Raw genomic sequence first — 71,545 nt, 5'->3', positions numbered from 1 at the left:
TAGTCAATCTTCAAGACGTTGGTCGGTGTTTGGGAGAAGGTCAACATTGTGGCAACCCTCCTCCTCCCGGTTGCATTCAGGGCCGAAGGTTTCCTAAGGTCAATTTGGATTGGTCTCCACTCCCGGGACATCCTCTGGTCCTCCGCCAGGGGTGTAGCCGACTCCCATTCACCCGAGACCCTAAAGAACTTAGATCTCCACCCCCGGTTGTTTGAGTAACTCTGGGAGAGGAAAATGAAAATCGGGTTCTCCCGGATGGTGAACTCTACAACACCTTCCCTTTTATAGTTGACCCTGTATATATTGAAGAACTCCGGAATCGTCATCCGGGCCTCCAACACCGTACGCCATAAGATGAAAGACGCGAAGAGGTATCTCCACGTGTTCGGCACGATTTGACTCGGGGAAACCCCGAGGTACAACACCAGCTCCCGGGCTATGTTCGAAAAGGGGAGCCGAAGCCCGGCGGTAAGCATCCGCTCGTAAATAACGACGTCACCCCTTTGGATCTCCAGGGTGACTGGATTCTGGAAGTGGAGAAGAACAGGCGGAAGAATGTCATAGTTGTTCCGGAGGCGGAACTCGTCCCCGATACGAATCCTCGAAGCCCATCGGCGATCGAGGGGCACAAGAGGCCGGTGGACCATCTCTCCCTGAACCGGATCGCCACCCAGTTCGAGCATCACATCATCGTCGGACAGAGCATCTTCTTCTTCAAGCTCCGGGACGTCGACTACTTCGAATTCTTCGACGTTAGACATTTGGTAAGAGAAAATGAGAAAATAATGTGCGGTAGAATTTCGGAGGAAGTCGAGAGAGGTTTGGAAGTTCAAAGAAAATTCGAGATAAGAATGGCCGAAGTGTGGGAAGAGTATTTATACTAGTAGGTGACCCGGGTTAGCCGGTCTCCAGTCACCGGTAGTCGAAGGGTCTCGTCCAAATTCCATCCCTCCAAATCGGCAGCCGAAGAGCCCCCGGTCGCACGCCTGACAGCCGCAACACGCCTCAAAAGACGAACCGACGTCCAATCGAATTTAATGCGTGGCCTGCGCACGTCAGCGAATCCCGAGGCCCATAGATTTTGATGAGAGAAGAAAATTTGAAATTTTGAATTTTGAATTTCAAATAAAAGGAAAAGAGCGGGATTATCAAAAATGAAGACAGAGGCTTTCGGTTGTAGCAACAGATAAAGTGAAACCTTCAAGTTATGCCACCGACTCAATTTTGAAGTATACAAAATGAAGCCGGATCGATTATTCTCGGCTGTATGCATCCGATCCTGTTGTAAAGCATAAAGCCAGTTAAAAACGGTTAATTGTTCTTAAATTCTCTTAAGCACAAAATTTGCATAAGAGAATTGGGGGGTAGCTGTTGGGGAAAATATTGTATTCCTCGGTAGCCAGGCCCCGCCCGAGTACAAGGCCCATTGGGTCCGCCCGACCGGGCCTGAGCGGTTTAAGAATTTCATCCATCCAGGCCCGCCAAGATCATCAGGGCCTAACATGTTCATCCGACCCAACTATTCGACCCGGATACCAATCGGTACTAACATCCGCATTTATCTCGGGAGTACCCGGGATTTAAGGGGCACGACGCACGACATCAGACTAGATCGTGCGCCCGGAGCTTTACCAATGTCATGCCGCTCGTATAAGATCGAACGCCCGAGATTAGCGGTTGTGGAACCCGGAATATCCGTGCGCCCGAGGCCACGTCTTCGTCAACTACCGATTTCTGCATATATAGGAATAATCTCAACTGCTCCTTAGTCTCTATAAATACCAAGGTCCCCTCATTCATTAAGATAGAATGATTAATCTATATAACCTTACTCTGTGCATTTTCTCTAAAAACAATACACTTATTTAAGCATCGGAGCGGGGTTGTCGGCATTCCCCCCCCCGATGCAGTGTTTGTTCTTGTTTGCAGATCGAAGAAGAAGAAGGAGAACTCTGACGAATCACTGATCTACACGTCACCTACCGGAAACTGTCTCAACAGAGACCTTAAAGAGAAGGCTAATAATATTTGTACATACATTGGACATATACTCGCATTTAGTGGGTCCCGTTTTCATGCATGTGAAACTCATCTCACATGCATGAGTTTCACACTTATTATGAATGTATGTACAATGTGTGTACAAAATATGTGTGTACAAATATCATTTTTCAAACAGAAAAGTGTAATGTTTCTTACGCACAAAGTATGTGTCCAACAGATATTTTATTTGAAAAAAATAAAAATTAATATTGAAAACCACACGCTTTGTGTGCAAGAATCAATACTCAACAGAAAATAGTAATGGTAAAGGACAAGGAGATTGTGAGGTATATGCTTGTTTAGGCGATGATTATATTAATTCGGTTGCTGAGAATATTGTCTTTTTGTTTTCTGTGTTTTTATTTTTTATTTTAAAAACAAAAACATTATCAAATTGGATTAGAAGATCAGAGGGCTTGATCTAGGCCGCTTTCTTAAACAATCTCCACTTTTAATCCTATCCTAATTGTAAAAATGAGGATATTTTCAAGTAAAAATTAGGAAAAATTTCATCAATATGGCATAAATTCACAGGCTCCAAATTATTGCATGCTAATCTCTTTGTGATAAGATTAATGATTTTTCTATGGTCACTTTTTCTTTGGACTATTCATTGTTCCAAATATCACTATGATTCCCAATAATCCAACATTTTGTTTAGAAATTAGAACAGAGAAATTTCAAAAATAATTAAGCAAATGAAGTAATTAATTTTTAGGAACAATTATTGGCAACTGCCCATTTTTTGTTCAGAACCATACTGATTATCGGACAAATCATCCATAAAGTTTAAAGGACGGGATTTGATTTAGGTGCCGTAAAAAAAATTATGAAATATCTCTTATGGAATGAAATTAAATATAGACCATTAAAATCTCTTATAGAATGGAATTAAATATGGTCTGTTAAAAAAATTACAAAAAAAATTCTATAGTTTTTTTTTTTTATTATTTTTTTTTTGACTTAAGCCAAATCCAAATTTTAAAAACTGGAGCAATAATTGGGAATGGCCAATGAAGCCTCTATAGAGCACAAAAACATTAGGGCAGGAAAAAAGTTTACATATCATATCTGAAAAAGATATAAGGATAAAAGAACATATAGAAAATAAAAGAAAATATAAAATATCAATCTCTGTAATTAAGTGGAGCTTAAATGAGAGGTATGATGTTGAAGAGAAATGTTAGGTTGTACATTTCTGTGTATTCTTGTTGTCCAACGACTCAAACCCATCCCACGTGAATCTCTTTATTTGTTTGTTTTTTTTCAATAAATAAAAGAATAATAACTTAAAGAGATTCACATAAAGTGGGTTGAACAGCAGAAATATAGGAATTACAACCTAACATTTCTCAATGTTGAATTAGGGTTATACCTCACTAAGTGGAACTTAAATGGAACGTACAATATTGAGTTATGGTTTGACTCTAATATATAAGATACCATGTTAAACCCTTAGTGCATGTATATAAACCTTAGATTGCCAGAAAAAACAAAAACAAAAAAATGAAGTATATCGTATAATAGGGAATAACTTTTATCTAGATAGGCTGTAAACTCCTCATTTTACGGCAACTAATTATAAGTGGATAAATCATAAAAATCACAAAATACAATAAACATGAAAATACCCAATCATTTGAAACAAATTAAACTCACTTGGTTTATATTGCCCACTCACCTATTAAACACTCCAATAAGCACCATTTTCTGCTTCTAAGCGGATTAGTTTCTATTACCTGAAGTTTTTTTTTTTTTTGCTGATAATTGAACAGAACACCAGCAAACACAGAATATTAGTAGTTCCAGATGTGATTTTTCTGCAGAACAAACAGATAGCCCAAGTAACAAATTTGAGACTTTACTTCCTCAAACCTTTCATTTTCATTCAAAATCACGTGAAAACATGTTAGATTAAAAGTTCAAGTTTCTGGGTTCCTTTTATTCTTAGAATAGATAATGGCTCATTCAAATTCAAAGACCATGGACAAAACCCTTATTCCCCCCTCCACAATACAACATCCCTGAAAGATGATACATCAATTCCATATTTATAACAGGATATCCCACCCCCCACAAAATTAGATCTACAAATCAACTCATCTCTAATCTCCTTCGTCTTCAAATGAAACACAGAGAGAGAAACAGACAATGAGAAAGGGGGGCAAGAAACTTCACTATAATACAGTGGCTTTGGGTGATGGCCTTCGGCAAATTCTGGCAGCTGGGTTTGGCTGAGCAGGTGGAAGCGAAGATTCGCATGAGGATGAGGATGATGATAGAGGAGGCTCAGTTTCGTCCATTGGTTTTTTTTTTTTTTTTTGTATAAAATTCGATGTTTTCATGTTTATGGCGTGTTTGGATGCAAATAAAAAACAAATTCTAATTGCTACAGTGTTTGGGTTTTTTTTTTAAAAAAAATCCGAATATATAATATAACCTAGATTCACCCTGAATTTCAAGCGAGTTTCCGAATTTCAATGCACATTTTTCATAACTCCAATAATTCTATACAACTTTTCATACCTCCAATCATTTCCTACCATAATTTTATGTGAAAAAAAATACTTTCATACAACTATCACTCAAACATGATTTTAAATACAATTTAAATTCTATCAAACATCAAAACATTTTTTTTACCTCATAATTTGCGCACTAAATAGTAATTGAATTAAGATTTCAAAAGATCGAACACTTAAACGTGCCATGTGTTTAGATGATGTGTCAATATCTCATTAGAGGCTGTAGAAGTTGAGTTTTACAATCCATCCGTATCAAATGGGCTATCATAATTAATATTCTAAACTCTATTCGTCTGTTAACAGAGGAAATTTGCAAGATAATGAAATAGGCCAAAAGGTTTCCATTGAGCAAGAAATGAAGGAATATGGCTTATTTACTTTTGTTTTTTATTTTTATTTTTTGGGATGCAAATTCCAAGCTTTCATAAAATTCCTCAAACCATAATACTCTTAGAAGTTGCAATATCATAAATACAAGTAGAGTATTCTTCCATTCAAATTTGTTCCAAAAATTGTTAGAATGCCGCCTTCGCTCAACGATGGGCTACTATATTTGCTTCTGTCTTGACATGCTTCCCATACCATGAATGGAAACTATTCAATATCGTTTTCGAATCATCAATCAAATTACCATATCGACTCTGAGATTGTCTCTCATTCCGTAACTTTTTAGAGCATCACCCTCCAAATATAATATTATGCATTCCCAAGTCTCTACCAATTTTTAAGCCTCCCATGCCGCAAGAGCAACCGCTACCACTAAGTCAATTATATATAGTTTGGATAAGTAGATGGTTGCTAATAACTTTTTGTCATGATCTCTAACAATTATGCCCACACCCATTTTCTTTCTTGTTTTATCAATCGTTGCATCCTAATTAATTTTGATCACATCACAAGGAGAAAACATCAATTTTTGTACAATTGTGTCTGAGGTATGCTTTGTAGTGTTTATTGCCTTTTGTTCCGATTCATAAAATTGATATGTTGCTACCTTCGTACTTCTTACAAGTTGGGCAGGGTGGGTGAGATCTCCTCCAAATATGTAACGCCCCGCCTTTTACAAAAATGCATAGGTAAAAAATTTTGAATTTTCACATGACATTACTAACTTATCAAAGTTAAATATTAGCAGCGGAGTATTATAATTCAGACTTAGGAAACAACGTTTCAAAGCTTCTACTGAAATACCTCAAAATAGACATAATAAGTAAGTCAACATAATTACACAAGTAGTAGTAGTCATGCCTCATAGGGCATATACCACCATACAAGCCAAAATAACTAGGGTTTAATAATTACATAACTGTAGAATTATAATTATTATCTTTAAACTAAGTTAATGAACTACAACTTAGTAGTTCCCAAAAGGGAGGCAGTCTAGCCTCGAATATCAGTATCAGGATCCTTCTAAGTGTCTGAATAGTCCTGATATTCTTCCTCTTCATAACATGATTTAGTACATAATCCAGAGAGAAAACAACAACACAAAATACTAAAGTGAGTCCACTGTTTCCCATAATATAATGAGTGCTGATTTATTTAATAAATGCAACATAATGCAATGGCTTTATAATCACATGTATACGCAATATATAATCTATGGTCGCGAATTATAGACATAAATTGAATATAAACATAATTATAAAGCAATGACAGTTTTAAGTGCAGAGTTTTAGGTATTTCCCTTTTTCCACTCCTCTGTTCGCCTTCGCACGGTTAACGTCTTATTTGAAACCTTGGCTTCCTCACTTTAACTTTTAATTATATTCTTTGGGAGCCTTGGCTCCTGGAAACCTTGGTTTCCCTGGTGACCTTAGTATACCAGTTTTTGTATTTATTATTCTCTTTTCGAGTACTTCCTCATTCACCGAGAACCTTGGAACTCCAGTGAAGCCTCACGTACCCACTGTGGATCTTGATCCAATAGCTTGTTATTAAACGGATTCTTAAAAATAATAAAATATGCAAAACCACATGCGCAAACAAGTAAATAAAGCAGTAAACATAATATTATAGGAAAAGTCAACCAGCTTCGTCCTTAGTAAGTAAAGAGATACTCACTAGTTTCTGCTCCAAGTGTTTTCCTCTACAACTGCATAATTACATTCACGTGACGATACTAAATTAGTGATAAGGCGTTACGAACATATTTACTATACTTATTCTCAAGATATTATTATAACAATCATTCTAATACTTCCATTTATAAATTGGGTGACGTAACGGTATTGATATTTGGTTCTCTTAATTATGATATTGATCACCATTTTAGTCTATCGAGTAATGAAACTACTATAAATATAATCAAATATCCTCTTTTATTAACCATTAGTTCCAACTAGTATATATATATATACACATAATTTTACATATAACTCACACACATACACATATACTTCTACATAACATATACACTTCTTTTACTCCAAACATATTCACCTTATTCAATTATTTGCACATCCATACATGCAGGAATTAAGACACAAAATATATTTTAGCTATTTTTCACTCCAAAACTCATTCACACATTCATGGTTCTTAACAACACATTCAAATGCACCCATTTCAACACACATACTTGCTGTACACACTCACTGTCTCTCATTTTGAAGCGCACAAGCACTTATCTCTTTCTCCTTCATGCACACACACTTATCAACATCACACACAAACACTTTTTATACTTGATTTTGCTTGCTGGTTTTGTCTTGAAAGAACAGTGGAGATCCATAAATATATATACATATACATAACCGATTATTGCTTCTTCAAGGTGGAAAAACAAATCATAGTTTAACACAGAAAATGATTGCTTATTTTTTGAGAGATTTATGAGGGAAACCACTTACTGCTATTGCTCTACAGTGACTCAAATGAAGATAATGAGTTGCTAGTCTAAACCAGAAAATTCAACCAACGATGCTCTGTTTTGGTGGTCTAAAAACAAGGGCTGATTCTCACTTGGTTCTTGCTGGTTTTGGGGTGAAAAGTGGGCAATTAAGGCTGAGTTTTGGGTTACAATGTGCTTGAAAACATGATGAAGTAAGGAGATTTCCAAGCTTAGAGTTTCTGCACTAAAAGAAAGGAAGGACAACAATTTACGTGAGACATATGGGGAGAGAGTTGCTGAAATTTTGGCTTTTCTTCATAAAAATTAATCACCCATGCATCCTTATTTAGCAATTTTGAAGGGTTGAGATCAAGCTAGCACAATCTCTTTCAATGGTCGGATTTTTGATAGCAAGAGAGAGAAAAATCTATAAAAGATTATACAATATCTAATATTAGATATTTTTTTTCATATCTAATGTCATAATTAGGTTGTACTACCGTATCTAGTTCATTTTCAACCAAACTAGACTAACTTAGGCTAACTAAATGGGTTTTAATCATTTGGAACCGTTCACATAAAATGGGTTCAAAGATCAAAGGTAGAAAATCGCCAATTGCAGCTTACACGTAAACTGTACAGCACTGGATAATTAAGCCGCTCGATCGACTATTCGGTCGCTCGATCGACTTCGACCCAGAATCGCTCGATCGACCATAAAGTCGCTCGATCCATCCTATTTACCCGCAAACTTTAAGTCGCTCGATCGATTTAATATTCGATCGATCAACTTCACTTCCAAAGTCGCTCGATCGACTTTGGTTAGTAATTTATTTACTAATCCGATTTCTCTACTTATATATATATAAATACAATTTTATTTAAACTCGCAATAATAATTATTAAGCCTTATACCTATGCATGCATATGCACATATTTTTTATTTTTATTATTTATGCATTATTATCCTAAGCATAGTATTTTTTCTGGGTATTACAAAATACTACTGTATTTTTTGTAGGCCCATATTCTTCTAGCAACATTAGCCAATAATTCAAACTTTCCTCATCAAGCTTTTCTAATAGTTCAAATCTATTTGCAAAAAAATCATTCCCTCCATTAAAACATTTTTGAATTTTCTATTACAATCAGCCCACATGTCATCAGACGACGGACATTGCCATAGAATATGACATGTGTTTTGCACCAATACTCCACTCCTCAAATTGGGCACAAAGGATCTTTAGTAATTTTTTAATAAATTATCTTTGGTTGGCAACAAATTATTGCATGCCTTCCATAGAAACAATTTCACCACCCCCAGGACACTTAGGTTTCAAAACCTCTTACACACATTGCTTTAAAAGAAGACATCGGAGCTTTAACCCGCAGTCTCTGTTACTTTATTATTTTTCATATGGTATGCACTTTTCACAAAAAAAATAAAATAAAATAAAATCTTATGTTGAAAAGTGCATATTTATGGCATATTAAGGTTAAGGAGTAGAAAAAAAAAAGGATTTAAGGTTAAGAAATTTGCTTTCAGCTAATTAGGCTAACATTTGAAAGAAATTAACAGGAGGAGCTACACCAAATGTGAAAAATAAATAAAATTGGGATCACACAAATTTAATGCTAAATGGGTAGGGTGGAGGCAGATTGAAGAGGGTTGAGATCTCATGTAGTAGCTCAAATTATGAATGTTCATTGTAAATGAACGGTTCAAAATCGTCCATGCCATCAAGGTAGCTTAAAATTAAAAGCTCTCTCTCTATCTCTCTCTCCCCACCAATCCTATTTTCTATAAGGGAATAACTTCAATCCAGTTATGACAAAAACTATGCATTTTTTGCCTTCTAATGAAAAGTTGACACACGTAAGCATAGGAAAAAAAAAACATTGGATTTCTTAAACGTATGCTAAAAAAAAAAGACCCTCTTGACCGGTGAATCGCCGCCCAAGACGAGACGAACGTTGCTGCCGCCTGAGCCTAGGCCCGAACGCCGCCGACGCTACGTCCAATACGAATGCTGCTCCTCCACCGGTAAGTCTACAAACGCGGCACCCTCGGATCACGACCATCAGACAGAGAAAATCGAAGAGAGAACACAAACAGAGAAAGAGACAGGGAGTAACCGGTGTGGCGGCGTTCGGGCCTGGGCAGTGACGGTGGGGTTGCGGATTTGGGGCGGACGGGCAGTGATGGAATGGATCTTCTTGTTGGGGGAGTTTTCGCGGTGTGGTCTAGTCCAGGCAGTGGTCGGACATTACGGTCTAGTACTCGGTGGCGACGGCTTTTTGGCCTGGGCAATCCCATTGGGGGGGGGGGGGGGGACGGGCAGTGATGGCGCAGTGGTTTTTTTTTTTAGAAAGTAAAAATGGGAGTTGTGAGAAGGATCCGGTACTTCACCAATATTTTAATTTTTTAAGTTCTAGCTGACGTGTCGACTGGTTATTGGTGGACATAAATCCATTGTTTTATGCCATGACCGTATAGAAGGGGCACTATTTCTATAAAAACCATTGTAGCTCCATTGTCACCACTACCAAAGACTGAGATAGGCAGCCCCCTCCCACAAAAATTGCATAGACTCTTCGAGTCTATACTTAAGTTATCTCCTCAAAAATTCAAAAAACAAATACATATGGTGTCCCAAACCTCCCAAAAAAAAAAAAAAAAAAAAAAAATTATATAGAAAACGATCTCACACAACATAATTATTGAAATAAAAAAGTTCATGGATTTTTTAGCCCAAACCCAAAAAATTCTTGGGCTAACCCCCAAAAGTTCCTAAAAAAATCTCTCTCTCTCTCTCTCTCTCTCTCTCTACATATAATGATCTCTCAAAGTAAGACACATTTTCACACTTTTCTCACATATATGTTACCATTCTTCAAAACTTCATTTCTTTTTTGGCAATTCGACTCTTCCCTTTGTTTTTAGTCTCCTCTTCTCGTGCCTCCCACTTTCTTAATTCCCTTTCTCTCTCTTCTTATGTGCAAGCAGAGAATGCCAAAATCCAAAAGATACAGATTGAAAAAAAAAAAAAACTAAAATCTAGAGGAGACTTGATTATAAGTAAATCATCTTCTTCATCTTCTAGTTCTGGTTTTCTTCTTCTTCTTTTTCTTAGTTAATCTCGTTGTGTTGTGTTATGTTATGTTGACTACTTTAGTTGTTGACTGTCCCTCCTTGGGGTTGTCCACATTGACGGACAAAGTAAAATTTGCTAAATTGCTTAAGTGCTTTATTGCAGGCCTGCAAAGGCATTTTTTTTTTTTTGAAAAAGAGATCAATTCTCATTAACTCAGGCAAATTGCTCAGTGGCTACAACACGATGGATAGCAGGAGGGCACTCCCCTACCCATACTTGATCAGTCTGCCTAGATAGAGCACTCTTAGCCAACGTGTGAGCAGCTATATTAGCCTCACGCCTTACATAATGCACCCCGTAAGGATGAACTGCCGAAAAACAGTGTTTAGTATCCTCAATAATCTGTCCAAAACTGCTCCAGCATTGGTCTCCCTTCTGCAAAGCCAACACCACTACCTGTGAGTCCCCTTCAAAAATTACTTGAGATAGCCCCTGCAAAGGCATTTCAATACTTGCTAAGCCGCTTAAGTGCTTTATTGCAGGCCTTCAAAGGCATTTCAATACTCAACCTTCAGCCTAAGCTAGTTAACTTTGGGAACTCTCCAAGGGAGGAGCCACAGCATTTGGCAATCAAAAAGTAAGGAATATGTATATATATATATATAGTCCCCAAATGATGAAAAAACCTTAACAAAAAATGACAAATCTGGAATTTCTAATTAGAAAAGAAAAGAAAATTAAGAAAAATCTGTTGGGATTGACAGAGAGAGGCAACCAGGCAATGTTTTACTTAGCTCATTAGAAAGAATCGGACTATGAAGAGATGGAATTAAGAATCAGAACGATCTTGAATTAGAAACAGAAAAACTACTGATCAGTAGAGGTTACAATAACAAGTGTTACAACCAATCAAACTAGAAATCTACTAATTAGTGGCTAAATTCACAATAGGATTGCGTGCAGCTACGCAATGGAGAGCAGAAAATAAAACAGAACTAGTAGTCTGGTCATCATGGAGAAGTGACTTGCTTTCTGATTCTACTTGAGCGCCTAACTGGCGTAATAATAGTAGTCTCCTCATCTCCATGCCCCTGACAAACCCACAATGGTATTTAGTAGACTGATTATTATACAACTGAAATGTCTTTAACAGTAAAAATTCAATTTTTGATCAAAGGACTAAGAAATTAAAGGATGGCGATTAAATACTTACAAGCTTGGTCGGAACCTTCTCATAAGTGGTAAAACTTCCATAAGAAGGCGAACCCATGGAGAAATCTGAGGAAGAAGAGGCAAGTGATTCCCCCTTATAGTTGTTTCTGGGCTTCCTCCTCTTCTCCTGGCTCTGCGCTTCACTTGACTCCTTCAGTCCTTTCTTGCTGTAAGAGGAGCTCCTGTCAAAGCTGCTCATTTCCGAAGGACATGATTCTCCAACCATTTCCACCTCGGTGGGCCAAGATGGTCGTCTCTCGAGGACATTATGCTCAGTGCTAACTGACATTGGACTAGAATCCAATTTCTTAGTCAACAGAGGTTGCTCTACATTGATTGCAGAATCTGAGGAACTTGTTCTTTTGTCTTTCCTCATATACATGAAAACTGTAGCTGCAAGAAGGGCCAAAACCAGCAAAGCAATTCCCAGCACAGCCTCTCTAAAATGCTTATTATCTGTTGTCCCATTGATTGGAAACTCCCCAACTTCTGAACTTTGTAGATTCTCGGCTGAAGTATCCAATTCTGAGCTTTCAGGATTCTCATCTACTTTGGCAGACTCCATTTTATCAAAGGAAATCATCTCATTTTCAACTTGGAGTTCCACAGCTTCAGAAACCTCAGATTGAATTTCTTCACCCTTTGGAGGCATAACTGGCTGTTCCTGGAAGTTTACATTACCAGCAAGAACAACTTCTTTCTGGGTCGTCTTCGCTTCTGAATTATCTGCTTGAATGACCTCAGCCCCTAGAGCCTGAAGCACTTCCTCTGATTCTGAAGTAACACGCGCTTCTGAATTATCTGCTTGAATAATAACCTCAGCCTCTAGAGCCTGAAGCACTTCCTCAGATTCTGAAGTACCATGCTCTTCTGAAACCTCTTCAATCTTTTCTTGGCTTACTTGTCCTTCATATTCTGATTCTGGGTCATCAAGTTCCTCTAAAGCCTCTAGAGCCTGAAGCACTTCCTCAGATTCTGAAGTACCATGCTCTTCTGAAACCTCTTCAATCTTTCCTTGGCTTACTTGTCCTTCATATTCTGATTCTGGGTCATCAAGTTCTTCTAAAGCGACTCCACTGTCCTCATCGACTTCAAGCTCAGGCTGACCCTCCTCCTCTTCTACTGGTTCAATATGAACTTCTCTCTCCTTAAATGACCCTAAGACATTTCCTTTATAACTGCGATCAAACGTAAGGTACCCATTAAGGGGTATATCCTCTGACAAAGCAGTCAAGTTACAATAATGGAGGGGATCCGAAATATGTACTCCTCTGAAATTTGACATCAGCTCCGAGACAAAGGAGATAGAATCAGCATACCACAGCCAAAAATTTCTAGCTAAACCATCCAAATTTGCTTTTGCTGATTCAGTAATTCCAGATGAATCATAAATCTCAAAAAAGATCGACTCTTTAAGCACAACGGGAGCAATGACTGGAGACTTGGTAATAACTGAGATTGATAAACCAGCGAGTGAGAGAACCAAAAGCAGCACAATGAATTTTGATCTCGTAAAGAACTGTGGCTTCTCCTTTGGCAATTGAGTACTAATGGGGGTTGGTTCAGAAACCCCCGTTAGTATTTCACCCGAAGAAACATCCTCGTTTTCTTTCTGAGAATCCTCAGACACACGGACCTCTTCTTGATCTTCTTCTACTATTTCATCCGAAGAACCATCCTCGCTTTCTTTCTGGGAATCCTCAGACTGGGTCTCTTCTGTAACTTCAGTGTCCGAAAAGCTTTCCTCGAGCCGCCTGCCATCACTTTCATCGTTGAGATAACTCTCAACTCGAGGATTTGGTCTGTAATGAAGAAACTGAGGCCTCGGAGAGAGGAAATTGGTTTTAGGATCATAGGGAGGCATTGAAGGGTCTGCATCAAGAGGCGCTAATGTCGTCGGACACGACCACGAACACGAAGAAGTCGGACTAATTTTAAATGTCGGGTCAAGATTAACACAATCTGGTTCGTCGGTGACAGTCGCTGGTTCATCGGTGACAGCTTCTGAAGTTAAAGAAGCCGTAAAAGTTCCCTCCTTGTAATCAGAGGTCTCAAACTTTTTCTCGTGCAAACCAGTATCATCAGCTTTTGCATCAATATGTTCCACTACATCGGAGAATCTCACAGACCGGAATGAATTAGAAGCCGTAAAAGTTCCCTCCTTGTAATCCGAGGTCTCAATCTTTTTCTCCGGCAAACCAGTATCATCAGCCTTTGCATCAATATGTTCCACTACATCGGAGAATCTCACAGACCGGAATGAATTTTTTTCGCTGGAGAGCGAAACAGAAGTCCGAGCTGGCTCGTTCATATCAACCAGTATCTTCTTTTTTGGAGACGCGGCAATCTTGGAAGCCGCTGAGATCGTCGGGGACATGAAATTCTTTGTGCCCCTCGAAGTGAAAGCCGGTGATCGGACTCTCCCCGGAGTTGGATTCTGGTCTTTTGTATTTTCTTTGTCCTCGTGGTCCTCCCGTAAAGAGACCACCACGCTTTCTCTCCCCATAGAGTTTATTCGAGAAATATCTGCAACAATCACCGTGGAAAATAACATAAATCAAAAAAATATCTAAGCCTGACTGTTCAATTGCTGAGAAAATTTTGAGGAAAATAGATAAAGAACTAGTTGCTAAGCTGTACGGAATAAGGTCCATTTCTTCTAAATGAAAATATTTCCTAGGAAAAATTATCCATTCCAAAGTATAGAAAAAGAAGGAAAACAGAAAAAAATTGCTTCTTTGAATCTGGATGCCGAATACAGAGACATTACAATTTTTTCCAGGAAAGTTTTCCTAGCAACTATTTCCCATCCAACCAATGAGATAAGGAAAGAACCTTACAGCCATTGACTAATACAATATATTCGAGCAAGTTTTCTTTTTCTTGTCTTTCTTTCTTGAAAATCCAGCGAACAAATAAATATAAGCAATCAATTTTTCCTATCATTTTATTCTATTTTCTCCCACTTTCTCGGCAGCCAAACAGAAAATATCATAATCGTAAAGGGAGCTAGAAAAGAAAGAAATGAAGCGCGTGAAAGAGAGTCGAACCTGAAGGACTATTAGCCGGAGTATTCGGGTTGAAGCCTCTCGGGTTGGCAACAATTGAGGGTTTCGCAAATGGGCTCCCACTGAAACTCCTTCTCATGGGGTTTCCAAGTTCTGAGTTTCTTGAATTGAAATTGGCTCTGCTTGAAATTGTTGGCGTAGAAGAAGATTTGTTTGAAGGAGCAGCCATGGATTTCTCTGAGAGATTAATAATGGGTCGCTGGTGATTGTTCAGAAAACTAGAGAGAAAGAGAAAGAAAATCTGGAGCAAGAATGGCAACGTTTCGTGAGGATCTTGAAGGATTGCAATTAGAGAGAAATATGGGGGTGGAGGATTTGATGTAACGGCTAGTTTTCAAAATGAAAGGGGAGTTTGGAAATTTAAATGGGGATCTTTTTCGACCGTTGGGGAAAATATTTGAATAGTCAAAAGGGGAAGAAAAGGTTTGGAGCCGTTTAGATTATGAGAAGTAGCCGTTGACAATCTCTAACTTTTAATTTTGTGGCTAAAGGTGTGGATGTTGCATAATGAGGGATTTAATGATATGGGCTGGAAAAAATATTTTTCTTGACTTTCATTGTGACTAGAATGGAAAATAATTTAGATTTCAATTTTCATTAATGGCTTCTCGATTCAATAAGGACCTATTTTTTTCCTTGGTTTTAAACGACAAAATGTAGTAAAAAAATAAAATATCCACTCAATATATTATGTATAAAAAAATTTCCAATTTCTGTTCATATAATATCTATCTATTAGTTTATATTGGGTCTCTAAGGGGTAGTTCAATCGGCTAGGGACCACGTCTCATAAAATGGAGGTTACTAGTTCGAATTTATCCTCCTCTCTTGTGTGGACATGTCAAAAAAAAAAAAGATTAGGTCATATTGAAAATAACGTATTTGTTTGTTTTTATTCTTGGACCTTACTTCAAAATATACCCATGGTTTCTCAAATTCAAATAATGCCCTATTATTGAATTACATTTTATTTGTGTTTGGGTTAGGGTTTGACTTGATTCTATTCTGATTGGAACTTGGAAAATGTTAGATTTACAACACCAATACAACAACTGCACAATAACCCCTCACATGAGGGTGGGTCCTACACACTGGGGACCACCCTTATGTGAGGGTTGGTTGTGCAGTTGTTGTATTGGTGTAGTACAATAATCAAATCCCAAACCTTATTGATCATATCTTAAGATTGACAAACGAGCTAGTAGATTATGATAAACATAGTAATATCACATTTATTATGTGTTTTAAAAAATGCATTGCGTGTGTCTATGAACGATATTGAACCGAATAAAATAGATCGATAATGGTTAAAAAAAAAAAAGGGCATTGTTTCCCTCTTTTTTGTTTTTTTGGTAAATACTAGTTATACACATGGGAAACTAGAATTTTAGATGTGGCTATCAACCAACAAAAATTAAAATAAAATAAAATAAATGCATGTTTAAGAGTACTATGAGCAGTTTCTTTTTCCTTTTTATTTTTTTATTCTTCCTTCAATTTAAGGAACCAAATTATGTTTTAGTTATTTAAGGAACCAAACTATGAGCAGTTATTCAAAAATATTTCACAATAACTTTTCTTATAAGTTCAAATACTATTCTCTTTTTTTGGTTCTTTTCTTTTTCTTTATTTTTTTTTATGAGATTTTCCCCTTATCTTTCCCTTATATTCTCTTCCCTTATATTTTCATATGCTATGCATTTAGTTGATGTTCTACGAGGAGAAGCCCTAGCTATTCGGTGAGCTGCCTCTTTGGGTTATAATTGTCTCTTGTTGGAGGGAGATGCTCTTATTGTAGTATTGGTCATTTCTAATTAGCAATCGATCTTTTTTTTCTTTGTAGACTTTTGCTAATTGTATTTCTTACATTAGCTTAGGGTTATCTTTCTTTTAAAGTTTGAATGCTTTGAAAGTATCTTGATGTGTCAACTTTATGACACATGCTTTAGTAAAATGAGTCGTTTTTCATCATGTTTTTTGAAGTATTTTCACAGAAACCACTATTCTTTCTTCCATTCTAATTAGTAATGAGAAGAATCCTTTACTATAACCATTCTTCTGTATTCAAATAGGAAAAAAAAAAAAAGAAGAAGAAGAAGAAGAATGAGGAGGAATTAAGAAGCATTTTCCTTGAGAATATTGTATCATTTTCACTAAAAATCTCAAAATATCTTAAATGCTATATATTTATGATAGGGTCACCAAAATATCCCCATGAAATTTATCATAATATTCTCGTAATAATTTTCATAATCATAATGATGGCACGTTATATATTGCAATGCCTATATTTTATGCATTATTTTATAATAATTATTTTCATAGAATAATTTGCAATACTATTTACAACCGTACGTGAATTCAAGACCGTGGAAAACATCAATTTCTTTATGCAATAATTGAAAGTTGTCACCTTGAAATGATCGATTGGAGGTTCCATCCCTTTAAATTGGTATTAGACCCAGATATTGCATTGAGTATGGGATAGACGTAGCTCATCGATTACGTGATCTAACAGGTGTAGCTTTGTGGTAGAGTCTACTTATAATCTGAATTAAAATATATTTTGATAATATATATGAACATAGTATTAAGTCATTAAATACTGATAGATGAGTAGAGTCAGGGACATAGCCAAAAATTCTTATGGGCAGGGGCCAATGACAAAAAAAAAATTATTGATAGGCTAAATTTTTAGTTTTTTAGCTTATATTTTTTTTTTAACCTTAGATTTTTTTTTTTTTTTTTTAAGAAAATTGTGGGGGAGGCCATGGCCGCTGCCAGCCCCCCTCCCTCCGTCTCTGAGTGGAGCCTTTAAAAAAAAAAGGGTTACCATCATATTAATGTTGGTAAAGTGGAGTGTCGTGAACGTTGGCTACGGAACATAATAATATGTTACGATCTTAAATGTTTCAATAGTTTAAGTGTAATCTTAACCATGCGTATATAATTTATTTGACACTATCATCTTACAAACCGATTTTAAAAGTGAATTATATTTGAAAAAATTTGTATTATTTCATATCAAAACAGCTTGAGAGTTTTACTACAAAATGAATTCTCTCACTTGACATGATGTTTTCAGTTCATTTTTCTCCGGCTAACACCAACGGCTTTAACTAACATAACGTCAAAGCATGCTCAAAAGTAGTTCTCATTGAAGCTTAACAGTTAACACGTCGGTGCTGTCATATTCGATCACAAAAAATCAACGGGAAAAAACGCTAATTGTACGGCAACTGTATCCACACGTGCAGGGGTCCATCATTTCCTGTTCCATCGCACGTGCTAAACCCACACGTGCACTGCTCCTTCTCTCTTACCCAAATCTCAATCCTTAAACCCCTCCAATCCTGGCCTTCTCTCACCCAAAAGCCCACCATGTCGCTCCTCCTCCTCAGAGCCTTCCCTCTCATATCCCTCCGCTCCAACCCTCTCCCTCTCCTCCGCGCCATTCTCAAACCCTTCCCCAAACCACGTCCCACCAGCAGAGCCGCTTTCTCTGTCTCCGCTTCCGCTTCCGCTTCCACCATTCCCATTCCCAACCCCAAATCCTCACTGCCTCCCAACAACAACGCTCTCGAGTGGGTCAGCCGGACCGGCTTCTGCGGCGACCTAGCCGACGCGGACGTGGGTAAACGGGTCCGCCTCTGCGGGTGGGTCGCGCTCCACCGGGTCCACGGTGGCCTCACCTTTCTCAATCTCCGCGACCATACCGGTATTGTTCAGGTATGGCTCTATTTGCTTTTGTTTGGGTTTTCCGAGAAGAGAAAGAAAAAAGTTGACTTCATAGAGTAGAGACTTCGAACAGTTATTGCAATACTTTCTTTAAGCTTCATTTATAAGAATCTAGCTTTTTTCTTTGTTAGTTTGATTTTTAGAAAAAGTGTTAATTGTGTTAAATTATAGGTTACGACGCTACCGGATGAGTTTCCTGATGCGCATTCTAAGATTAATGACTTGAGACTTGAGTATGTGGTTGCCGTGGAAGGCATTGTTCGGTCTCGACCAAGCGAGTCGGTCAACAAGAAAATGAAAACTGGCTTTATAGAGGTAAATTTTATCATGTATAATTACTTTCTTATTAACATCAAAGTGCAGCATACTTGCATTTAGTTCTATTTATACTTCATACTTATATGGTTTGAAAGATGCTTGGTGAATCTTCTTACCTGTTTTACACTTGGTTGCATCTATGTATGTTGTAGCATGTTGTATCATTTTTCCTAGCAGATGTGCTATTTACTATCTCCTTCAAGTAGTTCGATTTGATATTTTCTGTGAGTCCAGGTTGCGGCGGAGCATGTTCAAGTATTAAATGCTGTGAAATCAAAGTTACCATTCTTAGTTACTACTGCAGAAGATGCAAAAGATTCTGTTAAAGAGGAGATCCGTTTGAGGTAACTGGCTTGAAACTACTCTCATCTTGGTGTCCGATTCCTCTTTGTTGTTCAGTCTCAGATCGTGAAGCGCAAGTTCAAAACCAAGGGCTCTCTGAAATCTCAAACCCTTGACAGTATTAATTTAGATTTATTGAAACTGGGTTTCTTTTTCCTCTCAATTTATCTTTATTTTTTTTTATCAATTATTCATGAATTAGATAGATGAGTTTTATCACATGTTTGGTGCGTGAGATGTGAAGTTGTTTGGGATTCAGTTGAATGTCAAAACAAATTTGGACGTGGTTGGTTGTGGAGCTGTGTGTTTGTTTATGGTTTGCTCATTGGGAGTTGTCTGTGATTAGGACGTTGGAGTTTGGATTGCATCTCTCTCTTCTTTGAGTTTTTGGGCGATTTGATTAAGTAAAAAAACTGCCTGAACATGTCTAACAAATATCTCAAAGGCAAAATTCTCCTCAACCTCTCAGCTTAACGCCAAACCATTACCTCCGATCTTCCAAACCATAACCGGACCCCAACTTTTTTGGGATTCAGATGTTGTGCAGAAACCAGCCAATCTGACAGGCCTAACCAAACCACCTGAAAGGGCTCTATATGTCAGTTTTTACGGGCTTTGGGAAGCATTAGTTTCACATTTTCTCAACCCAACATGATTTGGTTGAGTAATAGGTATCTCTATAACACTACCAAACCTGAATTGTGTGCAGCCCTAATTCCTTTATTGTTTTCTGACTTGCATTAGTTATATTCTTAGTAATTTAACCATCAATTTTTATGTTAGATCTCATTTCTTGGGCTGTGCTTAGTTGGTTATTATACATTAGTGATTTACTAGATTCAAGGAGTTGTTCCAACATATCAAAAGAACTATAGTGAAATTCCTGGCTGACTCCACTCACAAAGAAATTTATTATTTTGAGTATTGAATTGAGAAGAAGCTGGTAAATGTACGAGTGGTATTTTATTTTATTTTTTTTTTGTTCTGAGGCAGATGTGCTAGTTGAAAATGATGCAAAATTTCTCAAATTTTTATTGATTAAAAAGACTTATTTACATATGAACAGATATCGATGTCTTGATCTGCGGCGGCATCAAATGAATTTCAACATAATGCTGAGGCATAAGGTGGTTAAACTTATTCGAAGATATCTAGAGGACACACATGGTTTTGTGGAGGTACCATCCTGTGAATTATTGTCTGCTGTTGTCTTTGAGGAGTGCTTAGTTTTCACCACATAGATTCGATGCCCCTCCAAAAAGCTAAAAGAAAATCTTCTCGATCTTTGGATTATTATCTATCATTGACTTTTGTCATGGTTATAAGGTAGATTGAGACTCCAATACTCTCTAAATCCACACCGGAAGGTGCACGTGATTATTTGGTTCCCTCAAGAGTTCAGGTATTGGCGTTTTTTCAGCTGCAGCTAATTTTATGGTTATACTTTCTTGCCGTTATATTTATTCATATGCAAACCACTTGTGATTTAGTCAACAAAGCACAAGTTCATCCATTTCCATTGTCATCCTTTTTCTATATTTCTTTGAGGCACTCTGATGTGTCTTCTAGTCTTGGATGTATCTACATAACCTAACATCATTATTGTTCATTCATAATCTCTGAAGTGCCTCCAACATTATCTCAAAAGTTAGTAAAAGATAGTATGAGATGCTGCCTTAAGTGAATCTAATCTTTATTAACAATCTGGTCTCTGAGATGGTGCTTCCTGCAAATGAATTGTGTTTTGAAAACACCACTATGTTTTTCTGTAATTTTTAAAGTGCCCTTAACATGTCATTTCTGGGACATTTTACCTTGGTTGTCTTGGTCTGAGTTATATTTGCACATAAATGTGTTTTTTCGAATTGAAGCTAGGCTGTCTGTGAACTGATATTTGTATTTTTGTTTTTGAATTTGGGATGAAAGAATGCTAAAACCGTGAAGTCTTACTCTTGAAGATGGTTGAGAAAGATCTGAGTTTCTCTACTAATGAGGTGTAAGAACCATACAAGATGATTGTAGACCTACGGGTTTAGTTAAAGAGACAAGTGTGCATGTATACATACCTCTACTATGTAATTCCTAATATCTGTCTTTCAGATTTTGGGGCTACTTTTCAATGATAGAATGAGCAAATTGTGTTGAGAATCACAAATCTTCATATTCTATATCTGTTGCTTGCAATGCTTTCTTCATGACCTGCAGGTCTATTCACTCTAATGTCTATTTTGAAGCCAGGAACATTCTATGCTTTGCCCCAAAGTCCGCAACTGTTTAAGCAGATGTTGATGGTCTCTGGTTTCGATAAGTATTATCAAATAGCAAGGTAATTTTTTCCTGACTTGCTGTTTGCCCCTGTATTTATATCACATGATAGTTGCTTGTTTTAAATGTGATTTGAGGTTTGGAAGAAATCACTTGTTTTAAATGGGATTTGAGTTTTCTGTATTCTTCCATTAATCTTAGTGCTTTTTGTGGTGTGCATTCTTTATCGAATACTCACATGAAAAAAAGAAAAAAAGAAAAACAAATGAACTCTGTTATGCTTTTGTTAACAAACCAGGGAAATGTGCTATAGTTTTTCATTTTATTTCTTGTTTTATTCTTGGGAAGGTCTTCTTTTTGTATTTTTTTAGCAAATTTTCAATGAGAACTTTGATTCAAGTTTGCATTGCATCTCTGCAGATGTTTTCGAGATGAAGATCTAAGGGCAGATAGACAACCTGAGTTCACACAGCTTGATATGGAAATGGCTTTCACTCCGTTAGAGGACATGTTGAGGCTTAATGAAGATTTGATCCGAAAGGTTAGTTTATATGGTGTAGGATATAAATTCTCCTTGATTGTTAATGACAAAATTGAAGTTCAAATAAGTTAGAAGAAGATGATGTAAACATTTTCTTATGGGTATAAAAAGAATTCTTGTAAAAAATTAGAACAAGATGATGGGGGAATGGAAGGGTTGGGGGAGGGAAACAAATGAGTTAGAAGAATATGAAGAAATTCCCGCCCTCTTAATGTGGAGCATTTGGAGAGAAAGGAACTGTAGAACAAGATGATGGGGGAATGGAAGGGTTGGGGGAGGGAAACAAATGAGTTAGAAGAATATGAAGAAATTCCCGCTCTCTTAATGTGGAACATTTGGAGAGAAAGGAACCGTCGGCTCTTTGAGGATAGTGAGTCAAATGTGCTACTTCTTAAATCCTCCTTCCTGAGATCTTTTCTGGATTGAGCCTTTGCTCATGTTCCTAACTTCTCTTCAGGGAATTTAATAGATTTGATTTGTTTTCTAGATTGTAACAGTAGCTAGTTCTCGGTGCTCTTGTTTCTCTTGTATAGCAGCTAGTTCTTTGGTGCTCTTGTTTTTCTTGTATACTCTTCGTGTACGAGGAATTTCCTTTTTCTTCAATAAAAAATATTATTATTCATAAAAAAAAAAAAAAAAACTCCTTGCATAGGCATGAGAATGACCCCAATATAGGTCAAGGAGGGAGGATGGAGGAAGTGACAAGAGAGTAGATGATCTCAAGCGAATGTTGGTAGAATGCTTTGATTTGTCGTATTTTCAATAAAACTAAACTTATCAAAAAAAAATTTGTCGTATGAATAAAGGAATACTATTGCTTTAGTTGCCAATGAGCTCTAGCTCGAATGGCACTTCACCCACAAGAATGGAATGGAGCGTGAGGTTGTGGGTTCAAAACCCACACTAGATGCTTGCCTAACTTACCAAAATAAAAAATAGTATTGCTCTAGTCAATAGTATATTGCTAGAGTCAGGTTTAACTTGTATTCTTAGAGTTTTTCAATATAGAGGTTAGATAGATTTTTTATTAAGCTAACTAATGGTAGTGTTGTCAGATAGAAGATAGTTCACTCAATTCGTCACGTGGTTTTCCAAGTGTAGTGTTTGACATTTTTTAACTATTGAACTGTAGTATTCATTTGTGATCAATTGATGAAAGGAGATCGTGGTATATCAACTAGGCTCGACCTCTGAGCCTCCTAACTTTTCTCAGGTTCGTCTTATAAAATGAACCAGGCTTGTATGACCAATCGTGGATTATTGACACCCCTCAAAAAGCCTGTCGAGACATCTGCACAAGTATTCCTTGGGAAACATTTTGGTTGTGGCAGATCATCCAACTGATCATGTGATTATGGGAAATTAATGCATCAATATCTTATGTTGGATTGTGTGTTGAATATATCTGCAGATACTTGATTTACCATTTCTCTAATATCTGCAATGATGAGCTCTAATTAGAAAATTATAAATATTACAGGTTTTTCTAGAGATTAATGGTGTCCAGCTACCGAACCCTTTCCCAAGGCTGACATATGCTGAAGCAATGAGTCGATATGGTTCTGACAGGCCAGATATTAGATTTGATCTTGAGTTGAAAGATGTAATATTCTCTTTCCTGACCTTTTTATATAGCACAGCAGCAATTCCTGATCTTACATAACAACGTTTATAACCGTTCATACAGTAGACAATTTCTCAGATAATATACAACATTTGTACACTGTCAAATTTTATTGAAAAAATGTAACATGTTTATAAGATTTGATATGGACGCCTTTTACGCTTTTTATAAAATTCTCTACTTATCAAAAAAAAGAAAAAAAGAAAAAAGATTTGATATGGACATACTATAGTGCAGCTAGTTTATCTATCTAACTGAATTTAATATAAAACAAATGTGTCTCTTTAATAGGATTCTTTAAGGACCAAACTTGAGTGTGGTTATAGTACATGTTATCTTGGATTCAATAATTTATTACTGCACCATGTAAATGGAAAGTCTCTTGTCATCCTGCATTCTCCATCTCTGCTTTTATTTTGTGCTTGTTAATGTATATGGTTACCTTTTCTCTCTCTTGTCATTACTGGATTTCAATTTTCAGTTCAAATGGCTTGAAAGTACAAATGTTTTTCTATTGATGGATTTATGTCGTACTTATATATGAATTTGAATTGATTAAGTATAAGATGTTTTTTCAAATTCATAAGACATAATTTGGAGGGATTCGGAATCTTATAACAATCAATACTGACTCTCTCTCTCTCTCTCAACGGCGCGTGAGAGCGCGTCAAGCTAGGAGATTCTTTCTCTTCGCCTTCTTGCTATTCGTTTTGTTGTTGGGGGTTGAGTTTTGGGTTTCTGGTTCTTGGGTCTCGTTTGTGTCGCGTGTAGGGGCTCAACCGGTGGCTTCTCTTTTTGGGTTTCTCTCTTCTGGCGACAATGTGTACTTCTTTTGAGGTGGCCGATTGAGTGTTGGGTGTGTGTTGAGATGGAGAAAAGTTTTATCGTGAAGTCGAAGATTTTTGTCTTCTCGGTGCTGGATGGGGCGTCGATGCTGAGGGTGGGGGAGAAAAGAAAAAGTTTCTCCGGGGAGATCATCATCAGTTCTCGGTGCTTTGAGTGGCTTGCATCGACGTTGGAGATTCTCTTGGGTCATCCGGAAGATCAAGATTTCATCAAATCCTTCGGGGAAGGGTCGAAAATCTTGATTACTTGGAGAGGTGGCAACCAAGCGGGCCGTTTCTTAGAGGCAACAGCATCTGGGATGGGTGGCCGAAAAGGGTTTATTGTGATCCCTGAGGGTTGTAGAGGGTGGGGTTGGCTCAAATTCTCGGACGAGCTGAGAAAGGCTAGAGATTATCTCTTTGCCAAAGTGGGTTGCGAGTCTGGGTCCTCACTTGCGTCGGTCAAGACAGTTGGGAAGGAAGAAGAGGTTAGGCCGAGTTTGGCTCCTCTTTGGAAGGGGCCCTCCTTTGTGGAGGTGCTGAGGTCTAGTTCGGTCTCGGCCGTGAAGGAGCCCATCGTGGGGTGTCGTCATTCCGGGTGGAGGGCGTCACCAGAGGAGCAGTGTGCTCTTGACCTTCTTCCGATGGTGAGGCATGCAGAGGTTGAACCGAGATCGGTGGTGGATTGCTTCTCGTTGGAGTCCCCGCTGCTAGAGCTATTGGGCAAAGATCGACATTTTCGTCCGAAGGGTAAGAAGGTTCTCTCTCGTTCGAATTTGAATTTTGAAAATTCGAAATTCGAATATTTGAGAACGCGTACGCAGAATAAGCTGGGTTCCGGGTTTTATGTGGCCTTGAGCCGGGCTGTAAGAAAACTTCTGGACAGGTTTTCCGGGTCGGGGATGGGTCGTAAACATTTAGGTTTCCGTGTGGCCCGTTTTTGGCCGAAACCTAAAGCTGCCCGTCCATCTAGATCCCTGTCGGTGACATCTCCGGAGTGGTCTTCTTGGATGTTTTTGGTTCGGTCTCCTCCTGGGAGTTCGGTGGGTGATGCGCTGGTAGCCACAGAGGGAGCGGGTCTGGCGTCGTCATCTTCTCCAACCTCTAAAAATTTGGGTTTCCCCTTTCGCTGGCACCATAGCTTACTTTTCCTGCGACTCCTTCACCAGCTCGTCCTCCGGATCTTGTATTTAAGGTCTCTCCTCTGAGGCCGCTTCAGATTCCTCAACCCGGGTTTGCCCCTCCGTCTCTCGCTGGAGTGGCTGTGTTGGCTGAGAAGCTGCATTCTCCCCTCCTCGTGGTGGTTCCTAAGCCTTTTCAGTGTTACTACAGGAGGGCAAAGGTGCTAAGGGAAGGGCAATCTGTGAAGTGGAATGAGGAGCTATTTTATGATTCTCTAGAAGCCTCAAAGATGACTGTTGGCTGCTATGTTAAGAAGGTTACGGCTATTGAGCCGCCACTGAAGAAGGCTGCGGAGCCACCAGTGAAGCAGGGGTCTTAGGAAGGGATTTCTCAACCCTCGCCCGAAGGTGCCAGTTAATCCCTCATCGCCGCAGAAGGTCACCGAGGTCGGGATGGTTGGACCTTCATCCCCCCGAGAGGTTGTCTCACCCCTTATTCCTCTGAAGGAAATGGTTTATCCCTATCTCGTAATTAGCCTGTCGGTTTTGATCACAACGGGGAGATTGTGGCTTGGGAGGAGGACGATGAGTTTTGGGATGACTTGCCCTTGGATTGGGCTTTGGATGGTGCTTTTGAGGAGGACGCCTTGGCTATTCAGGACGTCAGGGAGGAAGAGTTTATGAGAGAGAAAATGTTAGCACGCCAAAAGTCAAAAGGCAAGAGGGAACTTCTGAATTTGCAAAGCTCCATTAATTATGGCGGCGGGTTAGCTTCCTCCAGGCGTAGGAAAGGATAGGCCCGCGTTTTGTAAGGTTCGTCGTTGCTTTGGTGGGTTGTCTCTCGGGCGTTTAGTATTTTCTTGTAACTCGTTTTGGGCTCCTTTTTTTGCCATTCTTTTTCCGTTAGCCAGTATCTAGACTCTAAGACTCCTTGCGCTTAGCCCACCGCAGGTGCTTTGATAGAGAGTCACTTTCGGGTTGTAGGGCGCAAGGGGATCTTGAATCAATTTCCTCTTTGCCAGTAGCTAGTTTAGATATGGCAAGCGGTTTGAGTCAAGTGCCAGTTAAAGAACCAATTGTTGGCAAGAGTCACAAATATGAAGTAAACGACTTGGTCTCTTCTTTTTTCCTCTTATTACTTCTTGCCTCTTTTGGTAAGTTACTTTGACTTGTGGTTGTTTGGTTGTTCTTTCTTGGGTTTTGGGGTTTTTTGTGTTGGTTTTGTTGGTTGTTGCAGGTTAGCTTTGGGTGTTTCTGGCGTATACTTCCTGGGTACCTAGAGGCGCCTTTACGCTTTTTTAATAAATATTTTCCTACTTATAAAAAAAATAAAAATTTGGAGGAGTGATTTCTCTAATAACTTGCAAGCATCATGTAGAAATTCATATCAAGCAATTTATACTAAAAATTGCTACTCAAATTCCTTGATTTTAAATCCTGACATCCAAATGCAACCTTAAAGTAATTTGTCTTTGTGCTTAAATTGCTGGATATTGCAAAATTGGCAAGCTTCTAAATTCCTTTTAAGAGTGATTTTGCGTGAGCACTTAAGGCTGTTGAAAGTTCCTTTTATAAGGTTAACGCAAAGGCTGAATGGTTGTATATTGTTGATAAAATTGATTTCGTATGCTTTACCTGGTTCCATTTTTTATGGGCTTTATTAAAAGGGTTTATTGATTGGAGCTGCAGGTATCTGATATTTTCTCAGATTCCCCCTTCAGGGTTTTTGCAGATACCTTGAAGAGTGGGGGAATTATCAAAGTGCTATGCGTTCCCTCTGGTGCCAAAAATTATTCAAATACAGCTCTTAAGAAAGGTGACATTTACAATGAAGCAATCAAATCTGGAGCCAAGGGTTTGCCTTACTTGAAGGTCATGGATGACGGTAAACAATTTTTTTTCTTTCTTATTTGCACCCCGGGGGGGTGGGGTGGTGTTGTGTGTTTTTGAAGATGAAGAGATATTTTGGTTCCATCCTTGACGGTTTTAACATTCTCATTTAGGGGGTCTTGAGGGAATTCCTGTGCTTGTATCAAGTTTGGATCCCATAAACAAAGAGCGATTGCTGAGTCGATGCTCTGCTGGACCAGGAGATCTTATGTTGTTTGCAGTGGGTCAACATGCGTCAGTAAATAGAACTCTTGATCGTCTAAGGTTGTTTGTAGGCCATGAGTTGGGCTTGGTTGACCATGTAAGTTTCTACCTGCCCTCCAGTTTGACTTTAAAAATTCAAGTTCTCTCTCGATTGCTCTGATGTTTATTTATTTTTATGTCTGATGTTTAGTCCAGGCATTCAATTTTGTGGGTGACTGATTTCCCAATGTTTGAGTGGAACGATGCAGAACAGAGGCTTGAGGTCTGTTTCATGTCTGTAATACAGCTTTGCAATTCCAGTGAAATTTTATAAAATTTCCATTGTGAAAAACATTTCTTTGATAGTTTCATGATCTTATATCACGCTGATTCTATTCTGAATTTCTTTTTCTTTTTTCATTTCGATAGGATTTGACTAGCTTGTCATGGTATCGAATTTTGGTACTCAAATGATTTTTGATGTGATGGATTACTTTCATTTCTTTGATGTTAAATATTGTCACATTTGGGCTTCAGCTTTTTTCTATACATCTTATAATCAGTGAGGACTGTCTGGTGCGGGCATCGTGGTAACTGCCGCCATGCGGCCACCACTGTAGAGTGTAAATTGCAATAGTTTTTCTTTTTCTCTTTTTATTTTATTTTGGGGGAACCCTCTTCAATCTTTTATTTTTCAAAAACGCTTCTTAAAATTTTACCAAACGAATTTTCATTTGTGGACCCCACATACAACACTGATTTCAAATTTGGCCCCCTCCAAATCAATTCTCAATTTTTACCTTTTTCAAAACTCAAAACACTTCTCAAAACTTTACCAAACCAACCCTTTGCTTTTGACAATGTTATGTCCAATAGGTAGATCATACTTTCTCTTCTTGAGTAATTTGAGTAATAGTTATATAGAAAAGAAAGTCATGAGGTTTTGGCATTCTATGGTCACTTGGTATGATTATTAGTGCTTCTTTAAAATAATATTTTAAAGAAACTTGGTGGCTTAATTTTGAGATAAAATGAACAGATCTACTTGTATTTATGTTTCTAATTTCTTGGGTTATTTTTCAGGATAGGATTCCTGTCCTATTAAGCGATGGTGGCATTGTTGCATGTCATTTTCATTGCCCGTTTTCTATATCTGTGAATGTATGCATAAAATTATAGTTTTGCAGGCCTTGCATCACCCCTTCACTGCTCCAAATCCTGAAGACATGGACGATCTTGCCTCTGCTCGTGCGTTAGCCTATGACATGGTTTACAATGGAGTGGAGGTGATTTGTTATTTTTTTTATTCCTATCTTCTGGCATCAGCAAACCTGAAGCTTCAACATTTATTCTCTCCCTGCTTTTAATTGAATGTGTTTTGTTCTTGTTTCCTATGGTCCCATCAGATTGGTGGGGGAAGTTTGAGAATATATAAACGTGACGTACAACAAAAGGTTTTGGAAACTGTTGGCATCTCCCCGGAACAGGTGAGTTGACCAATTGAGCTTTTGTCCACTACAATTTGGCTCTGCTTATTTTTGTTGTTGTGACCATTGTTTGGACGATATTTGTTCCAATGTTTGAATATCTCCCTATGTCTACCTGATGTATTTGTTCCTCTGTACCTTTTTCCTTGGAGAAATGCTTAAAACACTATTATCCCACTGTACTGTTGTGACACTTCCAATTAGTCCTTGGATCAGCCATTGTTTTTTTTAAAAAATTCCCAAGGACTGATTGGCAGTGTGACATCAATAACGTGGGATAAAAGTGTAGTTTCTAACATTACTCTTTTTCCTTTTTTTCTTTTTTCTCTCTCAAGTGATTGAGAGAAGGAGATGAGGGAATGAAGCTTATAAGCATAAGCCCCAAGCTCACCCCAAAAGTACTTTTCTTTTGCAAGTAAGATCAAATGATGCTGTGCTCAAGGAAAAGAAAGAAAGAAAGAAGATAAAATGATCTGTATAGTTGTCTGTGGATTCTTTGATCTTTTGCATATGACAATTCTATTTGTATGGGCCACAAATGTTCTAGTATCTGTGAATGCTAGTATGACTGGTAAGAATTTGTTACAATCAGAACTTCCGTAAATTAGCCTAACCATTGAAAAGGGCCTAACCATTGAAAAGGTTTGGAATAGGCCAAAAAATGAAATGATAGTATGCAAATAGAAATTCGTGTGATTGATTAATCCTGTAAAACCATGTTACACGATTTATGTTTGGTTGAAACCTCATATTGGGGTTGTAATCATTAAACTGGTTATTCAATTGGGGTCTAATTAGTTTCTTAAGCATAGAACTTTAATCCAATTAAACAGACTGAATTCTACCTCTAATACTCTCCAGTGGTTTGGACTTTGAAACTAAAACCTGTGGCTTTCTCGTAAGTACACTATCATAGGGGTCAGGTGTCTTGGAATTTTGTCTATTTATGGCACATTTTCTCCCTATTCTACCATTGGATGTATGTACAAATCTACGTATGTATGTATGGCTGTATTTTTTGAATAAGTAGCACTGATTCAATCATTGAATGGACCTGATTTGGACTGTTGATTTGGTTTGGATATCTCTTGCCTTTTGCATTTGCTGGAATAGGAAAAGGGAACACCCAAAACTTCTGTACAAGGACAAGTCGCGTGTTTGAGCTTAAAAATTATAATTTTGTGGATGGGTTATAGTCTAGAAGGTAATGGGGTGAAGGACTTGATGAAAGTGATAAGAGCTAGAGAAGATAAAGGGCTTATATTCTTTTTCTTATTCTGAATAGTTAAATCAATTAGGCCTTGGTGATAATAGGAAGTTTAATTTTTTATTATAGGGTAGATTTGAACATCTTGATTTCATTCCAATAATGTGGTAATATATCAATTTCTCTACAGGCTGAAGCAAAGTTTGGTTATCTTCTGGAGGCGTTAGACATGGGTGCTCCTCCGCATGGTATGAGAATCTCTACAATGGCTACCAATTACAGTTCATTTCTTGTATGCGTGTATGCACCTATATGCATATGTGCACATTTTTATTTAATGAATCTTCTAATTGTGAAATCAATCTGATGTTAGTTTGTTACATCATAGGGTCTTTTAGACTAATGGTATATAGATGCAGTACCATTTAACTGGTATCTCTGAGTAATTTCTGCTTGAATTGGACTGTTTTCTTCGGGCTTTGTGGATGTTCCCAGGACTGTTGTAGAGTAAATTGGCCTCATAGAAATCTTAATACAAGTACAACCTGTTGACTGGTCTAAGCATTTCCATTGACAACCATGGTTTTTGTAAACAGCTTACTATCAGTCCGTTCTTAGAGTATCAATTCACTTGTTAGTTCTTATTTTACTGTGCAGGAGGAATCGCTTTTGGGTTAGATAGATTGGTTATGTTGTTGGCGGGTGCTAATTCCATCAGGGATGTCATAGCTTTCCCAAAGACAACAACTGCACAGTGTGCACTCACTCGGTCGCCATCGGAGGTGGATCCCCAGCAGTTGAAAGATCTATCATTTCAAAACTAGTTTCCTTTTGTTCAACTACGGCAAACACATTTATAGTTATTTGATTTTCCCTCGCGTTTATTGCTTTGGAATCTTTGATCATGGTTTTTCTGCAACCAGTGCAGTTCTGATATGTGAGGGAATGAGTAATGTATATTTAGGAACAAAGAATTTCTTTATTTCAGGGATAAATCCTAAACTAAAGAAATATTTGCAATGTCCCTTCAAATATTTAATTTGAGTAATAAGATTTACCTCATAATTTATGGGGTTGATTGTTGAAGGGGATATTGTAATTGACCTTCTAGTTTAGAGTGTGATCTTTGTCATGGAGGATTGAAACGACAAACATCAAAGGGTAATATTTTGCTTTTGTTTTGCCATAGCGTTCCATTTTCTTGTAGACTCTAGTCACTGTACAAAGTGGCCATGGAGATACAAGAGGAAGATGATGCCATTTGAGCAACATTAACTGTTGCCATGAAGTTAATACCTTGAGATGCAATCCTAATGTTTGACAGGAAAAAGAAAAAGATATAAAACGCATATATTATTACAATTTAATGGTGGGATCTAGTTAATAATTAATGTATTTATTATTATTATTATTATTATTATTATTTGTTTCTGTGCTAAAGCTCTGATAGAAGATTGTTTTTTACTACACTGTTAGTCTATTATGTACCCCAAATGGATAATATGGATGGGTCATTATATTTCATTAAACAATCTCCTCTGTTTCCTTTGAAAATCGGTTCCCAAGCCCTTGAACGGCAGGTGTATTATAATTTACGTTTTGTTTTTTGACTTATTTATTTCTAATTACACATATACTTTAATATTATATTATTAAATTAAACAAATCATAAAAATCCCAGCAATCATATAAATTCAACACCTTTTGTTTCAGTTTCTATCAGTTTAGATATAAATTAAGGGCGGTAGAACTGAAACAAAGGAAGAAAGAATGAAATCAAGGAAAAAAACAGAAAAGAAGGAACGGATATGTTGATTTCACAGACTTGATAATTATGTAATAATGAGGTCAGCTGTTTCTAATTTTCCCAACAAGGATAAATTATAATAGCCGATATCAATGGATATTGTCTCCTATAAAGAAAGAAATTAAAAAGAAAAAGAAAAAAAGATGGCCGGTTGGATCATGGGGGCTTATATAATTTGAGGGTATAGTGTGTTGTTATTAGGATACTAGACTGTTTCTTGTTGGGTTAGATATGCAGTCGGATCATACTTGCCTTTTATTCTTGTTTTTAATTATTATTAATTTTTCTTATTTTTCTAAAAAAAGACAAGGGATCAGAGCAAGAAGAATTTTTTTTTTTTTTTTTTTTTTTGAGGAAAAGATAAATGAAATTGATAAATATTAATTGAAGAGTAATGGTTTTTCCAAAAAAAAAAAAACAAAAAAGAAATCATAATTATTGCCTAATCATGACAATAATAATAATAATAATAAAAGGTGGATACGTAGGTCATATCTAGTAATTTCTTAGCTAGTACTCTTTTCATGTGTTGTATCGGTTGATTCATGTTCGCTTTGAGTCATTTCCAAATGGATGTGACTTGTAAAATCATTATTGAATTTTAATCCAATAATAATTTTAAAAATTATATCAGTTTTGAGATGATTCAAGAAAGAAACGAGTTTTCCTTGTAACGTTACTCGTATCGGCTGGTGATGAACGGAGATTAAGCGTATTATCGCGCGGGTAAGAGTAGCATTATTGCTGGTTAATTATTTCATGGAGTTTTACCATATACACCAAAGAGCAAATAGATTCTGAAACCTCCAAAACCAGTAATATTGTTAATATGGCCAAAGATGTAGAAACATTGACAGCCAAAAGATAGTAATTTTTGACAGCTCTAAGAGTTAAACCCCTACGTAGAAACCCTATAAATCTCCACGCAATATTCAACTTGATCAGTACTTCATCATCTTTCTCTTTCGATCATCTCTTGGTTCGATCTTCTGCTAGCTAGGCTTAGACATGGTGAGGAAGAGCAAGGGGCGGCAAAAGATCGAGATGGTGAAGATGCTAAACGACAGCAACCTCCAAGTGACCTTCTCGAAACGCCGCTCCGGCCTCTTCAAAAAAGCAAGTGAGCTTTGCACCCTATGCGGCGCCGAGATCGCCATTATTGTCTTCTCGCCCGGAAAGAAGGTCTTCTCCTTCGGCCACCCGGGTGTGGAGACTGTTGTTGATCGGGTCCTCACTCGAAACCCGCCTCAAAACTCTGGCACACTCCAGATGATTGAGGCGCACAGAAACGCCAGCGTCCGGGAGCTCAACGTGCAACTCACTCAGGTCACGAACCAGTTGGAGGCGGAGAAGAAGCACGGCGAGGAACTGAACCGAATGCATAAAGCAAACCAGGCCGGCGGACAGTGCTGGTGGGAGGCGCCTATTGAACAGCTAGGGTTGCCACAGCTTGAGCAGTTGAAGGTGTCTCTACAGGAGCTGCAAAAGAACGTGGGAAAGCAGGCTGATAGACTTCTGACTCAGACTTCAAATCCTTCTCCATTTTTCGCAGCAGGGAATTCCAATCAAGGAGTACTAGCTCCTTATAATGATATAAAGATCCCTTTTGACACAAAGAACAATATTGTCGGGTTAAGCGGGAATGCGATGCACCAAGCATACAAATTGGGATATGGACGTGGGGTTTTCTGATCAGCCATGGTGTTAATTTGTGTTAACAGCTAGCTTGTTAAGGTTCATGAATAATATGCATGTACAGGGGTTCATTGGATTTCGAATAATGTGGTCAATTAGAAAGTTTTATGATTTATGTATTCCAGTATTTATCAATAATTTATTCATTTATATTGCCAAAAAGGAAGATGTTATAATTTGTCTCTCTCTTTCTTTTCTTTTCTTTTCTTTTTCTTTTTTTTTTTTTTTTTTTTTTTTTTCGAGTAAGATGTTATAATCTTGAGGATTGGACACAGTCGTTGGGCAGTTTTCAATGGATACTGAAGATCAATGACAAGGTAAGGGGAATAAATAGGATGTGATTATTATGTCCAAAAAAAAAGTAACAATAAGACTAGGGAGAAGGCCAGGGTAACAAGAAGATATGATAAATTAATTAAACCATCTAGAAGGACCCTTTTTTTTTTTTTTTTTTTTTTTTTGACAGTCATCTAGAAGGACCCTAAATATCATGACAAACTAATCACATTAAATAATGCAACCTTGATACGTTGTAAAGGTCATAGAAAAATACTACATTTCTCAAAATTTAATTTTCTCCCAAATTTATTCTCTAAATGACATGTCACAATCTTATGAGATGATGACACATTTCTCAAAATAATAAATTTTATAGAACTGTAACACATCATTTAGAGAGCAAATTTGAGAGATAATTTTTGGAAAGTGTAGCATTTCTCAAGGTCATAACTCTCAAGCATTTGTTGCATTTTTCTTTGTCTTATTTTATTTTTATTTTTTTGAAATCAGGTTAACTTTTCGATCTTTCATTAAAAAAGATTATTAAGAACAACCACCTTTAACAAATACAATATCATGAATACATGGAGCCATAGAGGGGCTTCCTCCATATTGACCTGTTTATTCAAAAGGGTAATAACGCTTTCGATTTCAGAACACTCTTCAACTTTTAAGTTTTGAAGTCCAGAGAGTTGTGCAATCATGCCCTTGGAGAAGATCTTCTTTAAACTCAAACATTTGCATAAAGTTAGACCTTTTAGTCGGGCTAGGCTTCTGGCATGAACAACTTCTTCCCAAATGCTTGCTAATTTTGGGACATTATTTATGTACATCACTTCTAAGCATTCTAACACACTTTCTTCTAAAGTATCACCATCAACAATAGTTTCAATTTCATTACATCCTTCAATCAAGCAACCTTACATCCTGTTGATACTCTTGATATCAAAATCTGATAGTTTTGAAGCTCCTTTGTGGCTGATCAATTCAAATGCATCAGTTTCTGCAAGAACCTCTGAAATTGCTGGATGCACACCTTCACCATTTACAAACTTCAAACACCTCCTGAATCGATATTCAAAATAATCAAGAATTTGATATCTGGTTGAGTCATGGTGACCAACAGAAAATTGGAATGTGAGGTAGAGATCCTTCCATGGAGGACTTTTTGAGATGAAAAACTCAAGACAGTCCATGCTAGGAAAACAAATTGAAAGTGAAGTCAAATGTGTTAAGGTAGCCACCTCCTCAATAATGGCTCTTACAACCTCCTCCCACCTTCGATTATTTGGATCTACATCAATTCTTAGTTCTTCTAATAAAGAAAGTCTTGACAAAACATTTCGACGAAACTCCATAGCCCTTGATTGTCCCAAGCCAAAATTTGACAATGACGTACGTAAACACTTCAACTGAGTCAAACATCCAATTTGAATTGGTAAATAGTTCATTCCAGTATTTCAAATGTCAAGTACCTCAAGATGCATAAGCTCTTTAATATAAATGGCAATTTCATCAAATTGGCACAAGGATTTAGATAGAGCGCTCTGAGACACCTGAAGCAAGATATAGATGATGGTAATGATGAAATTCCAGTGCCCTGCAAGTCTAAGACTCAAAGATTTTGCATGAGTCCAAAGAATGGCCCAGGAATTAATCTTAGATACCAATTTCTCTGAAGTAATAACGTTGAAAGATACTTGCAATTTTGCATTTCTGGTAAAATGTGCAATTCATTATCCATCAAAGAGATTCGATTTGCATTTTGCCATTCTACCTCTTCCGGGGGTTGTCGCTGCTCTTGAGGGGTTCTGACCAAAACTTTAAAATTATTGCTTTCAGAAGAAATTTGAAGGGCCATATTCTGCAGCACTTTGATCATCCTTACATAATTCATCATGTCACTCCTCTCTAGCAAAGACACGTTGATAAGGTCATGCAGTATCATATGCCCTTTTTCTCGTGCAACTCTGAACTTATTTGCATCATGAATAAAACCTTCAGCTCTCCAACATTCCAACAAATAATCTATATATATTTCAAAGTCTTCAGGATATAATTTCTATCCTCACAATCTAAGTCTTCATAACAAAACTTTAAGAACTCAATCAACTTATCCATGTCTTGTACTTCGATACTGGGCCATCTCAACAAACTCCTAAGTCCATCACTGCACAGCTCAAAGTTATCATTCTTTCTAAAGGCTCTTGCTACCTTGTCTATCAAGAGTGGCAAACCAGCACATTCACTAGAAACTAACTTGGCTATTGGTTCAATACTTGGAAGATTTATATTTCGACCCACTTTTTCTCTGAACATTTTATATGCATAAACTTTAGACAAACATTTCAACTTAATCTACTCATCAGTTTCCAAATCAAAGCAAATGTCATGATATCTAGTTGCCAATACCACTTTGCTATCCTTTTCGTTGTCAGGGATTCCTATCACGTGTAGATCAAGAATATCCCAAACATCATCCAAAAGAAGAAGATACCTTTTGCATTCCAACTCTAAAGATATTCGTCAAGCAATTTCATCTGGGTTAGTGACGCATTCCACATTCAATTTTAGCCTTTGTGTAATAGCATCTTGCAACATTTTTATGCTCCAATTAATCTTTGATACTTTTACACAAATGACAATATCAAACATTTTAGCAATATCTTTATTATCATTCAAGCTCTTCATTATGATTGTTTTCCCGATTCCAGGCATTCCCTAAAGTCCAATCCTTCTTATATTCCTATCTCTTAGAATTTCCAAAATTTCTTTGATAGCCCAATGAAGTGATGGCTTGTCTTTTGTTTTCGGTGCATGCATAGTTCTTACAGCCTCTGGCAATTTCTCAACTATTACTCGTCTCAAACTTTCCCTCTACCCAAAGATTGTGTAGTTCCTAGCACTTCTTTGCCATGCTTCTGCTAAGTTTTGTGTGTGAACGCTGACCTAATTTTTTTTTTCATTTCTTGTTTTCTTTCCTATACTTGGTGAAAATAAATAGACTCCTAATTTAAATTTGTGTGTGTGATCAATTTGTGTAACAAAATATCTAAATGCGGAATTAAAAGAAGATAGATATTTTGTTAACGAAGTGAAAACTCAATTAAGAGAAAAACCACTCTAGGGCAGCCAAACCCAGGATATCCACTATTCAGAAGACAAAGCTAGTTACAAGACAGTCGTACTCACATACCCCTGATGCAGTAGTTGTTACATTGAACTCTGACACGTACCTATACGTGAACGCCTCCCAACCAGGTCTTCTACCTGAAAGGGTCTTCAATGAAATCCTTTAGCTTATGGCTCCTCTTTAAGCTAGATTTCACGGGTTGATCAAATCACATAGTAAACACCCTAAGAGAGCTAGTAAATATATCTGTTTCTGCCTAAACATCATCTCTTAGTACACATGAATTCAGTACCGAATTCACTAAATAATACACGTCTAGAGACTTTTATTTATAGGCTTTAGAAAACCTAATACAATACTGATTTGGAGTTCTCTGGGCGGTGTCTGGACTTAGACAGAGGGCGTCTAGACAGCAAGTATCAACCGACTTTCATAACACGTTTCTTCATTAAATTTCAGTCTCCGCGTTCTGATGGTGTTGCCTTAGTGTCCAGACGATTGCATGCTGTCTTTATTAACTGTGTTTGCTGAGCTGTTTAGAATCTTCTCGAACATTGATGGGCGTTTGGATGTTTCTTTGGGCCATCTGGATGGCAACTAGGGAACCGACTTTGCTGAGTTATAAACTTCACATAATCTTCTTGGGCTTCGAAAATTGCCTTCTAGATGCTTGTGGCACTGATATTTGTCATATTAAGGCATTTCCATAGTTGAGAAAATATGTTCTGAATATTTTGTAAGACTCTGAAAAATTATGCGTCCCTGTTTCAGCAATACACTAATATGACAGTGATTTTGTTAATAGAATGTAGCCAATAAAACTAACACTTGGCTTCTAGTTCTTGCACATTTTCTTCGATCTTCTTGACCCTAAAAATCCAATATTCGCATTTTTTTAGTAACCTCCTTTGTCTTGTGTTTGTTTGCTTCAGCCACTATATTATCTCTCCTAGTATACAACATGTCTGTTTTCTTTATTAACCTGTTATAGCTACTTCCTAGATCGTTCGCATAATTAATATTGCGATCTATGTGACCTACAAGACTTCTCCCATCTTTATCATACATGTCAAGATAATAGACGTATAATACACCTTGTAAAGGAAAGAAAATGAGGACTTTAAATGACATTCCTACTACCAAGTACCAACTTACACACATGAAGGGCCGTCGAGAATGATGAAAACCAAAACCACTAGTGGAAGCTGCATATAGATCATAGTCTTTGTTCAATGGCAGCTTCTTGCCATGCCAATGCATCCCACCATGATTGTTGGACTTCAATACATTTCAAATTGATTGTATTCTCATTGTTGAAGGGCAATCTTATTAATAACTGACACATAGATATCTCAATCTTCTTCAAAGATGACCAGTTTATTTAGTCACTAATCCAAATGCTTTTTACTTTTGGAAGATCAAGCAGTACCAGTATCTTCAAATTTGGAAGCACATCAGGTTTCAAACCATTGTTTTCAAATTTACTTGCAATTCTTTTAAGTTATTCAAGCCAACTCATGCATCTTCAATTAATTGACCATATTTGCATCAGTTCACGCCATCCTTTCTCAAACACGTGGACAACCTATAGAGCATCACTTTTGATGACAACCTTTTATAACCCCAAATCTTTCATAAATGTATGTAATAGCTACTAAGGCTGCCACAATCTCTGCAACGATCGGATCATAGATGTATGGTCTAGGAGCTCTTATAGCTGCCAACACTGCTCCCTCATAATCTCTAAAAAGTGCCCCTATGCCCATTTTCTTATTGTTTTTCTTTACTGCTGCATCTCAATTAACCTTCATGGAACCACAAATATGAGCTTTACATTTCTGCATTGTGTTGTTCCCACATTCTCGCCTTATATTGTACCTCGATGTGGCATTCTTAAATTCTTGGATCAATTCTGAGGCCTTTTAGACTAATTGAGTAGGATGCTGAATGTCCCCCCACGAACCAAAGAATTCCTTCTAAACTATAGATTTCTAGCCACAATTGCCATCACTTCAAATTCTTCATTATCCAATTTGTCTTGCATATCCTCCACAATATGAATAAACTCTTTATCTTCCTTACAACTATTTTGTAACTTCTTACAATACCTACCTTAAGCATCTTGTGTCCCTGGACATCTCAATAAGATATGGCCCGTGGTTTCCACCTCTAAACAACATATAGGGCATAGAGGGTTGTTGGGATACAATGCCGCTCCTTACGACCGCTTTAAAAATAAGCTTGCTGGACGCGATGTTGAGGTCCATAAAAGACTTGAGTTTGTCTCCCTTAACACCAATTGGTTTTATGTGGAATGGCAGCTCACGATCCTACAAATGGTATTAGAGTCAATAAGTCATGGGATTGAGTCGCGGGAGCATCATCGTGAGAGAGAGATTATTAGTACATAATGCCGCTCCCTGTGACCGCTCTAAATATAGTCCTGTTGGGCATGACATCGAGGTCCATAAAAGACTTAAGTTTGTCTTCCTTAACACCAATTAGTTTTAAGTGGAATGACAGCTCACGATCCGACACGAGTTTGGAACTATCTTCATTTTGGCCAAGTTTGCTTTTGTTGGTAAATAATTGTTGCAAGCTCTTCACATAAATACCTTCACAACATTGGGAACATTAATCCGCCATATTCTTTTCTAGACTCTTCCTTGTCCCTCGCCATATGAACATTCTTCTTTATATTTCGAGGCCATTTCCATTTTTAAGTGGTAGGTGCTTTTCACCATGAACTCCCCATCTATAGTACACCTCCATATCCGTCGATCTTTGCAATTTTAAAGGCTGACCGACATTTGAAAAATTGCACTTGCTTTATCCTCCATAAACACTTCATTGATCAGAGTAGTATTCCACCACCTTGTATCTTTGTCAATTAGATCTACAACTATTGCACCTTCATCTAAAAAATTTCTTGTGATTGTATTCGGTATGTAGGATGTGGGGTTAGGGATCCATCCATCATTCCATATTTTAATTCTCTCTCCATCTCCTACTCTCCAAATAAGAGCCGCCTTGAGTAAATTTTGGGTTGACCAAATACTCCATGCATTAGATGACCTAGAGCTCAGCTTGGCATCATGGATAGACCCATTCGAGAAGTATTTTACCTTTAATATCTTGACAGCCAAAGAATTTAGATTCTGAAATAATCTCCAATACTGCTTTGCCAATAACGATTTATTGAAACATTTTAAATTACGAAACCCCAATCTCCTAGTTCTTTAGAACTCCCCATTTTAGTCCAATTCACCTATTGAAACTTTGAGTCTTGCTCCTATTGACCCTACCAGAATACTTGTATCATAGAATTTATATCCTGACATAAGGGTACTGACAATTTGAAAACATTCATACAATAAGTCGGAATGGCTTGGACAACTACTTTTAATAGGATCTCTTTCCTTGCTTGTGACAAAAATTTCACCTTCTTGTCACTCATCCTACTCTATATTTTGTCTTTAATACTTTGGAGGTTCTAATTCTGGATCTCCCACCATCTTCGGCAACTCCAGGTACTTATTATAACTTTGAGTGGCTAGTACACCAGAAATATCTAGAATTGGCTTCTTCGCTTCCACACTTGTATTCCTGCTAAATAAAAAATAAAAAATGGATGTCTTATCTTTATTCAAGTTTTTCTCTGAATCTTTCTCATATGTATCTAATAATTTCTGCAATCTGTGCCACTCAATAGGTTTGCCTGGAATGCGATAGTATACAACACATGGAGGCAGAGGAATGATATAAAACATGGAAACCAACTTAAAATCAAAAGAGAAAATTGTGCAGAATATCATTTGGAAGGTTAGAACTCGGATTATGACAAAAATGCAGATTTAAAAAGACATAAGTAATCCCATAACTTTTGTGCATTGGAAAGCCAACTTGAAGGCCAAAAAATTATAGCTTTGAGTTGTTGCATTTCTATGTCGGATTAAGGTGATTATGTCACTTCTTGGAATGTGTTATATAATCATGACTTTAATACTATTTTGGGATTAAGCATAGCTCTTAGTTGAAACTCGGGAGGGTTTAATAATGCTTAATCCAATATAGCTGAATGAGTATCGGGCATGATGAGACATTTTTCCCGCCAACACGTGCAATATTGGTCTAGATGGAATTTGGTATAATTCTCTTGAAATTTTTATTTTACATAAGTGTACTAGTAGGTCACACATATATTAACCTATATAAATGGAGTCATTCATTCAATTGATGAGAGAGATGCATGGTTACACTCTGCCCATTATATGTAAGTGAGAGATGTTGGACTTTGCGTTCTAATGAACCAAACCAAATGTGCACCCATAGTGAGCCAATTTAGATTTATTCGATTAAAGTATTTTATTTTTGACTATGTAAAATATAAGATAGAGAAAATATGCAATTAAATATAATATTACATATAAATATTGATTCATATATAACATAGTATGTAGTAATAATAACAAGTATTTATACAATATCTTATGAATTTTTAATCACTTGTATTTTGATCTGCCTTATTTGTTAATTTGGTTCCAAGCATATATCATGGAAAGTATTGTGGCCTATTCTAGTGATCACTACAAAAAAAGAAAAAAAAGGGTCTTTAGCGACGACATTTTATCATTTCTAATGACTTTTAACGCACCAGAGTTGTTGCTGATGTAAATTATTATTATTTTTTATTATTTTTAATAAGGACCATCAATGACGACTCAAGAGTCATTGCTATTAACAATGTATCAGCAAAGACTTTTGGGAGTCGTTGATAAGCATGTATCGGCGACGACTCCAATATCATCACTGATAGTCTACATATCAGCGACGATTGGTCTCGTTATTGGAGGGAGTTCTAATTTTTATTTTATTTAAGATATAACATCAGTGATGACATTAGAGCTGTCGCTAATGGTATAATATTGCCGCTAATAGCTTCCAGTTACGACCTGCGCAAAAGTAACCTATTAGCTAGCATCAACTCTCAAAAGTCATCACCGATAACCACTTATTAGCGACAACTTTTGTGCCGTTGCTAAAAATTTGGTTGTTAATGACCAAATTTCTTGTAGTGTGGTCGCATTCTAGGCACACAGATCATAATTTTGCATGATACAATATCTTAATGGAACTGAAAATGGGCATGTTAACATGAAAAATCAATTAACCCTAATTAACACGTACAATTTTGAACAGATATAGGATTGTGGAACTGAACAATTTTTTTTATTTTTTTTTCATACTTGATCTCAAGACCAACCCAACCAATTTATTCCACGTACGCTATGACCAACTAATTAAACGAAGACCAAGGACAATCATAAAGATGGTAACGTTTCCATGCATTCGTTTCGTAGTTATTGATATTAAACATGGTTTCAAGGTTCTTAAATTTCATATATGAAAATTCTCTTTCCTGAATTTATATAGACCATATAAATACAAATTTATCCAATATGACTTCTTGGTTTCCAAACATTAATTATTATATATATCTCTACTTTATACCAACTACAATGATTTTTTTTTCTTCTCTTGTTTCAATTTTCTTTTTCTTCAAATTTCTGACCATTTACAATGTATAAATTCCAAAACAAGTGCAATGTGTTTAATTACTAATTAGTGAATTTTAGACGTAAACATAAATTGAAGTATTTCTTTTCAATCTATTAAAAAGGCCAGGGAAGTCAATTACAATTGCACTTTATTAAAATATTATGACCTCTAAAGATTAATAAATGATATTCACAAAACCTACAAATTAAATAGATAATTATGTCTTTGCAATCATGCATACATATTGCAGTACTAAAAAGAAAAGATTTTGTAACTTCCAAATCTTGGATTAATAATCCAAAGTAATAGACAATTAATAGTGAAGTAAAACAACGTACCCATATAAGTGCCTGGGTTTCTTTCCCCAAGCATCAGAAGTAGTATTACTACAAGTCTACAACTCCAAATCAAGAAACAACAATGGTGAAGAAAAATCCTAGTATGGGTCGAAAAAAGACGGCGAGTACAAAGATTCAAACCAAAAGTCATTTACAAGTTACATTCTCCAAACGTCGTTCGGGAGTCTTCAAGAAAGCTAGTGAGCTCTGCACGCTTTGTGGGGTTGAGATTGCCATGATCGTCTTCTCCCCTGGCAACAAGGTCTTCTCTTTTGGTCACCCTACAGTTGAGTCTATTCTTGATCGCTTTCTTTCTTCAGGAAACCCTCCACCAGAGTACTCCAAGAGACATGACCAACTTGTTGAAGCCCATCGGAATTACAACATTCATGAGCTCAACCTTCATCTCACTGGGATTCTCAATCAACTGGAGGCTGAGAAAAAGCATGGAGATTCACTTGACCAAATGAGAAGGGCTAACCAGAGAGAGTACTGGTGGGAAGCACCGGTCGACGAGCTTGGGCTGCATGAGTTGGAGCAGATGAGGGTTTCAATGGAGGAGTTAAAGAAGAGTGTAGCAAAAAAACAAGCCAACAAAACTACTGAGATGAATGGTGGCTTTTTGGAGAGCAAGCCTGCTGAGATTAGTGCTGCTTTGCCTTTCATCATCCCCAATGGCTATAATTTTGGTTATGGACATCTGCTTTATTGAATTGAATTTCTATGCATGCTTCTCTTTTTAATCTTCTTCAATTCCCCAATTTTTGTTTCTTTTTTAGTCTTTTAAAGGCAGCTAAAAGCTAGTGCCTTCCTAGTGATTATGGTCTAGCTAGCTACTAGCTGCTTCCTCTTTCAATTATGTTAATTGTAAATGAATAATTACGAGTTTGGAAATAAGAATTGGCTTGATTACGTGCTTGCAGGAGATTTTTCCGTAGTTTTTTCAACGGTTCAGATTTAATTTTATGTATTCAATGAAAAAGAGACACAGTGTGGCTTAATTAAATATAAACCATTAAAAAAATTACAGAGATCTTTGATCTATAGTTTAGTGCTATGCGGAATGAGCTCAAGTAGAATTTAGCAAAACAAGCCAACATAGATTGTAAAGACTTCACTAATTATTTGCCATTTTTGGCTGCAAATGATATTGGGCATTGCTGATTTTTTCTAGAGTAAACCTAGAGGCATTAATACCAACGTTCTTTTAGGTTAGTTCTACTTCTCTTTTCTTCTAAAGAGGTGGACGGAGTTTGAATAAAGTCAACAGATAAAACTAGAGGTGTTAGAATAATTTTCAAATGGCTGAATTGGGAATGAAACTCCTGCAAAACAGAGAAAGAAGTTACCAGATTCCATTGGTCCTTTAGGGGACCGGAGACACTCTGATGATTAAGTTAAAAATATCTGAACTTGTGTTATTTGGAGAGTGTCCCTTTTATAGAGAAAAGATCTTGAATATAACACGCTTGGATTGTTTTAGTGAGTCTTTTACATTAAATGGGCTTTAAGCTTAGGCCCTACGCTGAGTGGGCCAGAAATTTGGGTTGCTAGGCCCAGTGGAGCAGCCAGGCCCAACAAGAGGTATTTCTGCATATAATTCTAAAATTCTAGGAATCATTAGCGACGATCAATAAGTCGTCGTTGATATCAAGTAGGCCTTTTTTTTCACTCCCGATATGTTGTGGGAAGAAATTAGCGACAACTTGTTCTCTTTTAGCGATGACAAAACATTTCATCCCTCGTGATCTCGCACAATGATGCCCTATACCTTGAAAAGAGATTTTGACTCTTCAATTAGGCAAACCCCCTTTTTGGCATTGTTTACTATGCCGTTATTATTATTTGATAGATACACAAAGCTTTATTTGCACCTAGCGGGTGTTTTTATGTGCATATATATGCCAGTGTTTGTATATATATACGACACTCTGTGACAAACTATGATGAGGATGTTGTTAGAACTGGCGGAGGTACGTGCATGGTGCACGCCAGTCGTTCGAAAGAATGCCAAAGAGGCTTTCAAGTTTTCAACATGCTCACCTAACAATCTACCCATGTGTGGAAGACATTGTGGTTTCCACAGAAAGCCCTGATCATCAAATTTTGTCATCAAATGTGACTGGAACATGTAAGTTTCAAGATAGTTGTAGGAGATGAATGAGCTAACGACATAAATGTCCATCCTATGATGGTACAAAAGTGTAGAAAACCAGCATGAAATCTACTGCAAATATCACCCGACAAGTACCCAGATTAAAGATCTTTATACATATTTTGACTCTTCAATTTCCACATTTGCCTACTGCAACGAGATCTCCTGGCAGAGTTGTTTATGATAAACGTAAATTGCTGAAGGAGTATGTTTATGATAAACTTAGAATTTTCTGTTTGTGGGTGTTTGCTATGCTATTTGTTCTCTCAGCTGCTATTATATTTATTCAAGGAATTTAGAGTATTTGTTTTGGTGCTGGTCTTATGCAATGATTTTGGAGATTCATTCCAATCTCTCTATTTGGTCTGATCTGTTTTGACCACTCAGAAATCAGGAGGTGAATGAGACAGTTGGTACAATTTCCGAACGGTGAAGTGTCAATCGTACAATCTGTCTTTTGGGGGTGACAATCCAAAGATGGTCGAGGGGTTGATAGACTTGCAATCTGCAAAATAAAATAAGACTCGCCGGTGGTTAGCCGGAGACGCCTCCTCCGACGATTCAGTCAGTAGGAAGTGTAGAAAACCAGCATGAAATCTACTGTAAATATCACCCGACAAGTACCCAGATTAAAGATCTTTATACATATTTTGACTCTTCAATTTCCATATTTGCCTACTACAACGAGATCTCCTGGCAGAGTTGTTTATGATAAACGTAAATTGCTGAAGGAGTATGTTTATGATAAACTTAGAATTTTCTGTTTGTGGGTGTTTGCTCTGCTATTTGTTCTCTCAGCTGCTATTATATTTATTCAAGGAATTTAGAGTATTTCTTTTGGTGCTGGTCTTATGCAATGATTTTGGAGATTCATTCCAATCTCTCTATTTGGTCTGATCTGTTTTGACCACTCAGAAATCAGGAGGTGAATGAGACAGTTGGTACAATTTTCGAACGGTGAAGTGTCAATCGTACGATCTGTCTTTTGGGGGTGACAATCCAAAGATGGTCGAGGGGTTGATAGACTTGCAATCTGCAAAATAAAATAAGACTCGCTGGTGGTTAGCCGAAGACGCCTCCTCCGACGATTCAGTCAGTAGGGGTTTAACGAAAAAGAAGAAAATTTAATGTAATTGAGAAGTTAGGTGTTACCCATTTATGGTTCCTATTTATACCACCTTTTTTGTGGATTCTCACGTGCGATCTTCATATTATCAATACGGATGAACATGGATTAGATTTGACAAGATTAGCGCTCATTTGTGATATTCTGCTCATCTAACATAATGAACTGGCCTGATCAGCGGAGCGTGATGTTGATGTTCCCTCTGTACGCTGACTTGATTGGACCATTTGATTTCATATCTAATAAATGATTAGAGATCTTAATAAATAAGAAGATCTTCCTCTTCGGACACCTGCTCCAATACTCAGGGTGAGTAGTTGGTTTGGTAACAAAGTGCCTGAGCATGGTCTGTCTATATCCTCGGCATCATCACTCCGCTAGAGAAGTCTCTTACCATACTGGGGCCTTATAAAGGGCAGGCCTGTTCTTCGGAATGGGCCTTATGATATCGATCTACCCTTGAGGCCCAATCCATTAACTTGAATTATTATTACCCAGCAGATACCAAGGGGATTGGTGAATATTGTCAAATTCAGTTCTTTGAAGATGAATGAAGTTCGTGTCATGTATCTTAATGAGCAGACCTTGGAAAACCATGTGACCCCATCCCTTTGTCAACCTTCTCAATCATTTATTTTTGTTTTTTATTTTTTTTATTTTTTTATTTTTTATTTTTTTCCCTCAAATTCTGTTTCAGTGTTTGAATTTTCATCTTATTTTTCTCCTAGTTGGCCATTCGACTTAAGATTGGTAGTTAAAAAAAACCTATAGGTTTTGAGTTTTGTGATCTGCCATAATATTATTGTTCACCAATCAATTACTGGCTAGGATCAGTGCTAATGCATTGCAGCCTTTTATTTGCAGCTTAAGGGGATAATATCTTGACATTTGCAATGAGAATATGTTTCTTATTGAAATTCCCTGTTTCAATGTCTATCCTTGAATATATAGAGAAGTATGGAGGTTTAAGCTATGGGGAGCATCTTGAGGATGTTACAGTAAATTTGGCCGGTTATTTTCATGCTTCTTTTGGTGATTGCTTTAGTGTCTTTTATTAAAGTATCGATTAAATGAATATATTTTTCTATTCTAATCAGTTTAAGCTTTTGGGACAAATAATTATTTAACTTGGTATCAGAACAGAAGCCTTGAGTTCGAACTATGTCTCGTTCATTTACCTCCAATTTCAATTAAATATTCCACGTGTTGAGGATTACCTATTAAAATGGAGTTTGAGTCCACACATGAAAGAAAGTGTTAAAGTATTGATTAAATAAATAAATTTACTTCTTTATATTAGCATAAGATTTTAAGATAAGTAGTAATTTAACATTTTTGTTATTCAATGGCGCATCACAAGCAAACGTTCATCCTCTTCAAAGCTATTCTTTTATGATTTACATGGAGGTGGTGTTAAAGTCCAAGTTATGGCTGATGCTAGGTATCTAATCTCTCTCTCTCTCTCTCTCTCTCTCTCTCTCCTCATTCATATTTGATTTGTTTTTTGATTATTATTATTATTATTATTATTATTATTATTTTTTGGGATGCAATGTTTCTAACAAATTATCTTTCTATCAGTAGTAGGAGTGTACAAGCGCGATGGTTATTAACCGAAAATAATCGACAACCGCTAATAACTGCCAATAACCGCTAATCGAGAAAATCGAAAAACCGACCGGTTACTAGTTATTACATTTTGAAAAACCGGTTAATACTAATTTGGGGTTGAATTAAATTAATACTAATTAATTTTATGTTATCATGCTCAACTAGCTAGTTTTATGTTGAAGGAACATGAGGTTTATTTAGGTAGGATCTCTCAATTTCAAGTTTTGAAATGGCTGTAATTGTCGACGCTGATAAGAACATATCAACGACAACTTTTCTTGCATTGTCGTTGTTGATCATGAGTTTCATATCAGTGGCGACATGTCAACTTTTCTTCTTCTCTTCGGATCCACTTATTGTTCTTCTTCTCTTCCTATTGTTTGCAGACTATTCCAGTGGACAACTAGGCTGCAAGTATTTCTAGGTAATTTCTATATCTAAATTCTTTATAGTTGCCTAGTTGATGGAATAAGGTTACATTCTAACAGAAGTTGCATTGTTTTTCAGTTCAATTCATTCAATTTGATGAATATATTATGTAGAAAAGTGTAGAGAACAGAATTGGAAATTATAGCTATGGTTTCAGGCCAACAACAAATAAAAGAATAAGGATGATAACGGGCTTGTTTGGGGAGAGCAATAAAATTTTCTTTCTCCCTCTTCACTTATTTCAAAAACAATCACCTTCAAAACATTCTAATTTTATATCATATCAATAATTTTTTATTATTATTTAAATAAAAAAAATTTATTACAATACAAAACTTTTTCACTTTTTTATACAAATTATTTTTACTTTATATCACATCTATCATTTCAAACTCCCACTACCAATTCCCCTTTCCTTACCAAACAAGGCCAATAAAATTTGTACAATATAAAAACTGGTTATCCGGTTAATAACTGGTTCAAAATAACCGGATAATCAACAGTTAGTAAAAACCCAATCGGCTTACTAGTTGTAGTTGTAGTTATTAAAATAAGAATAACCGAAACCCGACGTGTCAACACATGGTCGTAACTTTTAGCAATGGCAAAGAATATTGTTTGCATAGAAAACACCCACAAACAAAAAACAAAAGACAGTGACTTTGTTGGTCAATTGGTTTTTTGTATTTTTTTTTTTTTTAAAAAAAAAAAGAACAAAAAAGTATTTTGATGTAATATAAATATGAAAACTATTTTTGTTTTTTAAAGAATGTTTTGTGATGGAGTTGTTTGTTAATTTATTGATTTTGAGAAGAGAAAACAAAAGACAAAAAAAACAATAAAATTTTAACATAGTACTCTTTCGGTTGGTAAGAACTAACAAGGATTAGTGATTAAAAGTTAAAATTATGCAAATTGCGAAGGCATATAATAGTTTCTTTTTTTTTTTTTAAAAAAAAAAAAAAAAAAAAAAAAAGAAGAAGAAGAAGAAGAAGAAGAGAAGTTATCCTATAAAATCGTTTTTTATTATTACTTTTAAATGGGGAGATGATTCTATATGGCAATTTTTTAAGGAAGCAAAATTTTCACACAATAATTGTTAGGATTTTCACATTGCATTCGTTGATTTCTTGTTATTTGTTTTTCTAGAGGCAGTAAAAAGAAAGGGAAAAAGAACCCGGCCATGATGCATCTTCCCCACTCCCTCCCAACCCCTTTGATTGACTTATCCACCTCCTCCTCCTTCTTCTTCTTCTTCTTCTTCTTTTTTTCTTTTTTTTTTTGTCTTTTTTGTCTTTTTTTTTTAAAAAAAGTAAAATTAGTCCACGTGATTTTCGTGATTTGCAATTAGCTATATGTGGTATCAAAATGAATTTAAAATTTTTTGAAGTATGCCAAATATTTACCCTCAACAGTCAAATTACATCCATTGACTTAACATATTCCATTAGTATATTGGATACTAACTTAAATAAGACACGTATCATAATTTTATTAACTTTGACGTGCCACATTATCGAAATCTTTGTTAACAGGGACGGAGGGAGGGGGTGCTGGCAGGGGCCATGGCCCCCCACCCCAATTTCCTTAAAAAAAAAAAAAAAATTATAAGGTTAAAAAAAAAATTCTCAAAATATATATATATATATATAAGCTAAAAAACTAAAAATTTAGTCTATTGACCCCTACCAATAATTTTTTTTTTTGCCACTGGCCCCTACTCATAAGAACTTCTGACTCCGTCTCTGTCTGTTAAGTCAGTGAACGTAATTTGACTCTAAGAAATAAATTATTTTTTCAGCCTACTTTTAGGATTTCAGAGTTAGTTTTGATGGTATATGAAAAACTAATTTCAAATCAGGTAAACTACACGAATTGATTTTTTTTTTTTTTTTTTTCGACCATATTTGACAATTCTCAATTCAAATTTTTTTTGTTTTTTTTTTTTAAGTGAATTCAATAGTTTTTCTAGCATGTAATTATTGCGAGATCTGCAAATTTTGTGGTGATCATTGACAACTAAGGGAAAGATATAAGCATAATAAACTTTGGCAAATCAAATATTTTTGTCTCGAGTATTTTACCACCGTTTGATCTTCTTTGTCCTTCACGACCACCTTTGATCATTCTTAATTATTTCTCTAGTTTTTCTAACATGTCAATCTAGCAAAAGGCTGCTACTTTCTTGGTGATTGACAACCAACAGATCGAAGATATAATATAATCATGAATCTCAGACAATCAAATATTTGGATCTCAATTTTATTGATTTTTTTTTAGAGTAAATATAGGGAAAATTTCAACTAATTTGATTTATTGAATTTATTATGGATGATTGAGATCATTCGGTAGCAGTAATAAATGTGACCGATTATTGATTTTTTATGTAAAAAATACGTGGCATTATTATCGCCGTTCAAAGTCTTTTCAACTGTGATCGAGGATTAACTGACATTACGGTATTTTCACAACACCCCCCAAAAAAAACCCAATGAAATTAATTTATAGAGAAACCATTATATAATTTTCTTATAAAACTTATAAGCAAAACTTCACTTAGATCTTCTTAATTATAAGAGGTTTTGTAATCATAATTTGTAATGTCAGTATATCATGTTTTAGTCTTTTCTTTTTTTTTTTCTTTTTTTTTTCTTTTTTTTTTAATTTATTTTTTTGGTTTAAATACCCTTATTAGTTTTTTTAAAAAAATAAAGTGAAAATTAAAAAATAAAAATGCCGATGTGTTTGAGATTACAATTTCGTAAACAAAAAGTGCGATTTTAAACTAAATCGTAGAAAATGAATCGTTTAAAAATTGCGTTTTTAAAAACCTTGCCTTTTCAAAACGCAAGTAAAAGACTGTAAGGTTGAAAACTAGAATTTTAAAACTTACCAATAATTGGACTATTGGTCCCTATGGTATGTCATAATTATTTTTCACTTCCTATGGTTTAAAAAGTTCATGGGAGGTCCTCGTGCTATGTAATAATTACAAATCGATCACTGCGACACGTGCCGCTAATAAGATGGTGACACGTGTCTATCTTAATAAAAAAATATAAATTTATTAAAAAATAAATAAAAATACTTATTTTTTTTAAAAAAATTAAAATTAAAATTCAAAAAACAAAATTTGACGCCAGTGATCGATTTGTAATTATTACATAGCACGAGGACTTCCCATGAACTTTTTAAACCATAAGGAGTGAAAAATAATTATGACATACCACAGGGACCAATAGTGCAATTATCCCTAAATTAAAAGAGGTTGGAACTGATATTAAATTTTGGGGTTATATTGCAAAATTTACAATCGGGGGGGTTTGAACGAAGTTTTCCCAACTTACCAATAAAATAAAATAAAATAAAATAAACCCTAAACAGAAAAGCAAAAACAACTACACCGTCCTTTAAACCGTCTTCGTCTTCTTTATATTTGGCCTTCGTCTACTTGTTTGTAACTACTGTTCCTTCTATTCATAGCAAGCCATGGATTCCCAAGAGAAAGCCAGGAGGACGTCCCAAGGCCGGAAAAAGATCGAAATCAAGCAACTAACGAACTCAAGCGCCAAGCATGTCACGTTCTCGAAGCGCCGGTCCGGCCTCTTCAAGAAAGCGAGCGAGCTCTGCGTGTTGACCGGCGCGGAGATTGCCATCATAACGCAGTCTCCGGGGTCGAAGCTCTTCTGCTTCGGGCACCCGAATGTGGACACGGTCCTCAACCGCTTCCTCGGCGGAGATTGTTCCCATGCAGAAAGCACGGTCGCCACCGCCGCAAACCCTTTGCCGGTGGAGGAGTTTAACAGGCAGCACGAGGAGTCGCTCAGGGAGTTGGTGGCGGAGAAGCGGCGGTTGGCGGCGTTTGAAGAGGCTAAGAAGATGGGAAACAATAGGTTCTTGTGGGAGGAGCCGATGGATAATATGGGTTTGGAGGAGCTTGTGCAGTACTTGGCAGCCATGAAGGAGATGAGGACTAAGTTGGCCGCAAAAGCTAATGATCATCAGTTGAGGTATATTAATGCAACCTCCATGAACATGATGATACAGCCACCGTACAACTATGGCGTCGACAATGTTGCTGTGGGGAATCACCAGTTTGGTAATCTGAGTTGGATTGTTGATGGTACTGGTGGTGATGTTCATGTTCGTGGCAGTACTAGCGGTTTTGGGTTTGGAGGACAAGGGCATTGCAATTATTGAAGGTTTTAGGGTATATTGCTAGTGATATATTATGGGTACGAGGAAATAGGCTCTGATCAGTGATCATGATGACTAATGTCTTGTCTTTTTTATTATTATTTTTTTCATTCAGACTTTTAATAAGGATGATAGGATTCAACCATTTAGGAATTACGAAGAGGGTTAATTTCTTGCCCTACAAATATTCTCCCCTCCCCTGTGAAAGGTGATCATCGAGGGGTATATATCCGTATCACTTGCCTTGAAAGGATTGAATATAGTTGTGGGCTTTGATGACTGGGCCTAGTTTCCTGTTGTGTAAAGAGTAAAGACTGTTTAGTCTTCACTCTTCATCATATTATGATCCAGGAATTGTTGAGTAATTGAAGCCCCACCTAGCTGGCTGGATCTAACTTGAGTTAAAAAAAGGAGTTGACAAAGTTCTCCTCCAAAATCATACATTCCACTCTGTTGTTGATTTGACACCATTAATTAATTAATTAACATCACACTAATTTCTATCTCACAATCATCCAACATCGATCACTAATATGACCATTAGATCAACGGTGTTAATTTGATAGAGTAAGTTGGGCTGTCTTGAGAGCGGCTTTCTTGTCACTAATCAACGAGCGAGCTCGACAGGATTGACAAATTAGAGGCTGCCTTAATGCATGTGGGTCCTGTCATTAACAGAAAAACTTGGCAAATCGGAAAAAATGAAGATTGAAGACTGCCTTCACGGTGGTCTGACCATCAATACGTCAGCTCCGCAAAATGCAATATCAGCAAGACGTCAGCCTAATTGCCTAGAAAAGTCATTGGTGCAAAACAATAATTTACAATTTGTATACCGCATAAGATATATGGATGAGACTCATGTGGTGAGTTTAATCACATGGGTTCCACCCCATGTATCTTGTGTTATGCAAAAATATTTTCTCACTGCCTAACAATGAGAGGAATTTTTTTTTTTTTTTTTTTGTTATTTGCATGATAATTGGCCGCACACTCATCACTAAAATAAAAGTGAAAAATTAATTCTTCAAATAATTCTTTTTTTGTGAGAAGTCTGTCCCACCGGTGCAATAGTGCCTTTTATTTGGGTCGTTCATTTTATATGAATGATTTAGATCATAATAATAAATAAATAAATAAAAATAGGGGGTTTTAAATTTTAGTAATGGTTGGTGTGGTCAAACTACTTCTTTGACTATAAAAAGTTGTTCAACCGGTCTTAATAAACAGTTTGGCGTGGTCGAACCATCATCTTCATCAAAAGAAGTGGTTCAGTTAACCTTAATAACTGATTTGAAGGGGTTGAATCACAATTATAACAAAAAAAGATAATTTAGTCACCCTCAATTGCTAGTTTAGCTAGCCGAGTCACCTCTTTAATTTGTCCATAAGAGGTATTCACCCACTCTAACAACTACCAAAACCACACTTTTTTAAAAAAGAAAATTATTATCACCATTTGAATCATTCATTTAAATAGAATATTTACATTGGATCTCAATCCACAGTTAAGAATAATTTTAAAAACTATGACAATTTAAAATAATAAAAATATGGTCTTCATACACTTTCAAAAAAATGGAACGAAAACTTTCACAAACTCTTAATTGATTTTATGGTTTTTTTTTTTCGAAGTAATAAGTAATTCACTTGGTGGCAGTCTCGTGTGGTCTCGGCCGGGGTCACAGGGGTCAGGGGGGGTTTGAACCGGTGAAGGCGGTTCTCAGTTCTCAGTGGGACTGGGACCCGCGTTCTGTTTTTCCGGGATATCAATCAGAATATGGGATGGGACCCACTAGTGTGTGTGGTAAAGGGTCACAGAGTACAGTCCAAATACAGTCCTTCGAGGAAAAAGTACGCACAGCTGTTTAATGGTTGTAGCCAATCAGAACCCGCCCGTACAGACAGAGAGAGAGAGAGAGAGGGCATATTTTGTGACAGAGATGCGCAACGGCTGCCTGCTGGCAACCATAGCGTACGTGCGCACTGGAGCTCCAGCTCAGCCCCACGCATCCCATGATGTGTGCATAAAGGTACAGCTAGTCTACAGCACGCCGTTTGGTGAGTTTGGCTTTGCGTCGACTTTGAATGACTCTTGACATTTGAATGGCTCTCTTCTCCCTTCTTCTTCTTCTTCTTCTTCTTCATTTTTTTTTTTTTTTTTAAAAGGAGAAAATAATAATTACTAATGATAATTTCGGCGTAAATTTTTTTCTAAAAAACATATTTTTTTTCTTCCATTTTTTAGAATTTAATGCGACCGAAAATAATAGTCAAACTGAAAATATTTTTTATTTGTTAAAAAAACTTTTTTAGTTTTAAATAATGGTTTATATTTTTAGATTCCGTAAATCATTTTACGAGTTTGAGTTTTTCATTCTCAAATCACTAGACCATCATCATACCACTATTCAGACAGACCCAGGCCACCACCAGACCACTACCGAACTACCACCAAGTCACTACTGGACCACCCTCGGTCAACCACCAAGTAATTATTTTATATTAATATTTTGTTGTGAATAAAAATATATTTTTATAGGTTAAAATGATTAAATAAAAATATAAAAAAAATATATCTATGATTTTTTATACGCGTTTCACGGTACAAGAAATTACAACAAGTTAGTTTTCAATTACAAGAGATTTCAATCTTACCATTTGAGAAATTCGTATTTATTAAAGATTTTTATGTTGAATCAAAGTAAAATAAGATTTGAATTTTTTTTTTTAAATAAAAAAAAAAAAAAAAAAAAAAAAAAAAAAAAAAGAGAAAAGAAAAAGAAAGAAAGAAAGAAAATAGAAGAAGAAGTCGAGACAACTGCCACTTGGCCCACTTTGTTTTGAATATCCAATCACCGAGCTCGTTTATTCGTTATCCAATCACATAGTTTGCTTAGAAAGGAAACTGAAGGCGGTCGCATCATAATCCCACTCATATCTCGTTCACATTACGAGCACCAGCTGTAAGCTGTACGTACAGCTGTTGCACTTCTATCTCTTTCACTTTCTCGCTCTCTTCTTATTGCCGACTCTCTCTTTCTCTCCGTTATATATCTTTCTCAAACGCACTCACCTTTCCCTGTGGGAGCTGAGGAAGACACCAATCGAAGAAACTCCAAAACCTTGCAATGAATCCGTGCCCTTTTGTGCGGATCCTCGTCGGAAATCTGGCCGTCAAGTATCCCATAGCCTCCAAGGCCTCCTTCTCCGGCGTCCACCCCTCCACGTCCCCGTGCTTCTGCAAGATCAAACTCAAGAACTTCCCCACCCAGTACGCCACCGTCCCTTTGATCGCTCATGAAACCCAAAGTACCCAATCCTCCCCCCACGATGGCTCCCTGGGCGCTTGCTTCACTCTGAGCAAGACCCACGTCGACAAACTCGTTGGGAAGGGCAAGAACCCGGTCTTGCAGATTTCGGTCTATGCGGGTGGGACAGGGACGACGTGTGGATTGAATAGTGGGAAGCTTTTGGGAACTGTCGCGGTGGAGGTGAATCTGCGCGCGGTGGAGACCAAGGCTAGTAATATTCACCAGGGCTGGGTTGGTATCGGAGGGAACAGCAAGAAAGGCGGCTCATCGGCGCAGTTGCATTTGAGCATTAGAGCAGAGCCTGATCCAAGATTCGTGTTCCAGTTCGATGGGGAGCCGGAGTGCAGTCCTCAGGTTTTTCAGGTCGTCCATGGCGATGTTAGGCAGCCTGTGTTTTCTTGCAAATTTGGTTTCAAGAACATGATGGATCGAAGTTCACCGAGCATGTCAAGAAGTTGCTTAATGGGCTCTCGCAAGGACCAACAAATGGGAAAACAGAGAAAGGGATGGCACATAACCGTCCACGATCTCTCCGGCTCGACGGTGGCCATGGCTTCCATGGTCACCCCGTTCGTGCCGTCCAGGGGGTCCGACAGCGTCAGCCAGTCCAACCCCGGCGCGTGGCTCATCCTCCGCCCAAGCGACGGCGCGTGGAACCCGTGGGGTCGCCTAGAGGCGTGGCGCAAGCGTGGCGGTTCCGACGCCGTCGGATACCGCTTCCAGCTTTTCTCCGATTCGGAGGCCAGCGAGACGCTTGCCGCAGGCGCCATCAGCTCCAAGAGCGGCGGCAAATTCAGCATAGACATGACCTCCAGCGTCGCTACCACCCCAGTTCACACTCCCAAAAGCAGCCTCGATCTCGGGTCCAGATCTTTCTCTTCGTCCAGATGTTCCTCTCGATCCGGGTCAGGATCCGGGTCGGAGCTAGGGTATGGACCTTTTCCACCACAAGTACAAGCAGGGTTTGTGATGTCGTCTACGGTGGAAAGAGCAGGGAGGTGTAGCCAGCCCGAGGTGGAGGTGGGCGCGCAGCACGTGAAGTGCTCAGAGGACGCGGCGGCGTTCGTGGCATTGGCTGCGGCCATGGATCTCAGCATGGACGCTTGCGAGTTGTTCTCTAAGAAGCTCCGAGAGGAGCTCCGGCAGTAGGGTCGAGCTATATGTCGTTTTAGTTGTATTAGCTCGTCGTTTTAGTGCATTCTTTGATTCTAGTGATAAATTACAGCGATTTTTTGGCTGGATTTTCCTGATTAAATTTTGTAAAGCAGGGTTTGATTAGGCATGGAGGTTTATTTTTTTTAATTCCTTGTGCCTCTTATTTGTAGGGTTTTGTTCAACCCCGCCCCCACCCTTCTTCTTCTTCTTCTTCTTCTTCTTCTTCTTCTTTTTTTTTTTTTTTTTTTTTTTTTTTTTTTTTTTTTTTAAATTTTTAAATGTTGGTCATTGATCCATGTGTCATGTGACCTATTGTGAAAACTATGAGAATCCTATGTTGGTGGAAATCTATGTAGTGAAGCCTGTATGAGAATCCTAGGCTTGATGTATTGAGATTTTGGCCCCTCTTGACAATTTATTGATTTTTATTGTTATTATTTTATTGGAAACAAGCACATCTTATATAAATAAACAATTTAAGCACAACGATCTACAAAAGATAATGTAGTATACGCCTAACACGAATAACCTGTCACTTTTGCAAACTATTTATTATCCCTCAGATATCCTCGATTAAATCATTATATTTACTCCAATTTTTCTCGGCTTGCATCATTATAATTGCACAATTTGTTGATGTTGATTGCATAATTGGACCATTGAATAAATTTTTTGTTCCCACTTAGATTTATAAGGATTCTCTTCGCTTCAAATGAAATGTATATAATATCTATTTTATTGATTATAATATCTTTTTCTCGGCTTGCATCATTATAATTGCACAATTTGTTGATGTTGATTGCATAATTGCGCCATTGAGTAAAATTTTTGTTCCCACTTACTTAGAGATCTTTAAGGATTCTCTCCACTTCAAATGAAATGTATATAATATCTATTTTATGGTCATGATTTAAGGTTGGTGTAGTTAATAGTATACATGATTTTATATTATGTAAATTTTTTAAAGGACGAATTTTGAGCATGAGATAGATACTATTCATGGTTATTAAACAACTAATCAATTAGTCATATTGTTATTGCTTGATGGCATGTGTAAATTAATTCATTAATTATCAGATTGACTATACTCTATTTTACTAGAATGACTTTCTTAAGAGTTATGAGATTACAATGAATAAAACATGCACTAATGATCTATTGTCATGACAAAATCATGTCCAAGTAAACGAGAACATAACTTATTATTGAATATGGCGGATATTATTATTTTCAAACCGCCTAAAGTACTCAATAGTCATTTCAGATTTAGATTTAATGCAATCAGGTTGTCCTATTGAGAGGCTGTTCGGATTCCATTTGCTTAGACTATTCGTGTTCAAGTGAGGTCTAGACAATTTCTCACATAAGGCTGATCATTACATTACAATAGAACAATCTTATTGGATAGTATCCCGGTCCGCTCATCTCAACCATGAGGGGCCTCTAGTTCTAATCTTACTGTTTACTGTTCAATTTCAGGTATATGGCCAACTTGTGACAAACTTGTAATCTATTGGCTGTGTTTGGCAAAGCCCTCTCCCTCTCCTTTTTCATTTCTCAGAAAAAAAAAAAAAAAAAAAAGGAGATAAAAGAATGTATTGTTGCCATGCTTAGCAACAAGGCAACAAGCACTGTATTGGCTGGTATTTTTATGCTTTTACATCATTTTAAAATACAGATTCAAAATGAAAGGCACCAAAACAAAGACAAACTTAACCATAGCGGACTACCGTTGGATCCAACTCAATCTCATCCATTGGGTCCTACCGTTTTGAATTTCCATAAAAGAAAACATTCGTTCCACTTATATTTTTTTATTAGGGATAATTGCACCGTTGGTCCCTGTGGTATGCCATAATTATTTTTCACTCCCTATAGTTTAAAAAGTTCATGGGAAGTCCTTGTGGTTAGCAATAATTACAAATTGATCATTGGCATCAAATTCCGTTAGAAAGTTTTAACAGATTCTGTCAAATGCCATGTCAGCGCCACATGTCGCCAATAAGAGGGGGTGGCCGCACCCCTTGCCCCCTCTTTTTTTTTTTTTTTTTTTTTTTTTTTTTAAATAAGTGTATTTATTTCTTTTTTAATAAATTTATATTTTTTTATTAAAATGGACACGTGTCGCCATCTTATTGGCGACACGTGGCGCTGACGTGGCATTTGACGAAATTTGTTAAAAATACTAAAGGAATTTGACGTCAGGAATCGATTTGTAATTATTGCTAACTACAAGGACCTCCCATGAACTTTTTAAATCATAGGGAGTAAAAAATAACTATGACATACCACAGGGACCAACGGTACAATTATCCATTTTTTTTTGTTATTATTATTTTATAAGTTGAACAAGAACAAATTACAAATAATAACAATAAAGGACTGGCAACCCAACAATAAGCAGCAAAAAAAATACTTGGTCAATGTGGGTAAATAGAAGTACAAAATAGAATGCATAAAATAAATGACGTAACGATATGTATTGTTGGCACGGACATCACATCAAGAAAATTGGTTGCCAACTAATGCGATTAGACAAGGCAAACCAAAGACGACATAATCAAGAGACACGAGAAGGGGTACAAACCTCGAAAGACCCTTCCACTATTCCAAAACCCTAACAAGGAAATAGGAACAAACACCAGCAAAGATGCTAAAACCCTATGAAAACAACACAAAACAAATATATATAGAAAAAAGTATGTATAAATAAATAAACTACCAAACCCAGCAGTACCAGTATTTATAGATGGCGAGGATGCGTGGGCCTGTGCTAGTGCCTGAAGGCCAAGTAGAGGCACGTGAGGCGATGACAAAGAGTGGGGAGGCCAATGAAGATGGTGGCAAGGTGCGTTGGAGGGTGGAGTTGATAGGGGATAACAAATGGAGCTTTGAAAAAACCAAATTTGAAATACCGGGAGGAGGAGGCGACAAAGCGGGCTGGAGGAGGCAATAAGGTGGAGATGGCTGAGGCTACGATTTTGGGAGGATCAAAGATAGATCGCAAAAGGTAATGAATAAGGCTTAATAAGAGGTGGAAGGTTCAGAGAGAACTCTAGACAAACAGAAATAGAAAGAAGCAACTTCATGAAGGGGGAGAGGGGAGGAGGAAAGAAACGAAGCTTCTTCCCTCCTCCCAAATTGGGCAAGGAAATAATTAACTTCTTAGAGAAGTTATGGCCAAACAGAAAACTTCAATCTTTAACTTTATCTAGGCTATCCTTAGCTAACTTTTAAACTTTATTAGCTGCATGTGTCATTTCAACTTCATCAACTGTATCCAGTGCAGGTAGGGTTGTCAATTTTTGACACGATCCACGAATCCGATACAAACATGACACAAAGTTATAGAGTTTGAGTTTAGGCTAAACGAGTTCGAATCAACCCGTTCATGACTCGTTAACTCGTTTATAGTACGTTTATGATCTATCAACCCGTTTAATACACGTTTGTGACCCGATTAGTTAAACGGATTGGCGTGGCCAACTCGTTTAGCTAAACGTGTTGGGTTTGAGTTGACTTAAACGGGTTAGCGTGTTATCCAGGTCGGTCCAAACACGCATATTAACCTGTTTTGCCAACCCTAAGTGCAGGCCTTGCAACTCCTACTAATAGTCTGATACTATTGATGATACCAAATTTTACACTGTCAAACAGCGCGATGGGGTTGGTACCATAAAAAATGTATGTAACATGAAAATCACCTTAGGCCATCTCCAGCAGTTAGAGTTAAAATAGCTATTCAAAAAGTATCAACCTTTACTTTAACTACTGTTTTTCCAATATTCTCTCCAACAGATTTACTATTCAACTCTTTACTTACATTTAAATATTATTTCTTTTTTTTTATTATATTTTTTTTTTTATTCTTTTATTCTCCTCATTTTTCCTTCCCGATCTTTCTTTCTTTCTTATTCTTCCTTTCTCTTTTCGTCTGAAACACTGAGAGAGAGATTGAGGGATTTAGGGAGAGCTGGAGATGGAGAGACCCGAGAGAGAACTGCTGAACTCGACGAACCCAGACGAAACCCATCAACCCGGTCCTCCATGAGTCGAGCTCCGGTGGCCTGAGACGAGTTCCGGTTGAGCTAGGCGCAGATCCGGCAGAGTCAGAGGTGATTTTCGGTGATTATGAGCGATTTCTGAGAGACAACCGCTGAAATCGACGAACCCAGACGAAACCCATCAACCCGATCCTTCATGAGTCGAGTTTCGGTGGCCTGAGACGAGTTTCGGTTGAGCTAGACGCGGATCCGGCCGAGTCAGAGGTGATTTCCGGCGACTGGTAAAATAGGTTGATGATTTTGGTTGATGATTTTTAGTTGAACCCATCTGATTTTGAAGCTTGAATGTCTCCCCTGTTTCGGTTATATGTATCACGGCTAAAGCTATATTTATGGTTGATTTTGATGATTTTGGTTGGTTGTTCATGGTTGATTTTGGTTGGTTTGTTCATGATTTTTTATTGGATGTTCATGGTCGATTTTGGTTGGTTGTTCCTGATTTTGTTGGTTGTTCATGGCCGGCAGAGAGGGACGAAGAGGGGGAGAGAAAAAAATATTAATAAAAAAAGTGTAAACAGATGAATAGTGAATAGCCAGTGTTGGCTATTCACTGTTCACTGTTAAGGAAAAAAGCTTAAAGAAGCTATTCTGCTGGATTGAAAAAAATAGCAAAAAAAGTCAAATTTAGCAATTCTGGTTAAAATAGCACATCTGTTGGAGATGCCCTTAGGTTTTGAATAAACCACCATTAAATTTTAAATTTATATTAAATTTGACTCTCATATAAAAAAAAAGGTACACTTTAAAAAGCCCCATGGAATCAACAATATTTTATTTTATAATTTGTTTGGAGTATCCGTACAACAGCATACATGGATTACTTCAATATAAAGTCTCCTACAAACATAGGTCATAGGATGCTCTTAGTTTTCCCGGAACAGCACATGGATCAATTATATATATATATATATATATATATATATATTATATATATATAAACAAAATACAGATCATAGGCATAAAGGATTAAAAAATAAAAAAATTGATAATGTATGCCTAATTATTCCCAACTGTACAACATTTAATCGAAAAATTCCAAAACCTGCTGTTAGTTATCAGCGTTATCAAAGAATCCAATTATCCTAACACCTAACCAACTCGGTAATTCCTAAAACGACAAACAACAACTAACGAAACGACAAAAACCCGACCCTACTGCCTAAGCTCCTCTCGGAGCTCCTTAGAGAACAATCCGCAAGCGTCCATGCTGAGATCCATGGCCGCAGCCAGTGCCACGAACACCGCTGCGTCCTCGGAGCACTTCACGTGCTGCGCGCACACCTCCACCTCGGGCTGGCTACAGCTCCCTGCTCTTTCCACGGTGGATGACATCACAAACCCTGCCGTCCCTGCGTGTACTTGTGCTGGAGAAGGTCCATACCCGAGCTCCGATCCGGATCCTGACCCGGATCTAGAGGAGGGTCTGGAGGACCAATAAAAAGATCCGGACCCGAAATCGCAGCTGCTTTTGGGTGTGTGCACGGGGGTGGTACCGACGCTGGAGGTCATGTCTATGCTGAATTTGCCGCCGTTCTTGGAGCTGATGGCTCCGGCGGCTAGCGTGGCAGTGGCGTCGGAATCGATGAGGAGATGGAAGCGGTAGCCGACGGAGTCGGACCCACCGCATTCGCGCCACGCCTCTAGGCGACCCCACGGGTTCCACGCGCCGTCGCTTGGGCGGAGGATGAGCCACGCGCCGGGGTTGGACTGGCTGACATGGTCGGACCCTTGGGATGGCACGAACGGGGTGACCATGGAAGCCATGGCCACTGTTGAGCCCGGGAGGTCGTGGACGGTTATCTGCCATCCCTTTCTCTGTTTTCCGATGTCTCTGTCCTTCCGAGAGTGTGAGCCCATTAAGCAACTTCTTGATGTGCTTGGTTCGCTCATCGATGGCCTGCGCATACATATGATAAATCATTAAAGATTTTACAGTCCAATAACTTTTTCTTTTTTTTCCCTTAAATTTTCTCAGTAACCAAACGAAGAATTAGTAGTGATAATAGAATGACAAGAACTAATTACCCAGATAGCGAACTTCGGTCGTTGGCGTTCTTGAAACCGAACTTGCAAGAAAATACAGCCTGCCTGACATCCCCGCGGACCTGAAACACCTGAGGACTGCATTCCGGCTCTCCGTCGAACTGGAACACGAATCTTGGATCAGGCTCGGCGCTAACGCTCAAGTGCAACTGCGCCGCCAACGAACCTTTCTTGCATTTCCCTCCGATACCAACCCAGCCCTTGTGGATGTTACTAGCCCTCGTCTCCACTGCGCGCAGATCCACCTCCACCGTGACAGTCCCCAACAACTTCCCACTGTTCATTAATCCACACGCCGTCCCTCTCCGCCCCGCGTAGACCGCAATCTGCAAGACCGGGTTCTTGCCATTCTCGACGAGTTTGTAATTGTCGATATGGGTCTTGTTCAAAGTGAAGCAAGCGGCCGGGGCGCGATCGTGGGAGGAGTGGGTTTGGCTTTCTTGCAGGATCAGAGGGACCGTTGCGCACTGGGTAGGGAAGTTCTTGAGTTTGATCTTGCAGAAGCACGGGGACGTGGATGGGTGTACGCCGGAGAAGGAAGCCTTGGAGGAGGCTATTGGATACTTCAGGGCTAGGTTTCCAACGAGGATCCGCACAAAAGGGCACGGATCCATTGCAAGGCTTTAGAGCTTTCTTGGTCTTAAAGGCAACCAGCTAGTGTGCGTGCGAGAGAGATTTATATGAGAGAGAGAGAGAGAGAGAGAGAGAGAGAGAAGGTAATTCAAGGTATGAGAGGGAAACAGCCTGTAAAAGTACAGCTGGGATTATCTATAAGATATGAGTGGGGATATGACGTGGACGATCTTGAATTTCAAATGAGAAACAAACCATGGCAATTTTTAAATAAATAAATAAAATTTTATTTAAAAAAAAAGAAAAGAAAAGAAAAAAACTACACGTTACTTCAAAGTTCAAAGGGTCAACTTAAAGAATAAAAGATGTGGACTGACTGGATCCATTCCCGTCAAAATTAAACAAGTAGGAGTTTAAAGTTTGCTCGCTAAAGAAAAAAGAATTCCACATAAATAATGTATAACAGGCTTTAATTAATTAATTAAAATTAATTGAAATAACTTCACTTATAAATTTCGATTTTTTATTACTTTTACAATTAAGATATTTATATTTAAAAAGTATCAAGGTATTCATCTTTCAATTTCAACTATCCGTTATAATTTTCTGTTAAATTCTATTAAAATTCTCAAAATACATGTGCATTTTTTTTTTTAAAAAAAAAAATTATAAAAAATTTCAAAGATTCAGGTACCTGTATTTTTGCAATTTTTATTTTGCTACATTCTTACCAACATCTAAATCCTTTATTTTTTTTTTTCTTTTTTCCTAAAAACAGGAAGGGTATTTTAAGAATTTTGAAAGAATTTAACGAAAAATTCTAACTAGGGTTGAAATTGAAAAAAATTGAAAAGATAAATACCATAAATTGACACTTTTTAAAAATTAATTTCCTAATTGAAAATGTGATGAAAAATTAGAGATTATAAATAAAAATTTTCCTTATAATTAAAGGGTATGGTAGTACTCATCTTGAAAAGTCTTTTGGTTTGATTTCATATAAAAGTGATGTTTTTTTTTTTTTTTTTTTTTTTGGGGAATAAGAAGTATTTTTTTTTTTTTTGGCTGGAATACACGTTTGAGAAAATACTTAATTTTGGGGTTTTCTTAGTAAAATTGTTTAATTGTATTTTCAAATAATCAAATACTGAACACGTTTATTTTGAGGAAATATAAGTCTCATTATTTATAGAAAAATATAAATATAAATTTATTGGGTACGACTTAATCGTGCTATTTCAATTTACTCCGTCACCTTCTAATTAATCTTACACTCCAATCCATCTGTTTTTTGTCCACAAAATAATTTAAAACTGCTAACGTGGCATTGACCCATTAATGCCATGTCATTCTTAAATATTTTTTATTTACTAACCTGTGACGACCCCACCATTACTGTTTTTTCTTATTATTTTAAATATATTCATGCTTATCTAATTATTTTTAATCGATTTTACCAATTTTTAATATTTCATGTTAAACCCTTCCCTTTTTCTTTTTCAATGGAATGGGGCCAGCTGTGAAAACCTAACCAAATAAGGAACCCCATCTGTTTTTGAAATTTCAGTGCGGCAATATCCCACACGAATTACACGATAGACACTTTGGTCGCTGTTAAAAGAAAGTTAAAATTTGAAGTGTGGGTAAAATGTTTTTCTTTAAAAAATAAAAATTTGAGAGGTAAAAATTTAATGGTAGTCTATTTGGTAAAAAAACTTATAAATTTAAAATAAGGTTTAAAAATTGGAAAAAGTACACTTATCTCCTTCAAATTATCACTTAATTGTTAATGTTCTTTTAAATTACCAATTATGTGAATGTCTCCGCTTAAAACTATTAAAAAATATTAATGCCTCTCATAAGACCAATAAAAAGACAAAAATGACCCTACTATTTTTGTAAGAAGTCAAAAATATCTTTATAAATTCCAAAAATAAAATAAAAAAAATAAATGAAAATTATTATTTAAAAAAAATTAAAGAAATTAACGAAAAAAAATATTTAAAAACGAAAAAAGAACTATTTTTTTTTTTAAAATTATAAAACGAAAAAATAACTGAAATTATTAAAAAAAAAAAGATTAAAAAGAAAAGAAAATTTATAATTTATAATTTAAATTTTATAACTTTTTATTGTTAATTTTTTTGTATAACTTTTTGTTATTTTATATTTTATTAATTTTTTTTAATAATTTTATGAAGCGTATTTTTGTTTCTATGGAAAATATTGACATTTTTTAGTAGTTTAGGGGGTTCATTGACACAATTAATAGTTTGGAGAGGACATTAACAATAATGTGATAGTTTAAGGGAATTATGTGTACTTTTCTCCTTAAAATTGTTAGGGGCTATTATCCCAAGCAAGTTTATATGTTATGCTCTAACTGGAATTCCTTAGTTTAGTATTTGGAAAAAGTATACATAATTTCTTCAAACTACTATCACATTGTCAATGTGCCCCCCCCAAGCTACCAAAAAGTGTCAATGTTCCCCTAATGACAAAAATATCCTTTATAAAATTATTAAAATAAAACAAAAACTAAACAAATTATTAAAAAATATAAAATAACAAAAAAATATAATAATAATAATAATTTAAAATTGATTTTTTTTATTTATTTATAATTTTCAGTTATTTTTTGGTTTGTTTTTTTGAAAAAAAATCGTTTTGTTTTTTAATTTAATAATAAACTAGCATTTCTTTTTTCTTTTTCGTTAGTTTTTTTTTTTTTAAAAAAATGTTTTATAATTTTCAGTTATTTGTTCGTTTGTTTTTATTTTTATTTTTTAGTTATATATATTTTTTTCAAATTTATAATAACATTTTTGTCTTATTCAAAAAAAATTTAGGGTCATTTTTGTTTTTTTGTTGGTCTTAGGGGAGACATTAGCATTTTTTTGTAGTTTAAGTTGGGACATTGACACAATTGGTAGTTTGAGGTGTATATTGACAATTGAGTGGTAGCTGAGATATATGTACTTTTCCCTTAGTATTTTGAAAATGCTCGGCTTATTTGCTAACCCCTTTTCATTTTACTTTTTCGTTTTTCCTTTGAACAGAGTTTTTATTTTTAATAAAAAAGTCAAAACATTAATAAACAATTCTTTTCTCAAAATACCCACAAAAAAAACTTAAAACATATACATCAAATGCTTTTTTCAATCAAAACACAAAAAACACCTCCTTAAAAACATTAGTTTCTTTGATATGCATTATTTGTAGACACACTCGCATTTGATGTGAGACCCATAAATGTAGAATAGGTCCCACACCAAATATAAATGTGTACAAAAAAATGTATACAAATATCATTTGTCAGTTTCTTATATTTATAAGCCACATTTGCCCCATGCAAAGCGCATTATTTGCGGGCATATATATGTTTGTAAAGATTAGTGTAGACTCTTATGGGTTTGCACAGCTCGGGGGTTATTCGTCTGTTAAAAGTTCAATTTTATGCCTTTTGTTTTCTTTTCTCAAAATAGAAATATTAAAAAATAATTCAAACCCTCTCCAACACAAATTAACACAGTCTGATATGAGATGTGTTATTTGTACACAAACTCACATTTAGTGTGAGACTTACACCAAATATGAATGTGTGTATAAAAAAATGTATACAAATATCATTTGCCATCTGATATAGACAAAAATGGAAAGAGAAAAGTGGGGTTATGTATAGATATACGCGTCGTTATGTAATTATTAAGATCGAGCATAATACATGAGTTATTTGATTATAGCCATATGGATATTATTTTGATCATATGGAAATTGGGCCATGACCAACATTAGTTTTTCTTTAATTCAGAATTATCCTCTTAAAGGCATAATGGATATGCCATGAATATTGAATATTTAACAATTGAAAAAAAAGCCCCCGAAAATCGTTAACTTTCTTGAATAGTGTAGAATACAAGGGAGAAAAGGGGTCAATTTTAGGGGCTTAATTGATTAGGATAGTAGGATTTTCGTGCCACTTATGTTTTAAATATGAAAAACGCAATCGACCCCAAACTTACATTTAAAAGAGAGTGAATAGATTGTGCAGAATTGAAAAAGGAATGGAAGATTAATTCATGCAAATATGGTTAATTGATTGAAGATATCATAATTATATTGAATAATTTGCAGTTTTTGAGTCTAAATTATGTTAGAAAGAGGGCGAATGGAGTAGTATAAAGATTAGCTAAGAAAACGCTTTCTCTTATGGACGAACAAGTTCATATGGAGGAAGTCTCTCGTTATATTATTGACGTTATAATTGCTGAGGTCAGTGTTATTGCTTTTGTAAATTAATGAAAGGATAGCGTGATTAAATTAAAATAAATAAATAAATAAAAGAAAGAGAGTGAATAGGTATTTGCAAACAATTAATGCCAATTTTAAACACTAAAATATATATCTCAAATTAGCATAAAGTTCTGGCCATCAATTTAACCAATATTCAACATAAATACTACATATATAATCATCATAATGTAGATAATATTTCTATCAAAAAAATAATAATAATGTAGATAATATGAAAGAAAATAAAACAAAAATAACACAGATGTTAGTGATGAAGTGAAATTTTTTGAAGAACTCTTCAAAAAAATAAAAAATTGCATTCTATTGAACGTAGAAGAAATATTTGTTACACTCAACCTACACTCACAAAACCTTTCTAGTCTTTTTTTTTTGACATGTCCACACAAGAGGGGGACAGAGGGATTCGAATTAGCGATCTCTGCTTCATAAAGCGTGGTCTCCAGACTCCAGCCGATTGAGCTACCCCCTAAGAACGAAACCTTTGTAGTCTAAAACACATGCTTGCAACCCAGCAAATGGCCCATTTACCTCTGGTTGCAGCAACTCCAAAACTCTTTTACATAATCTCTTTCGCGAATGAATTTGCTCGCTGCAACTCGAAACTTTGATGGTAATCTCAAGGAGTTTATAATTCTCTCAATGGTCATAGAAAAGTTGCCTCTCGCTAATAGAAAATCCTGCACATCAAGGCTTATATAAAGTGGTGGAGTCAAAAATTCATGTTTGGGGGGATGATTAATATAATAAAATATAATGACTATAGTTTTTTTTGGCTATGATCCCTTTAATGTTTTGGAAACAGAAAATGATTTATCTATTAATTTTAACACTTTTGCTAGTATTGATCAACTCATGATTGATGAAACGTATTCAATCAAATTATTAGCATATTTTAATAAAAAAATACTTATAAAAATACAAAAATAACTTTTACCTTTATATTACATTAATTTTTTTTTTTAAATAAAAACAAAAAACATATCTACTCATCCAATTAATAATTACAGCACACGGCTTATGCATCTCTCAATGCTCAAGGCACGATAACTCATTATAAGCTTGATATAAATTTCCCATAAATTAAATTGCAGGACTTTTATTTATTTAATCTTTTATAAGTATTATATGTTTTTTTAACATGTGAAAAGTAAGCATTTTTTTCTTCTTCTATTAATGTTATTAATAAAAGCATGCAAGAAGTATGTACAATTTTAAAAAATGAACAAAGACCAACTCCATTTTAAAAGAAATAGATAGTATTTATTTCATGGTTATAATTAAAAGTTGTTGCATCTAACGATGTAAATAATTTCATATTATTTATTTATTTTTTAATTTAAAGTAGATGGTTCTAACAGTATATATATATGAACCCAATATTAACATGAAATCATATACACTGTTAGATGTACTAATTTTAAATTAAGATCATAAAATCGACACCATCCATTTCAAAATATAGAGGATTCTTGTACTATTTTTAAAGACTGGATTGAAAAAAATTTCATTAATATTTCTCCTCTCGGCCCGTGGCAGCGACAAGGCTCTCTTGCTAACCTGTTCCGCCTCCTCTTAGTCTTTGGTCTCATCGGCTTCTTCTAACCTCTTCTCCAGTTCCCAGACCTGATGCCTGATGGATGCAAGATTACATGCTCAATAGCTTTTCTTCTCCTCTTAAAAATTAAAACGTTCTTTGTTTTCATTTGAAGGGTGTTGGTTGTGGAATAGGATCATCTCCATTTCAAATGAAATGGATACTATTTATTTTATGTTCAGAATTTAAAGTTGATACATTTAAATCTTGACCTTTAATTTGAAATGAATAATATCCATTTCTTTAAATAAAATTGAAAGGATCTTATCCGTTGTGTGCTTTTTGGGTGTTTCTGAATTTGGATTGAATGCTTTTGTTTGAAGCGAGAGGAAAAGATGGAGACACTTGACCTAAGCTAATGAGCTGGGGTTGCTTTTTTTGTTTCTTGATTTTGGCTTAAAAGAGGAAACAAAAACAGCGTCAAATGCGGAGGCGGTGGCGGAGAATTCAAGATAAGGGTGGCGGAGGGGAGGGGGCCAATTTTTTGGGAGGGCTTGGGCTTAAAGTTACCTTAAAAAGCTTTTTTCTTTCTTTCTTTTTAAACATGAGCTAAATAAGGAAAGTCGTGCACAAAAAGAAACAATCCTTCCCAAACAAACAGGATTGAGGGATAGAACTTTGCATTTCCTTGCCTTTCTATTCCTAGCATGTTGGCTTAAATAGGCTCGCGCACAAGATTACAAATTTCTATCTACTAACAATTAAATCAGAGTATGGTAACAAAGATTATCTCTAAAATTAAAGACAAACTCTATAATCTTTCAAAAATAACACTGACATAGACTCATTATTTAAGGAGTAACTCGATGTACTAAAAGATAAAATGAAAAAAAGATGATTCCTAAGTCATCTTACTTCACCACGTCATGTGCGTGCGCCTCTTGAAATTCTTACTCCTACAAACTTCTATTCATGCAACACAAAAAGATGCCAAAAGTAGCTATCATCCACTCATAAATATGTAAGTGTTTATAACGCTTCTCCTACCATGTGGGAAAAGGTGCTGGAGACACTGATTAAGGCAGCACTGTTATAACAAGGTTCTGATTTTCAATCTTACAATGCATGGCAACATCACAAATGTACCATTTTCTTCCCGAGTTGTTAGGGTAATTACATCATTTCCACTAATCAAGGGTTGAGTTCTCGCCGGTGCCACACATTGTTGGAAACCAGTGCCATTGACTTTTAAAACATTGTGGAATCCCTTGGGATACTTGAAAACTGCATCAAGAAGATGGTTCATCCATATATCATCAATCAGACTAAAAAGAAACGAGAATATTTTGGTAAGTTGAAGAGATAGCAAAGAGAGTATATAGAGTTTATAATTTACCTAGTTTGTCACCCACATGGAACTCCTTCCCCTTGGCCCAAGCTTGGTAATCAAAGTTAATGGTCCAACCCTTCCGATCACCAACCACAAATTCAGTGGCCAAAATTGAAGGGACAAGAATGGCTACAATGGCAAGGATGAAGAATTGGGCAGAAGCCATTAGAATTGATATTCAGAAGCTTTCTCTTTATCAGATTGATGATTCTGTGCTTTCTTGCCTCCAAGAGTTCAACTTGTGCCTATTTATGAGTTCATAATCTTAACATTTTTTTGATTTTTCCGTCTATGGACGGCTTTGCCGATCGAACGTACGGCAGAATAATTTACGTTTTCTAAGCATGCCGAACGGAAGAATAAGATCCTAGGGGGGCGGTGGCTCAAACAGAGATGACGGTAAATATGGTTAATTGCAAATTCATTGAATTTAACGTCTCTTAAGTTGTTATTGTTTCCTTTTTCGCTACTTCTCATGGTTTCTGTTTTCCACATCAGGTAAGATTTTTTTTT

General features: G+C 36.6%; 7 protein-coding genes across 7 annotated transcripts; 5 read left to right on the top strand and 2 right to left on the bottom strand.

Annotated features, from left to right (window-relative positions):
• Nucleotides 1-11,320: 11,320 nt before the first annotated feature.
• LOC133880858 (uncharacterized) lies at nt 11,321-15,095 on the bottom strand. Its single transcript, XM_062319818.1, has 3 exons — nt 14,759-15,095; nt 11,710-14,234; nt 11,321-11,587 (listed from the first exon to the last, which is right to left on the bottom strand). Exons 1-3 carry the CDS (start codon nt 14,943-14,945, stop codon nt 11,507-11,509), a joined length of 2,793 nt encoding a protein of 930 aa, XP_062175802.1. The 5' UTR covers nt 14,946-15,095; the 3' UTR covers nt 11,321-11,506.
• A 3,007-nt stretch (nt 15,096-18,102) lies between these two features.
• Nucleotides 18,103-31,502, top strand: LOC133882940 (aspartate--tRNA ligase, chloroplastic/mitochondrial). The gene is made up of 15 exons (XM_062322178.1): nt 18,103-18,505; nt 18,686-18,829; nt 19,067-19,176; nt 20,241-20,352; nt 20,505-20,576; nt 21,409-21,500; nt 21,860-21,980; nt 23,461-23,583; nt 27,239-27,434; nt 27,553-27,740; nt 27,834-27,905; nt 28,810-28,908; nt 29,029-29,109; nt 30,507-30,564; nt 30,974-31,502. The coding sequence occupies exons 1-15, from the start codon at nt 18,158-18,160 to the stop codon at nt 31,138-31,140; spliced, it is 1,983 nt and encodes a 660-aa protein (XP_062178162.1). The 5' UTR covers nt 18,103-18,157; the 3' UTR covers nt 31,141-31,502.
• A 1,629-nt stretch (nt 31,503-33,131) lies between these two features.
• Nucleotides 33,132-33,815, top strand: LOC133881228 (agamous-like MADS-box protein AGL62). Its single transcript, XM_062320166.1, has one exon. It carries the CDS (start codon nt 33,132-33,134, stop codon nt 33,813-33,815), a length of 684 nt encoding a protein of 227 aa, XP_062176150.1.
• Nucleotides 33,816-43,209: 9,394 nt separating this feature from the next.
• LOC133881227 (agamous-like MADS-box protein AGL62) lies at nt 43,210-43,839 on the top strand. Its single transcript, XM_062320165.1, has one exon. It carries the CDS (start codon nt 43,210-43,212, stop codon nt 43,837-43,839), a length of 630 nt encoding a protein of 209 aa, XP_062176149.1.
• An 8,098-nt stretch (nt 43,840-51,937) lies between these two features.
• Nucleotides 51,938-52,648, top strand: LOC133881226 (agamous-like MADS-box protein AGL62). Its single transcript, XM_062320163.1, has one exon. The coding sequence runs from the start codon at nt 51,938-51,940 to the stop codon at nt 52,646-52,648; it is 711 nt and encodes a 236-aa protein (XP_062176147.1).
• A 3,029-nt stretch (nt 52,649-55,677) lies between these two features.
• On the top strand, nt 55,678-57,261 carry LOC133881773 (uncharacterized). The gene has a single exon (XM_062320800.1). It carries the CDS (start codon nt 55,777-55,779, stop codon nt 57,106-57,108), a length of 1,332 nt encoding a protein of 443 aa, XP_062176784.1. The 5' UTR covers nt 55,678-55,776; the 3' UTR covers nt 57,109-57,261.
• A 4,883-nt stretch (nt 57,262-62,144) lies between these two features.
• Nucleotides 62,145-63,909, bottom strand: LOC133882660 (uncharacterized). The gene is made up of 2 exons (XM_062321865.1): nt 63,204-63,909; nt 62,145-63,075 (listed from the first exon to the last, which is right to left on the bottom strand). Exons 1-2 carry the CDS (start codon nt 63,833-63,835, stop codon nt 62,331-62,333), a joined length of 1,377 nt encoding a protein of 458 aa, XP_062177849.1. The 5' UTR covers nt 63,836-63,909; the 3' UTR covers nt 62,145-62,330.
• Nucleotides 63,910-71,545: the final 7,636 nt, after the last annotated feature.

This window comes from Alnus glutinosa, chromosome 11 (assembly GCF_958979055.1).
Source record: "Alnus glutinosa chromosome 11, dhAlnGlut1.1, whole genome shotgun sequence".
Taxonomy (NCBI): Eukaryota; Viridiplantae; Streptophyta; class Magnoliopsida; order Fagales; family Betulaceae; genus Alnus; species Alnus glutinosa.
Note: the sequence above shows the minus strand (reverse complement) of the source record. Positions and strands in the feature narration are given on the sequence as shown.

Coding starts and splice junctions, on each gene's coding strand:
- LOC133880858 (XM_062319818.1), bottom strand. CDS start 14,945: ATGGCTGCTCCTTCAAACAAATCTTCTTCTACGCCAACAATTTCAAGC. Junction 14,235..14,758: donor TCCGGCTAATAGTCCTTCAG/GTTCGACTCTCT, acceptor TGATTGTTGCAG/ATATTTCTCGAATAAACTCT. Junction 11,588..11,709: donor AGAAGGTTCCGACCAAGCTT/GTAAGTATTTAA, acceptor TGGGTTTGTCAG/GGGCATGGAGATGAGGAGAC.
- LOC133882940 (XM_062322178.1), top strand. CDS start 18,158: ATGTCGCTCCTCCTCCTCAGAGCCTTCCCTCTCATATCCCTCCGCTCC. Junction 19,177..20,240: donor AAAGAGGAGATCCGTTTGAG/GTAACTGGCTTG, acceptor ACATATGAACAG/ATATCGATGTCTTGATCTGC. Junction 27,435..27,552: donor CTTGAAGGTCATGGATGACG/GTAAACAATTTT, acceptor ATTCTCATTTAG/GGGGTCTTGAGGGAATTCCT.
- LOC133881228 (XM_062320166.1), top strand. CDS start 33,132: ATGGTGAGGAAGAGCAAGGGGCGGCAAAAGATCGAGATGGTGAAGATG.
- LOC133881227 (XM_062320165.1), top strand. CDS start 43,210: ATGGTGAAGAAAAATCCTAGTATGGGTCGAAAAAAGACGGCGAGTACA.
- LOC133881226 (XM_062320163.1), top strand. CDS start 51,938: ATGGATTCCCAAGAGAAAGCCAGGAGGACGTCCCAAGGCCGGAAAAAG.
- LOC133881773 (XM_062320800.1), top strand. CDS start 55,777: ATGAATCCGTGCCCTTTTGTGCGGATCCTCGTCGGAAATCTGGCCGTC.
- LOC133882660 (XM_062321865.1), bottom strand. CDS start 63,835: ATGGATCCGTGCCCTTTTGTGCGGATCCTCGTTGGAAACCTAGCCCTG. Junction 63,076..63,203: donor GACCGAAGTTCGCTATCTGG/GTAATTAGTTCT, acceptor ATGTATGCGCAG/GCCATCGATGAGCGAACCAA.